Here is a 68645-nt window from a genome sequence, read left to right as displayed (position 1 = left end):
ATGGACCATCTATTCCACTGAGGCAGCCTGCAACTGCTGGAGAAAATGCACAGGTTGGTTACAGCCATTTCAAGAGCTGTAGCATAATCTCAAGGTATCTCTTAACACTCTCACTCCTTTAATGCAAAAAACAAAACAAAAAAAACAAACAACAAATGTACATTAGACCTACAATGTATTTATATATGTATTTGTCAAATGTAAAATATTGACATGCTCCCTGTGGGTAACAGCGTGCACACACCTCGGTGTCCTGGCTCTTGCTGTTCCAGCGTGGGTTCAGGTGGCCGACACGTGAGCTCAGTGTGGTGGAGACGCTGTACCGAGCCTCGCCCTCATACTGAGAAATGCCATTGTCGACTGCATCCACCTCTTCTACAAAGTTTTCATAAAGCTGTTGGTAATGGAATAAAAGTATTAGTTGGTGTTTTATTTATATAAATTGTATGTTAAATATTTTACAGAATTAATCTTTTCAGATTTAAACAAACCTTCATTTTGAGAAATTACTATTCAAAAATTGATGGTTTAGACACGGAACTAAGCTCAATGATTTAACATTTTACTCGACTTTAGCACGGTGTTTAAAATCTGGTAAAACAGCTGAAGCTCATTTGATTTTGACTTTGGGCTTTACTGCTGCCTTTAGGATTATTCTACCAGCTCCCAACAATTCTTAAGTTGCGAACACTCACATTTCACCCCGTTTCCCTCACCTTGTCATAAAGCACCTCCAGCTGCTTGTCATCCTCCTTGAGCTGTGTGAGCTGAGACAGCAGCCGCCGCCCAAAGTGCAGGTAAACCAGGCCGGCTGAGCTCAGCTTGGTCACCCAGGGCTTTTCCGGACACAGGCTATGGAAACTTTCTGAAAAGGTTCTGGAATAAATACAACAAAGTTTGTGAATTTGTGAAATCAGTAGATGTAAAACTGCAGTTTGTGCAATGTTTCCTAAAGTCAATTCAACAGGAATATTTTTAGGGCAAAAAGTGAAGATAAATAGAGGCCTATCCTAAAGGTTTAGACCATGTAATAGGTCAGCCATAAATTATTTTGAGCTTAAAGGTCTAAAACAGAACGACTATAGTGCTGTGAAAGGAATGCCATTATCGCACAAAGCACCTGCACAATGGTCAATATTGTGAGCTCTGTCTGTCATCTCACACACACCTGAATGACTATCAGGAATCAATATGCAGCTTCATGCAGGGAATTTGCATCGACCCAAGAGAAACGAGAGCGTGAGCACACATAAACATTCATAAAAGCCACAGGAAAGTCTCTCCTTAGCCACGTGCACAGCAGCACTAAGGCTCTGCCGGTCATTTAATATAAGCATAATTAGAACGCTTAGGCTGCAGCACAGCAGAAAGCAGATCGTCAAATGAATGAGTGACATACTAGAGAAGTGGGGGGTAATCACAGCCAGTAAAGGCTAATTGGCCAAAGTGAGGCATGGCTTGGATGATTACCAGAAGATAAGTGTAAGTGAGCAATGAGAAAATAACATGTTGAAAAGTACAACATTAAAAGACTCTACTAACAATAACATTAATAGTAAATAAACATATTAACATAGATTTGTGGTCATTTAAATTTTGTTATTAAATTAAAAGACTTGAATGGTTTTATTTTCATTTCAGTGGCTTTTTAACCATTTTCTTGTCCTAACTTGCTGGAGAACCACAACCCTTTTACATTCATCATTCATCACAAGCTCTTCCCCTGGCGCATGTGAGTGACAGTCACATTCTCATACGGCCCCTGAGTGTTGTGGCAGCCTCTGAGCCTCGTGCACCAGCAGCAGGGGGGACCATCCAAATGAAAAAAGGGCTAATTACCACAAACCACCTGTCAGGAAAAAGAATCCATGGCATATCTTTATCCCTGTGGCCATAAATGGTATCTCTGATTTTCATAACATTGAACCTGAAAGGCACTCGGAATTGAACTAATTACAGGATGTGGCCTTAAAAACAGCTTCCCACAATGTTTCACACCAGATATTTTTCAAATTCACATATATTAAAACAGCGTAAAATAAGTTCCTCTATCATTTTCTCTCTGAGTTCACTGGTCATTGTGGTATTCTAAAAAATATCTCCAGCTCATATTATTGTGTTTGTCGTTTACCTCTGGTGATGATCATAGCGATGGATTTTAGGATTAAACTCTCCTCCAACATCCACAACAACATCACATTCTGCCAGCTGTGCCGGGTCACGGGTACGAATGATTTCAGCATCCTGTGGGGAGAAAGTTCATATTAGCCCCTAAATTAGACGTACACCAAATGTTCAGTTCAAAAAGAAAAAGACAATCATTTCTAAATTCAATGTTATCGTCAATTTCCACGTAGCTCATTGAGTGACTCTGTACACGGTCAATGATTATGGTCAGAATAAAGAGAATAAAATGGATATTATACTGTGTCAGAATAAATACTCTATACTGCATGATGTGGACAACAAAACAAAACAGCTCACTACACTGACAATGCAACAGCGCCACCTTGTGTTTTGTTGTGTAAGCACAGCTGTGATAGAAACACACACACACACACACACACACACACACACACACACACACACACACCCCACACACACACACACACACACACACACACACACCCCACACACACACGCGACTGATGAAAACACTTCACTTTAACTGTGCAATGAAGAAGCCTAAACACTGAATGTGAAGTTTGGTGAAATATAAGGTCAACAATATCCCTCCAGATATCTACAGACACCTACAGAGGTCTACAGAGGTCTACAGTGGTCTACAGAGGTGTGCAGCAGTCTATCGGTGCATATAGGTGTGCAGAGATGTGCACAGATCTACAGATGCAGTGTCCTTGTTTGCACCTTGTACTCTGTGAGCTGGCGGAGGAAGAAACAGGCGAGGACCTCGTCACAGTGAAACGTGCCGTTGTGAGTGCCGATCTTTTTCATGTCTGTGCGCAGTTTCTTTGCTTCACTCGACATAAATCGATGTTTGAAGATGTAACGATGAAATAATATCGACCCACTTCTTGTAGCGTTTTGGCGTAACGGTGATAGATTCAAAACTTTTCTACATATGGATAAAACATGTAGACTGATGGAACATGGCATAGGAACTGAACCCAGAAGTAAAACTACACACGCGCGTGAAACCTCAGTGACGGACTCATTTCAGAGGCGCACCCCGGTCCTTCGCTTTTGGCGACCGGGTGAAACAATGTCCTGCCCAAGGTTCCGGGAATTGGGTGGAGCCACACGCACCGCGCGAGCTTCATAACAGTTTTAACTAAATGTTCTACAGATGCACAAGGTCCGTGTTGTGGTCACTGAGCTTCAGTGGACAGACTCTTTTAAGAACGTAGGTCGGACTGGGGCACGTTACACTTTCGGCCACCAGGGGGAGTCGTACGACTGTATCGATATGACACATGATGGAAACGCTGCATGTTCTGCATGTGCATGTTCTGCATGTGCATGTTCTGCATGTGCATGTTCTGCATGTGCATGTTCTGCATGTGCATGTTCTGCATGTGCATGTTCTGCTTGTGCATGTTCTGCTTGTGCATGTTCTGCTTGTGCATGTTCTGAGGAGACCCCTCTCAAAATCAATACAAGATACAAATGTTTTGCTCAGATGACAGTTCAAGTTAAATTCCAGTCTCCCTGATATTTCTTAGGTCAAGTAGAATAACATTAAATACGTAAAAAAGATAAAGATAAAAAAGATCTATGAAGAAATGGGGTCTACACTTCAGAATGAGGCTTCCCTGTGAGATAAAATTGAAGATGGTGATAATAATATAAAGAAGTTTAGGCTAATCATGTTTACTTTGTGTGGTTTAATGTGCTTATAGCCCTAAATTCACTAAACTATTTTAAAATAAAGACCCCCCACCCACCCCCCAGAGGACCCTCACTCACTTTAAGAACTTTATAGCTGCAGTGTACTGAATTAAACAACTTCCTCTGAGATGAACCATGATTTGACAAAGTGGTTAAAATATATTGTGACAGTGATATGACAAAGTGTGAGCTTTTTTATGTCTAACAAATTATCTACAAAGTTTGTGGTCAAAGATCTAACACATACTAGCCTGTGTGATCTTTAAATGTTTTAATCAGCTGTGGGCTAAGCTTTGCCTTTATGGATAGTTCCGTACAGGGACTGCATTCAGGACCATGGACAGTGACCTGCACTGGTGGAAACAGACTGAGCTTTTATACAGGCTGCCCATAAAATCTCTGTACAATTTATATTATATATTATATTAATGTGATTAGTTCTGTTTATAAAAGTTTTTATTTCTATTTTTATTTGTATATTATTATTATTTTTTAATCACATTACATTTGTATTTCAATCCTGTTGATTAAAGAGACGTACTTTTGAATGAAGCCTTAAGAAATGTCTACTTTGTTCTTTTGACTGAATATGTGGCATCACAACAGCAGGACCTTCAACCAGCCATTATTTTTGTTAAATATATTGTGTATCAAAATAAACTACTGAACTAAAGATACAGATGTGATTTCAAACATTAATGAGGCTCTGCCACAGCAGAGTCCCGTCTGCTCCATGTGACTAATGGAGCCCATATAGAGGTGGATTAAATGAGGTTAAAAAAAGACTTTATGGACGCCCTGTATTTACTTGATGATGTTTTCTAAAAGAGAAGCTTATTTCACTCTCCACTCTCTGGGCTCCACTGCCAAAAGCCTCTGAACCTCTGGGTCATATTTGGTCATGTCATTATACGCCCACTCAAAACAGTTGGTCAAAAATTACTTTTATCATGTGAGGAATATGTTTCACAGTCTGACAGTCTTATAATTCATGCTTTTATTTCATTACAGCTTGATTACTGTAATTCTGTTTTTACCTGTTTTAATAACACTACATTAACAAACCCCAAACTGTGAAAAACTCTGCTGCCAGGCTGATTACAGGAACAACCAGAACAGCCAGGACATCCCACATCACTCTGGTGCCATCATCCTTCCACTGGCGTCCAGGAAAATATGAATTATTTTAATATTTTAGCTGTTACTTTTGGAACACTCCACTCCACGGGACTTTGTAACTCCTTACTCTCCTTACTCCTCTGGACACATCATCAGGGAACCAGTCCTTTCAGGCTGTGGACCCAAAAATTCTTTTAAAAAGCAGCAGAAGACACTCCTGTTTAGAAAAGCCTTTGGTTGAGTCCTGTTACTCTCTTTTTTACTCACTGTTGTTCGTTTGGTCCCTGCTCTCTGTAAAGACACTTTGTGATGTTTATCTGTGAAAAGTATTATATAAATAAAGTTTACTCACTTCATTTTTCACTAATTCCTGTCAGAATCTCACATTTCTACACAACTTAATGACTATAGCTCCAAATGATAAAGCTCAAAGAAATACAGAGTCAGTAAAAACATGAGCCACAGCCACAGCTCAATATAGTGTCAAAAATAAAGCTCAATAAAACTTCTATCAAAACTAGATTCTCTTTTGAACAAATATTGATACTGAAAAATGTCACATAAATAGGACAAAACTGGATCTTTCTTGAATAGTTTTAAAGTTGGTGAAAGAGCAAACGGCAACATAAAAAAACAACTATTATTTTGTGTTTAAAAATAAATCCAATTGTATTAAAATGAATGTATTTGATCATCCCTGGTGTATTGTGATCAGTACTGAGTATCAACACTTTTTCAGTATCAAGACATGACAACGACAACAGCATCTCTGATATAAGAAGCACAACACATCTGCCCCTCAGTCGCTGCAGTTGAACCAGCGCAGGCTCCTCATTGGCTGTCCTCACACCGGGAGATACTCTCAGGGGAGGTGGCAGCGAAACGTCACGGGGCTTGTGATTTTCCTCGCTGCCTCCAGTTTTACACGCGGCAATGATGGGAAATGAGCCTGCCTCGGCCTGCCTTAAAAGGAAGAGCATCGTTCAGTCCAAATCGATGCTTTGCCATGGGCTGAGGGTGCGTCATGTTCACCTGAGAGAGCTCGTTTCATCAGCTGTGGACAGTAAATCAAAGTGGCTCTCTTAATACTGACATCCTTTTGAATCGTTGTTACTTTAGCTTCTGTAATGTAAATGTTGAGTGTGTGAACAGAAATGGGATTTGCTTAGTGCAGTGTCGGATCCATTTGCTCATTGCCTTTGTGAGAATTAAACGTCGTACATTAAACACATCTTCGTTAAAAGCTTTAGTGTGAAAACCTCTCTTGGTCCTTAAAACCGCCGTAAGGTTCCAGAGAAATCATGTTGTTGTTGTTGTTTTGTTTGGGAAATTCTTGCTGAGAGACTGTTTTTCTTTGTTCTTTGCCATGTTTTGCCCTTAGTTAAAATCTTCATTAGCATAACTGTTTCCCTCAACCAGACCTAATGAGATCCAAAGTGACTTCCCCTGTAGCTGGAAGACAGAGCCCCCCAAACAAATGCCTAAAAATGATCAACATAATTACAAAGGCCTTTCTTGTAACAGCTGCCGAGATGCCACACTCAAGGGCATTTGGGGAAGTGTCGTTAATCCAATGATAATCTTGAGCACAGTTTACACATATTATCTCTTTAATTACTATGTGGACTGGGCAATTATACCATCAGCAATTACTTGACTGTAGTTTACTTGCACAATAGCTTTTGTAATAGATGCCCTTTATCAGCGGGGCAAACATTTAAGTGATGCCCCGTAAATGCACTCTAATGGACATTCTATCGCTGTAATGAATTAATTAGTCCTTCTAAAAGACTTTTGCTGGAGGTTGGTAGATTCACTGATAGTTGTACATATATTTGAGACTAATACTCCATAAAGTGTTGTAGCAGTGTACAGTGTGTGTGTATATGTGTCTGTACATTAAAATGCATCAAGCGTCGCCTCGTGTGAGTCACCCCTCTCCCGCTCACACCACCAGCAGCATCTCACTGTAGTCACCGCTAATACTGACTTCACAGTGGCCAGCTCGGGGTTTCTACGGCAACTGGGGAAGAGGCTCCACCCACTCTCCGCCAGCAACCCTCCCTCCGCATCTTCTACCCGCGATTCCTGGCAGAGACCATGTGACTTTCAGAAACGCTGCTCCCAACCTGCCTTTATAAGGGCCCACGCACAAAAGACCAAGTGAGGCTGAGTCGAGGACGTGTGTGATGGACTCGTGAGGGTTATATTATTATTTTAACTGTGTAAAACATAAGTAGAATCTACACTTGGGCTGTAAGACGTAATGTTTTATGGTGAAAATGAAGAAGAAAACAAACATTCCACCAGTCATAATACAGAATAGTCTCAAACATACGAGTTATTCTATTAAAAAAACAGCCCTACAACAACTAATTATCAGTTGTAATCCTTAACCTGACATGTTTTCCTTCAGATTGCTCCTGGGTCAAGTGTCACAGTTGGAGATCCAGGCTTTAATCACTGCCCCTCTGTGGTCACGAGGTGAGTAAGGGTCTATTGTCTCAGCCTACAGTTTAATTTGTATTAACCTTCTCCTGGATATTTCACTCCAGGGCTCTCAGTGGGCTGCCAAGACGCTCTCTCACTGCTTTAAGGTTTCAAAAGGAAATCAAAAGCATTTGTAATCCCTGCCTCCAGCAAATAACACAAGATTGGCAAAATTGGATTGGGAATAAACTTTGGAAACCTTGAGGGATTGACGAGTATCTCAAGAAAAACGCATTTTCAAGTGTTGGCGGTATGGAAATTTGGTTGGATGAGATAAGATTTGTATATCAGAATGTGTTAGAGCTCGTGTGAAGCGGTTTCTGAGCATCTAAAGCTAATTAAGCATAAAAGTACATTCCTCAGTTTTTCCTGTGTGACGTAACCTGTGCGAGGTCAATCTCTACGACTTGAAACACAAATACCCGCCTTGATCCTGGCAGTGATCTCACCTGAATATTTTCTCATTGCTCAATTGTTTCCTCTGAATTCCACGGGGACGGGCCTGTCTGACCTCTGTGTGTGCGTGCGTGTGTGTCTGTGTGTGTGTGTGTGTGTGGTCTTTATGTCTCGTATGTGAACGCCTCTCAACTTTATGAATGAAAAACGTTCATCCGGGGCCGTGGACAGGAGGTGAGATCATCCTGAAATGGAGATTCCCTCTTCCCCTTCGTCCGACTGCCCCTTCTGCTCGGCGCCAAACTTAATGAGCGCGTTGATGTTGCATATTGATGAGGGCGGCGGTGATGGCGAGCTGACTGATGACATGATGTCTTGTGTTCTATGGAGATACAGGGAGATATCCAGGAGAACGTCTTGTTTTTTGTGCAGCTTTAAGTGAGAATAATAAGTGCTTCTCGAGTGGATTGGTCACCTTTTTCATCCGGGCGTGAGGGCCTCATGATGCAGATCCATAAACAGGCAGCTCCTACACCTCCGCTACCCCCACCCCCTGCATCCAAGGACAAACGCCAACCACTTCCACCTTTGACTGAGGCAATCTGTGACTCCTGGCTCCATCCCCATTCGCCGTACTCACCACACGACATGCTTATTCCAGAGCACATACACACACATATGTAGCTCCGCAGGCTTTTCAGGATTTTTCCCTCTAGAAACGCGTTGATCTGGACAGTGTTTGTCCGTCGTCCGTCGTCCGCCTGAAGACAAAGCAAACAGCTCATCAAAGTCTAAAAGCAAATGATGTGATATGAACCATTTAATATTCATAAATATCAACAGCTGGAGTTATTTTATTTGAACTTTGAACTCTGAGTATTTTAGATTTAGAGTTTTTGTGTTACTTACTGTTTTGACAGAGGTACTTTCTGCTCAGGTGCTTTTGTTGTCTTAAACTGTAAATTAGGTGAATATGAGTCTGTTGTTGTTTCTCTGTCCATGTGTCAAACCTACAGACATAGATGTAAATAAATAATCAACTGTGTCTAAAGCAAAAGCAATTCAGAAATCACATATTTTGGGGATTTTTAAATAAATATGTATTAAAATGTGAAGGAAAATAATAATAATAATAATAATAATAATAATAATAATAATAATGAAAAATAAATAATAATAATAATAATAATAATAATAATAATAATAATAATAATAATAATAATAATAATAATAATAATAATACCTTTCTCCCCAGATAAGTGGAAGAAAATGGATGGATAGTAATAATAATAATAATAATAATAATAATAATAATAATAATAATAATAATAATGAAAAATAAATAAATTAATAATAATAATAATAATAATAATAATAATAATAATAATAATAATAATAATAATAATAATAATAATAATAATGAAAAATAAATAAATTAATAATAATAATAATAATAATACCTTTCTCCCCAGATAAGTGGAAGAAAATGGATGGATAGTAATAATAATAATAATAATAATAATAATAATAATAATAATAATAATAATAATAATAATAATAATAATAATAATAATAATAATAATATAATTGCAGTGTTCATCATTTCCCATGTGTACTTATTAATTATTGAAAAATAAATAAAATACTTTCTGACAGATAAAGTAGGTTTCTGTTCATTAAAGATGCACCAAGAGTTTGAACAACATAATTACAACTTCATAATTGCATTACGTAATCCACTTATATAACATATATTTCAAGAAATTATTCATTTAAATAATAAATAAACATAATTACACTTACACAAGCTGAACCTCACACTACAGAACATTTAAGTAACACATTTTTCTGTTGTGTTAATCTTGGAGTGGCAGATGTTTCCTGAATATGATTCTTTAATTTCAAAGACACAAAAAGAAGCAGGGCCTCGGTGTTTTTGTGCACAATGTGTTCAGTGTCTGCTGCCCTCTGTTAGCAGGATGAGGTCATTGTTAAGGGTTTAAATCCAACATGGGAGATAATCTGGGAGATAAAGACTGGATTTAGATTTGGCACTCAAAAAAGGGTCATGGCGAGACAATCGTTCACACTGTTTCTGCAAATACACAGGGCTCAGCTGCTCCTTAGACTCACATGGGCCCATTACTGCCCTGGCAAAACGGTCCTTGTTCACACAGACCTCAAGAGCTGCTGCTTTTCTCACTCAAACACAATCACATTTATCTATTATGTCACTGTTATACGGGTTTTGTAGAGGAGGGACTGTGATTAACTCCACCTACATGAAGTTATTTGTGATATAGATGTGTTAACGTGACAGATTTGAAGATTTCATTGATTCAGGTTAATTGAAGTCGCAGAGGGAAGTAACTTACGCCTGAGGAAAGTCCCATTTAGGTCTCATGTCCCACTACAACTATCTGGGTCAGTGGAGATTGAAATATAACAAGGAGTTGGTGGGTGTGCCAGACGGGACAGGCGCAGCTTTACGCACCAGTCCCGCTCCACGTACAGGCGCGTTAATAGGTTTGGAGAGGATTTACATGGCTCTGTCCTGTCAACTACTGCAGGCCCGAGGGATGACATCATTTCTAGAGCCTCTCATTCCAGCTGACCCCCCCTCCCTCCCGCGCGTAAAAGTTCAGCTCCACATTTTGCGCGTAAAGCATTATTTTTACCTGCCTGTTGTGCCACCCCTCTCCAAACGCGCGCATCACCACAAACCCGCGCTGTGATTGGACCAGAGCTCGCGCTGCATCCCTCCCTGCTCTGCATCCCTCTCTCCAGCCTCTCTCTCCATCCCTCTCTCCTCTCTGCTGTTTACTATCGGTGAGACAGGCGTATAAATGCTGGAGCGTGCGCACAACGCGGTGTCAGTGGAGAATGGAAAACAGGGGCGGTGCAGCAGCATTTACAGCTAATATCGGAGTGGAATGAGGCGTATTTATTGCTGAAGTGTTTGTTTTTGGTGAACAGTGTGGATAATTTAAGGATTTAAGGACAGGATCTCTCCTCGCTTCGCTCTCGCTCGGTTTGGTTCATTTCCATCGCCCCAAATGGACTGTCAGCTTTAAGGTAGGACACGGTATTTTCTCATGTCAGTTTAAGTGTCGTCCTCCTCCAACCTCGACATCTACATCACGTTTCACTGCAGATTCTCGTGCTTTAGTCTTCAGTCGCTGCTGGTCACAGTCATTGGGCCTTTTGATGGAGTAAAGGGAGAGAATGAGATGATGAACGCGTCCAAACCCTCCTCTTTTACCTCCTACATCCACAATGCAGTGGCCTGTAACCAAGCACAGCCCAGCTGATGCCTCCTCCAAACACTGAGCACAACCACTCAAATGTGAATGATGATGCTCCACAGCAGATGTGTCTGATTTATTTGCAGATGCCTTTTATTTCTTTGCAGATGCGTCTTATTTCTTTGCTTTTCTGTCTCATAATGAGCCTAGTTTAATGGACAGACTCTCTGCTGGTTTGGGCCTGTCCGTTTTAGCCATAAAAAGACACAGTCATAAGCCCAGATGTCATTAGCATTGTGCTGTATATAATTAAAATAAGTTATTGGGAAATGTTTATACCAGCCTCATATTATCTTTAGGTTAACCTCCAGGCTCTGCAGATTCAAATGTCCATATGTCCTGGCCTTTATTATTATAGTCATTGTTGATTATTTAGTTCCAGTTCTTACATATCAGAGTTAAGTAGCACACTTTGCCTGTTTTAACTTTGCCTGTTTTAACTTTGCCTGTTTTAACTTTGCCTGTTTTAACATTTGTGCCACTTTCAAAACACTCTGTTTTTTGGGGCCCACTGAAACATTCTCACAAGGATTTGAAAATGGAACCAAACTAATAGGATCCACATCTTGTTTGTGACAATATTCACATGTGTGTGATGTGCAGCTCTGGCACATTTAAATAGTGTTTCATTAAGTCAAGGCTGTTCTGCTTCAAGAAGCTTGTGTCACTCAGCAGGGAACACCTGATTCAAAAGAAGAAATGAGGCACTTTTCCTCACACCTGGTCTGGATATATTTACTTAGCAAACAAACTAAAGACTAAAGAGCCTATTTGTGCACTGTTTTGAAGTCTTTTTGAACAAATATAAGCCTCTTTCAGATACAGTTAGTTATTGGAGTATTGTTAGTTTATCATTTCTACAAAAAGACTTAATGTCTTTTATTTATTCTCATTATGGCCTTAAATAATCAACCGTGGAAGGTGCTATATACCCTAAAATATTGATTCCAAACTTAGCTTTTATTACATTAGTAGCTCCCAGTGGAACAGAAATCATTTGAAATTAGATTTGGCTTTAACCATTTCCTCTTCCATCCTCTGCCCTCAGTTTCAGGCTGATTGGATGAGCACAGACTGTCATGGCGCTCCTTCACGAGCAGCGCGCACCTTCTCCTTCTCTGTCCGGCTTCAACTCGCCTCTGTCAGACCCTCCGTCCTTTCGCCGTCTGGATGCCGAGACGCCGTGCACCCCAGAAATGGACCTAACCCCGACCCAGTGTGTCCTCCGTAACGTCCTGTCCATAGACACGGGGAGTGTGGTGGAGCAGGGAGGAGGGGGTGAGGGACAGACCGTCGGACATAATCACTCTCCAAATGAGGAACAACAAGAGCACTTTGCCAACAGTGTTTTGAAACTTCACGAGCACGACGGGAGTCCCTGCAGGACCGAGGGAGAGGAGCGGGACATGGACTGTACTATGGTCAGGAGCCCGGGGGACGGGGCCAGGCTGCAGTGTCAGTCGACTGGAGGGGGCGGGGGCTTCCTGGAGGGGCTCTTTGGGTGTCTGAGACCGGTCTGGACTATGATTGGCAAAGCTTACTCCACAGAACACAAACATGATCTGGATGGTAAGTTACTGATATGAATATTTATTAATTTATGGTTTACTTTCTATATTCATCAATCTGTTCTATATTGGGAGCATTTTCTATTTGAACTACAAAACTCAGCTATCAATTCTCAAAAATAGGCCTGATAGATGCCAGTATCTTGACTTTTTCCCAAACCAAAACACTAAATATGTCATTTATTGCTCTCACTGTATTAGTTTCACATTTAAAAAGCTCAAACTAACAACAAATACCTTGTTTTTTTTTCCTATAATCTCAAAAAACCATCATAAAAATCATATCATAAAACAGTTGATTTTGATATTTCTGCATACTGTGCACACGTACGCTCATTACAAACCCATCACGAGCTTTGAAATGCAAATCTCATAATGACATGAACCAGTTAAATTACACCAAACACTTAACGATGGCGACTCGTAGTAAACAAACCCTTCGTTGACGTGTGGTAAAACGCAGCCAGTGAGACACTATCAAAGCTGCAAAAGGCTTCGTGGTTGTTCCCCTGATATTAGCCCCCCTCCTCCTCCTCCTCCTCGTCCTCCTCTTCCTCCTCCTCCTCACATCTCTTCTTTTTTTTTTTCCACCCACTCCTCTCTAGCATTACTGCCACCCCCGCAATCCAACCAGCTCCCCGTGACGCCGGGTTGTTTATGTCTGCAGCTACTACAATAGTGCGGTGCTCCCTTGGGACTCTCCCTGCCAAATCTGCCTCATGAATTATGCATGTCCACGTTCTGACCCTGTGCCTCTCATCTCTATTAACGCAAAACCTGACACACACACACACACACACACACATTCAAGCACCAATTTGTATTAAGCATCATTTTACCGTGACAACATTTATTACGGCGAATAGTGTGAGCTGTTGTGACAGTTTAACATCTCTTCTCAACTGTGTTCTGTCTCATTGTGTCCATTTTTCTTCCGTGCCCTTATCTCCGCCAGCCCATCTGCGCCACAAGGACACATGACAGAAGCGCGCCGGATATTGTAGAACATAAATATAAAAGCCTCTTGATTGTCAGCTTTTAGACCGTTTAGAAACAACCGGTTGAAAAATACACAAAACCATCACGACGTCAGCTTTGTATTTTTGATTTTCAGTGTCTTATTTCACATTTGACGTTGGATATTTCACGCACAAAGCTTCGCAATCAATCACAGGACGTTATCAATCATTTATTAGGAGCTTATTAATGTGACAAATGGCGTGGGCTCTCGTCGTGTCCTGGGGTGAGGAGCAGCAGTAGAGCAGGGCTGTATATTTCCCTTTATATTAACAGTCTGTCTCCAGCCACATGGACGCGGCTTTGACCCTTTGGGAATCCCCTCCAGCCTTTTTCTCCCCTTCTCACGCACACATTTACAGTTGCTATCGTCACGAGCTTCTCTGCGCTCCTATTGGCCGAGCGGCTGCGTCAATCCCTCAAATCCCAGCTCTGTCCTGACCCCCCTCTCCAGCGCTGGACCCCTGTTACACGGCGCCCCCCCACACAAAGGCACTAAGTAGGATTTGAGGGGCTGAGAGAGAATTAGCCGCAAGAGATTAGAGTTCCCCGTCCGTGTGACTGTATATCCTGAGTGCTTCATTTGAGGAGGGGTCCAAATACTCAACAAGAAACGACTGAAAGAGGCGACAAAACACTGTGTTTTCTTTACATTTCCACAACAGTTGGGTCATTTGGAGACTTCAGCTGCAGTTTTAATACTAACACAAGGCATTAGTTTGTGTTTTGTTGTTATCTTTATGATAATTTAGAGTTATTAATACGATTTATATTATTATTACTTTAATTAGAACACATAACTGCGCAAAATTATCATGGATTTAATAAGAATAGGGGCTTTGTTCTGACCATAGATAAGGAAACAAAAATAATTGTTAAGTTATGACATTTTTGAGCTAAATATGGATTATAGCAGGTCCAAATTAGGGCTATAATGGTTTAAAATGAGACTAACCAGGTCAAAAATGCTTAAAACAAAGACAAAAATTTTCATAAAATTGTCTTTAAGTAAAACAAATACTCAAAACCACATGCTCTTATCTGCTCACGCTCTCATAACCGTTCATACACAGTTACTTAATGTTGTCCTGGTGTTTTCTTTCCCTCAGAAGCTTGGGAGGTCCCGTTTGAGGAGATCTCAGACCTTCAGTGGGTCGGCAGTGGAGCCCAAGGTGCCGTTTTCCTCGGCAAACTGCACGGACAGGAAGTAGCGGTCAAAAAAGTGAGGAACATTAAAGAGACGGATATCAAGCATCTACGCAAACTCAAGCATCCCAACATCATCACTTTCAAGTACGAACTGTTGTATTAACTCATCTTTTTTTGGTTTAAACTGCATGAAAGTGTTTTATTGCTCTAATCGTTTCGTTAACACTTCAGGGGGATCTGCACTCAAGCTCCATGTTACTGCATCATTATGGAATACTGCGCGCAAGGCCAGCTGTACGAGGTGTTACGAGCAGGAAGAAAAATCCACCCGTCTCTGCTCATGGACTGGGCCATGGGAATCGCAGGGGGCATGAACTACCTCCACCTGCACAAAATCATCCACCGAGACCTCAAGTCGCCAAAGTAAGGCTTTAAAAGTGTCAAAAAGTAGATTATTGAGGCTGATAATGTAGTAAATACGTGTGTTTGTAGTATGCTGATAACCTACGACGACGCTGTGAAGATCTCCGACTTCGGGACGTCCAAAGAACTTAGCGACAAGAGCACCAAGATGTCCTTCGCGGGGACGGTGGCCTGGATGGCTCCTGAGGTCATACGCAACGAACCTGTCTCTGAGAAAGTCGATATATGGTAAGAAACGCCGCGTTTGTTGGGATATTTTTAGCCCGTATTGGTCTTTTTCATAAACCTACTGTAGTACATGTGCAGATATCCACAGATACACAGGGCAGCTCCAGATACTTTTATATTTATAGTGTATTTTGAGTCATTTTCTCAACATTTTATTTTGGATTTCAGCAGCAAGACGCCTACTCCAGCCCTGAGCAGAGGGTTTTTAAAAATCTATATTCGTATTGTGCAATATCTGATTACATGACATTGGGTAGGTTCTCCGCCGTATCAGATGACTTGTGCAGAACAGCCACCGCTCTATCTCCCCTTCTCTTTCTTACTCTATAGTCTTCATCATCACTCTTCCTCTATGTCCTGAAAGGAACGCTGGGTAATTTAATAATTGATTTGCCAGATGCTGCAGTGCTCAAGAGGGGCTGCAATAACCTTCCAAGCCCAAGGATGGTTTGGCTTGAGGCCAGTGGTGCATTAGCTTAGAAGTGAGAATAGAATTACTACTGATGTATAAGGAACACGCAAGAGGAGGGTTTCTCTGTGCGTTTGTGCTGCTAACGAAGGGACGAAATGTCTGTGTGATCGCTCAGTCGTCCAGGACAAATTGTTGTAGGAGTGAAGACGTTTCGCTGCTCGTCCGAGCAGCGAAACGTCTTCACTCCTACAACAATTTGTCTCTCACTTCGTCTTTTGCTAAAGGACTAAACAATCAGATTTGTACAATATTAAAAGAAATCTTGAACTTGAGGGAGAATATTAAGTGTTAATTTTAATTTACAGCGAAGAAACAGCCAAAAAACAGCCTAAAAACACAAACAAACTGTGTCTAAGTATGTTCTTTTTTGTGCAATATCTGTCTTAATGAGCAGCAAAACGTCTTCACTCCTGCAACAATTTGTCTCTCACTTCGTCTTTTGCTAAAGGACTAAACAATCAGATTTGTACAATATTAAAAGAAATCTTGAACTTGAGGGAGAATATTAAGTGTTCATTTTAATTTACAGCGAAGAAACAGCCAAAAAACAGCCTAAAAATACAAACAAACTGTGTCTAAGTATGTTCTTTTTTGTGTAATATCCATCACTTATGCACAAATGTACGACACAGTGTCTCAAAAATAGCATGTAAACAAAACCTGCACACGTCCTAAAACGCCCGTGTGACGCAGTGAAGTTTCACCGTGGATACTGTAAATTGTAGCTATGGAAATCACGAGGCGTAGCTACATTTTCCTTGGTTACCTTCCCGCGGGTTTGCACAGACACGACAGAGATGTGAGGAACGGCTGACTCTAGAGCTACACAAGCATGAGTAGAAGTACATAAAGCACGTTTTATTATGAGTTGTCGAGTTTCGGGACGCTTTGAGTTCATACGATGGAGGTTTACTGTGTTCTTAAAGGTTTAAATGACTGTGAGGATGGATATAATCGACTGTATCTCTCTGAAACATGAAAGCGTGGCATTTCCGAGCAGGGCTTTTGATCTGTCGTCTTCATACGAGCGTGACCGGGCGCGTGTCCTCTCTCCACAGGTCGTTCGGAGTCGTGCTGTGGGAGATGTTAACGGGAGAGGTGCCCTATAAGGACGTGGACTCTTCGGCCATCATCTGGGGGGTGGGCAACAACAGTCTGCAGCTGCCTGTACCTGATAGCTGCCCTGACAGCTTTAAGCTCCTCCTGAGGCAGTGCTGGTGAGCAGATGGGGAGGGGGAGTGTGTGTATAGTGCGATTTGTGCTATACTATCACAACAAAAAAACACAGGATTAGCCAGTCTGTACATATGTGATCGCACAGTATTGATTATTTGCATCAGTTGTCCTTGAAATAGATAAGAAATGATACTTTTTTCTCTTCAAGTTAACGATATTTTCACCAAGAAAACATGCGTGTTAAATTTTTTTGCAATGTTATTTATTCAGGAGCGTGACTTGACAAATAAAACTCAAACATTACGCGCCAAACTGATGTATTTCTGGTTTCTTTACAGGAACTGCAAGCCGAGAAACAGGCCGTCGTTTCGTCAGATTCTTTTGCATCTGGACATTGCGTCTGCAGACATCTTATCGACCCCGCAGGAAACCTATTTTCAGTCACAGGTACATGTTTGTGCGTTGCGTTGAGGAGATATTTGAGGCGCGTATCGTACTCAAAGGAGTTTAGAGACATGCGTGAAAAGGGTTTGAATCTATCTCGTGTCGTCAGGTGGTGATTAACGTGTGTTTCGCGGAGAAATATAGTCACAACCGTCACTTTGATGGATGAATATACGCTAACATTGTGTCTCGCAGCTGCACGTTTAGTCATTTTGTCGTCATCTCACTGTGACTGCGTGCACCGTGCAGTTGTGCGGTGGCCCCCGGAGCCGCTGGGAGCTCACTAATAACACCTGTCCTTTCAATCACAACACATTACTGCCGCTTCCTCGATCGCACCAGCCCGTCAAACTAAAATAGTGATTTCTGGTCAAAGGCGAGCCCCATTTCCACCTCCGTCATATCGAGGCGTGATTGGGAAGGTTGGTGGAGCGGGGTGTGGAGAATGCCGCACTTTAATTGGATGGGGGTTGGGAAGAAAGACAAAACAGACCTCCTCACCCCTGAGCAGCTGAAGGACACATAAAAAGTATTGATGTGGGGAAGCGTGGCAGGTTTACTCAGCCGTATGAAATGACGAATCCATTTATAACGCCGGCATGGGTCGTTTATACACACAGATAATTAAGAAAATATTTTACATTCTCATCTCACATACACTGTCTTATCTTTTGGCGCTGTGTGTTTCTCTTTGAAATCTGTCCAGTATTTTTAACCACTGCCCCATAATGGATTTTTTTTTCATTTCTGGGGAAGTATGACAGGTTTACTCTGCCGTATAAAATGACGAATCCATTTATAAAACCAGCACAGACGATTTATAAACACACACAATTAAGAAAACATTTTACATCTACACTTATGTCCATTGGTCATATGTAAAATGATGTAAAATGAGCCTTTTCTCTTTGAAATCTTCCAACTATTCGTAGCCACTGTCCCATAATGGATGTTTTTTTCTTTTTACAGGTTTACTCTGCTGTATAAAACAACACACACACACACAATTAAGAAAACATTTTACATTCACATCTCATCTACACGTATGTCCTTTGGTTCTATATAATCCTCAGTCTTTCCTCTTTGAAATCTTCCCAGTTTTCATAGCCACTGCCCCATAATGGATGTTTTTTTTTCTTTTTGGGGAAGTGTGACAGGTTTACTCTGCCGTATAAAACAACAAATCCACTTATAAAACCAGCATGGACGATTTATAAACACACACACACACACACAATTAAGAATACATTTTATATCTACACTTCCGTCTTTTGTTCCTATATACAGTATATTTCTTAGTCTTTCCTCTTTGAAATCTTCCCAGTTCTCAAAGCCACTGCCCCATAATGGATTTTTTTTTCCTTGTGACGTTTGGAGTATTTGCTGTTGGAGAGTATTGATTCCTCTAATGGCAGAAAGCAAAAAGAGAGAGAGGGGGGGGGGCGGCCTGGGATTGGATACTCACCAGAGTGCACACACTCCCCGAGTCCATTAGCTTAATAAAACCACGGCTCACATACGCACATACACACACACATATACGCACATACAGACACATACAGACACATACAGACACATACACACACATACACGCACATACACACACATACACGGCTCACACACGCACATACAGACACATACACACACATACAGACACATACACACACATACAGACACATACACACACATACAGACACATACACACACATACAGACACATACACACACAGACACACACACATACAGACACATACACACACAGACACACACACATACAGACACATACAAACACATACACACACAGACACACCCCTATACACGCATATACACACACATACAGACACATACACATACACACACATACACACACATACAGACACATGCATATACATGCACATACACAGCTCACACACGCACATACAGACACATACACATACAAAAACACACACATACACACCCCTACACGCACATACACACGCACATACACACACACACATACACACACATTTGACTGCCTTTGTCCTTCTGTGTGACAGGTATCAGATGTCATGCTCCACTGTGCCACAAAACACTCACGCTGCATTTTTGTGTGTGCTGCATTTTTGTGTGTGCTGTATTTTTGTGTGCGCTGTATGTGTGTGCGCTCCTGTCACGCTGCTCATGTTTTTTTTTTTGTATTGATTAGTTTCTGAGGCTAAATGGTTTCCACATCACTGGGACAAACCATCGCTCATCTCATGAGTGCAGTTAAGACTTTTTTCAGTTTGTAGGATGACGCACAACTGGAGATGTTTTAAGTAACAATTATTTATAAAACCGATGCTAATAAGCTGCTTGGAAAATAAAACCTGATCACAATTATTTGAATTTTAATAATAAATCACGGCTTTAAACTACAGTATTGTTTATTGTTAAGTCATGGGAAAAAATACACAGATTATTATTAGACAAAGTCCTGTTTAAAAGCAATGTTCCCAGCAGAATGTAATTAATTAATTTATGACGATTAATTAATTATTCTGTTTTTTTTAAGCATTAATTGTAAGCCTCGATGTTTGTCAATGGGTTTAAGGAGTATTCATCTTGAAAATTAAACCAAATGAGTCTGATCTCAGTGACTGTGAAGAGAAACAGACAAAAAGCAAAGATGAAATGATGATTTAGAAGTATCTTGTACTTGTGTGTGTAATCAGAGTGATTTGTGTGCTGTGTTGACCAGAGTGTTGCTTTGTCTGTGTCTTGGTTTAGGTGGAGTGGAGGGACGAGGTCAGGCACCACTTTGAACAGATCAAATCTGAAGGGACGTGTCTCCACAGACTCGACGAGGAGCTGATCAAACGTCGCAGGGAAGAACTCAGGTATTTTTCTGTTTAAACCGGTTAAAAATGCAATTATGTCACTTGTAGAACAGCTGCACAACCACATGAGCACAGTACAAAGAACTGAAAACTGAAAATAAAACAAATTTACATAAACTAGTAAAAAAAAAAATATTATAACACAACATGATACAATAAGAAGTAACATACTAAATCCAAACAGATGAATACGACTTGTTCTTGGTTTAGTTTAGCCTTTTTATCCTTTATGAAAGAAAATAAACAAATCATTTTTCACCCCTGCGTTTCAGACATGCCCTTGACATCCGAGAACATTACGAGAGAAAACTGGAGCGAGCCAACAACTTGTACATGGAGCTAAATGCCATCATGCTGCAGCTGGAGATCAAGGAGAAGGAACTCCTCAAGTAAGTGAAGAGATACTGCAGTACACGTGTCATTACACTATTATGATACTGTTATTATCTTTGTCGTGATACAGGAGGTTTGTTAGAATTGTTAAAGTACATTGTTTTTATGTTAATATCAGGAGGGAGCAGTCTCTGGACAAGAAGTATCCAGGCTGCTTCAAACACCACAGACAATCTGCCTCATCAAACTCAATGGAGAAACTCATGAAGAAACGAAATGTACCTCAGAAACTGCCGTCCCACAGCAAGAGGTGAGCCACTTGTGTCATTATGTCTTTTATTCTGATATCCTAAGGTTCTTTTGTATCACTAATCAGAGTAACCAAGAATTTTGCTGTTCCCTTCCAGGCCTGACTTACTGAAATCTGAAGTCATCCTTCCCAAACTGGACTCATCTATTACCCAAGTCACTATCCCCAATAAAGGCTCAACATCACCTGGAAGGTCTCGCAGGGGCAAACCTCGCTACAGAAAGGCCGGTAAAGGCAGTAGTGGGGATTTGGCTCAGCTGAAGGCGACACTGTCCTCCTCTTTAGCCATGGTCAATGCGACCTGCTCAGTACCCAGCAGCAAACAGCTTTTGGATCGTAGTGCCGCCCTCAAAGGACTCCAACATGACCTTCTGCTCAAGAAAATGTCCTCCTCCAGCCCTGACCTTATCTCCACCACTCTGGAGGCTGAGGGGAGGAGAAAAGGCCAGCTGAAGACCGGACTGGACAGAGCGGGCAGTCAGAGCGCCTCTGGGCTGGAGGAGAGTCGGACTGAAGGGCAGGAGGTGAGGGTGGATGTGGGAGTACGGACTGATGATTTAGTAGAAACACCTCCACGCAGTGACACGCCAAGTGAAGACGCAGCGTCCATACCTTTTTCCAGCAGTCCTGACTCTCCCTGCGGCAGGGGGGCTGCCGCTGGGAGGGGCTCGGTGCTGGGCAGCACGCGGGTTCCTCATGACGGTGACGATAAAGAGGAGGGGACCGTGATCACACGCTCTCCGAGGAGTCAGAGGCTCACACCCTCAGCTCTTCTGTACAGAGCTGCAGTCACACGCAGTCAGGTGAGAACTTAACGGACACGACAGCTTTAAAATTAACTCCAGTGTTTGTCACAGGTCGTAACTACATAAAGTCGTCCATGTTTATTACAGAGACGTGGCTTGTCGTCAGAAGAAGAGGAGGGTGAAGTGGACAGTGAGGTGGAGCTGCCAAGGAGACGGTAAATCATTTATATTCACATTTGTAATTAATTTGAAAGTGAAAGCTCATATTTACACTGTCCGTGCACGTGTTTACAGATGCACTATGAGCATGACCAAGTGCCAGTCCCTCTCCACGTTCAGCTCAGAGAACTTATCAGTGTCAGACGGAGAAGAGGGGAACACCACGGACCACTCCCACAGCGGCACTCCAGATGTGGTCAGCACCAACACCGACGAGCGCCTGGACGACAAAAGTGATGACCTTCTGTCTCAAGGCTCCGAGATCCCCGCCGACCCGTCTGACCCGACACAACTGGGCTCCGATGGACTGTCAGAGAAAGAGGCCATCCTCAGACGAGTCAAGAGCCAGCTCGCTTCAAACGACCTTAACTATGAGGTAAGAAGACACGGATACAAAACACAAACACGACTTTATAATAATGATACAAAACGGTTTCATTACTGTGGCGTCTTTGTCTTCCCAGGGCCTTTACGATGACTCTGATTGTGACAGTACTGAGCTGGACCACTCCTGCAGTGGAGACCCAGGTCCGCCTCCAAACAACTGGTGAACAGCAGCATTCTGGCCTTTAAACGTCTCATCAGGTCACACAACGATACGCACACAGACAGTCAGCGGGAATATCAGACCATATGATATTTCATGGCCAAAAGAACAAAAGATGAAGTGTCTTGAACATTTGGCACACACAGAAGCTTTGGAACGATCCTCCGCCACATCCGACAACACGAAGCTGCCCATTTTACATCAACGTGTGACTTTTAGTGTTTTAATTTATCTGAAACATGACAAATATCAGGGTTTACTTTAGAGTCAGTGTGGACAAATGCTTGTTGCACTTAATTTATTAAACAAAAGTGATATTTTTTGTTATTATGTACGGATATATTTATGTTTCGCTTTACAGTAAATTATTGATCAATTTGATGTTTACATTTTTTACGATTTTATTTATTACATTCATAAAAAACATTGCCACTTTTACCAGTTTGTAAGTTGTTGTAAATATCATGTCATGTTGTAAAATAGAACAAATTTTCTAAAATGTGAGATTGTATACTGGTGCTGATTTTTATCATTATTAAGTGGCAATAGATGTTCTTTTACGCTGGTTTAGAATGTAACTTTGTACCTGCTGTTATTATCTGAGCTTGGAAACGAAAATATAGTTCAAGAATGCAACAAAGCAATACGTTTACTACTGTAATTCTGTCGTCCGTTTCATGCAGAGGCTGGTTTTGTGCTGGTCTGTGTTCAAGGGATTTGTTTTGGCAGAAATGAGACGTGGAGAAGGCGCCATAAGGATCAACGCTGTAGCTTTAACAGTGATGGTATTGTTATTAATACTGTCACTGCTTCTCCACAATGAGTATATTTTTGGTATTTTTCATCCCCTCTCAGACGTACATGACACTTCAGTCCTCAGAACTGATGAAACAAAACTCAACTCTAAAACAGGTTTTTGTTTGTGCAAATGATGGAGTCCACTGAGCTCAAAAGCTAAAAAAAAAAAGCAGCTGAATTTTACCTGATTGATGGACTAAACCTGAAGAACATGTTGCCAAAAAACATACTACTGCCCTCTAGTGTCTGCACCAAGTAACTGACTCCCCATGAATGTAAATTAATGTATGAACTGACTGCTTTTTAATGCATAAATGAAATGTATAATACAGTGAATAAAAATATTATTAAACCCTTCCCCAATACACAAAGCACTTTGGTTTGAGCATTTCATGTCTTTATTTCTGTATTTTTTTAAACAATGCTGTGGCAACCAAATCTACAGTCTCAAAAAACGTGCACCGTCGTGCTTTCCTGTAAATAAAACACACAATAGTTTTGAGTTTAGCAAAGCACAGACCAGGAGCCAGTGTTGGCTCAACTCTTACTGTCTTCTTCCAGAGCATTTATGACCTCAGCTACATTGCAGAAGAGCCGGATCAGTCAGTGTCTAGGAGAAACTCTCCTTGGTACTTAAAAAAAATATTTCCTCCATTTAAAACAAATATTTCAACATTTTAGTATACATCAGTCTTTACAAAAAAGTGAGGAGAACCCCTCTGCGTCTAAATCCCAGAGCCAGGCCCCAGACCCTCCCTTCCAAGCAAAACATAATCACATGATCAAGATGAAGAGAGGAATGACATAGAGCACGTGTGACATGCGGCGCAATAAACATTTTAAATGATCCATAATGACATTTTATAGTGAGTGTTAGATTTAAATGATCTGTATACATATTATAGTAACATTTGCCCATAACTAAATAGAACCAGTGACAGTGCATGTACAACAAACATTTTCTCCGTGACACGAGTGAAATCTATCATACAAGCACTAAGACTGATGTGACAAAAGAAAAGTCCAGATCAGAGTATGAACACAGACCTGATCACTGATTCTGAAGCCAGAAAACAACAAATTTCTTTTTATATAGTGATTTTTTTTGTCTTAAAAGAAAAAAAACAATGTACAGAAAATATCTAAAAGCCTACTGAGATCACAAACTATTCATTCAGAAATAGAAAAGCTATTTAAATAAAAAACAACGGCGATCTCAAACTGAGAACACCAATTGTGTTTTGAGTTGTACATTGAAATCCAACTAAATAAATAGAAAATGCAAATAGTTCAGTGGCAGTTGACATGATTAAAAAAGGAAGAGATGCTATGATATAATAGACTTAATTTGAATAGTTGCATTGACTGCTCTACAATAACCAATAGTATAAAAGTGAGATTTAGTGCAGATACGGTGTCTTATCAGTTGGTTGCCAGTCCTGTGGCCTCAGAGGAAAGCCTAGAGACAAAAGTGAGACCAAGGAGGGAGAGAGAATAAGGCATGCAATCAGAGAGACATTATCGATGTCAAATACTTTTACTACACAACAACTGCTATTCAATAGAAACTCTAAACTCGTCCAAACAATTGTAAACCGGTGGAGGACTTGCCTGATGTACACTGGGGCATGCAATGAAATACAAAGAACAGAGACTTCCTAACTAAGCAATAGGAGTTATGTGTTAATTATGTTTTGGATACTTGTTTGTACATAAAATAAAAAGGGTGATAAGCGCGTAAGTAATGCATCATCGAGGACTATTTTCGTTTTTTAAAATCTGAAGGTGATCGGTGCTTTAGTACCTGAGGGCAGATTACATCTACATTTTAAATCAACGACATAATATAGGTTTAGTTAACGTGATTATTTTCCCCTCTCACAAAAATATAATATGACATCTTAAAAGAGCCGCTACCTGAGCAGAGCTGCACGAATATAAATGGTAAATTCAGTAAAACAAGTCAATTTAACCATGCAAAACTAAACGTGTAACTGAAAAATGTATACAGATTAAACACAGGCTAGGTTAAGCTACATCTAATTTAATGAGGCATCAACTGCTATGGCTGAGTGAGGCTTGTGTGCATCGTGTGGTCGTGTGCGTCGTGTGGTTGTGTGTGTAGTGTGCGTCACGTGGCACAGCCTGTAACTTAAGCCAGAGCTGGTGCAGACAACTAAAAAGCACTGTCAGTCCTACAGTAGATGACTTATACTTCCATCATTAATAAGGGGACAGCCTTCGTCTTTTGGACTTAGAACTCAGCTCGGGGGTCATTTTGGGTTCAGAGGGAGCGGGGTGCGTGGGGTTACTGTTGCCGCTGACAACATGGAGGGCCAGGAGAGGAAGGGGCTTGAGACTGAGGAGACTTGACACACAGGCAGGAGAGCTGGGGAGCAGGGAGTCAGTGGAGGAAGAGGAGGATAGAGGTATGGAGGCTGAAGGGGGCACCACACAGGAGGAAGAGGACAAGGTGGAGCTAGCGGCAGAGGAGGAGGTGGTGGTAGTAGTGGTGGTGGTAGTAGTAGCAGAGGTGGTCTGTTCAGGGTTCAAGGAGGAGGAGGAGGAGGGAGGAGGTTTAGAGGACTCTACACTGTGAAGAGAGAGACAAGGAGAGAGGGACAACACAGTCGGGATGGTTCACAGGGCAGGCTGGTGAGCAATGGCATTTTGTGGGTGTAGGGGTTAAGGTGGAAAAGGTTAAAGAAAGAAAACTGTTCAGGAATAGGAGCGAAACATAGGGCAAATGTTTTAAAAAATGAGGAGGGATAAATTAAATTGTGAAATAGAATTGTAATATTTCTTAATACAAATGCCTTTAATTGTTTAAGAGAGGCTTGTGCAGTAGTAGTTCCTAATATTTATGGTAAAAAAAATTAATAAAAAATAAAATAAAAGGGGTAGCCTGAATGCAATGGCAGCTGATGATACAATTTTCCAGGAGGCGGCATTTGTGTCAATGTATTTCATACTGTTTAATGTATTTTTCTAAGAGTCATCTTTGATTCATTTACTATAGGGACATTTGTACTCACCTGGCGTTAATGAGGTACTTTGCCAGACTTATGCTCGCTGGGATGCCAGTAATGGTGACCTGACGATCTGTTGAACCATCCACTGGATTTGCAATCTTAATCTGGGCACCTGATGTTTGCCGAATTTCATTGATTTTAGCGCCCTGGCGACCGATTATGCATCCAATGAGCTAAAGGAACAGAAAAAGACTGAGACTCCTGACCACATGCATCTTTTCATTAAATACCTATGATCATGTCACACTTTAAACTTACAAAACTTCTTTAAAATCTCATTTTCAAATAGGGCTGAATAAAATGTGATCAAATTAAAGTCATTGGTTCAGCAAAATATTGATATAATTGCCTTACGTCATTTGGAATGGTCATCTCATGGGTCGTGTTTTGAGAAGCATCTATTCCTGGCACGATATTAAGATGTAAAGGTCGTGTCACTCCAGGTAAATCAGGATTAAAAATGATATAGTGATATTTGAACATCTACATACCAGTAAATCCCGTAGTGTTTGTTGCAATGGGGAATGGATTCTGCTGCATAGCAAGTTGATGAAGCTTGGTGAGCTGTGGAGAGATAGCAGCAGAGGAAGACTGAGAGTGAGAGAGGAGGCAGGGAAAGAAATATCAGAAAAAGAGGAAAAACAAAACAAACAACACACTGTAAATATACATAAACAAAATACTACCCAAAGCCTGAACTTTATAACATTAAAATTCAGTTTACAGCTTAAATATGTTGAAGAAGATACTGTATCGTTAGACAGGAAACAATACAGACTGCTGAAGTACGGACATTTATAGAGTAAATCATTATTTCACAATAGTAGTTACAGTAACATGCACATTTTAGATCTGTGTAATATTAATGAATTGATATCCAAGTTACAAACTTCAACAAGAACACCCAAGATGTGCAACAGAAGGATTGAGCAGGGAAACTAACAGAGCAGAAAATAGCAGAGGTTAGAGCCAGACAAACCTTTCATTTATCATATTCTACGTAACGTTTGTCTGCCAGCACATAGCGTAAACAGTTGGGAAAAATCTGTAACAACCCATTTGATTGGAGTTGCAAGTTGCAGGTCCTATGTTTCCTCTATTAACTACACTCACAGAGGCAAACAAAATTAACTAAAGAACATTCTACACAGAAGGCTGCACTAGTGGCTAAACTGCGCACGGATGATTGTTGTAAAAAAAATTAAAAACACCAGTAAACAACAAGGCCAATGAAAAAATTATGTTCATTTAGCAAAACTACAGGCTTTGAAGGTAACCATCAACCAAAAATAGAAAGTATATTAAAAGTAGCATCAAAGAGGGCACACATAATTTGGGTATTTGCAATGGCCATGGGTCATGTAATAGTAGCTACTGCACTTACATCTGGCTGTGGAATTGCGTGTTGTCCTTGGACAGCATATGCCTGAAACAAATGGAAAAACAAACTTTGATGGGCCAATCGTCTACAGCCGTGGTTAAATCCCACCGCAAGTAGGGGCAAAAGGGCAAAACATTTTGTGGGCCTAACCACTTTCGTTAATGCACTAATGAAGTAGGTTGACAAAACAAACATGTAGTATGCCAAGTTTGCACTGAGCAGAGAAACCATGCAAGAACAATAGGAGACAAGACAAGCAAAGACCATTTGCTTTAGTACAACTGAGTAGGACAATGTACAAATGGCAGACTCAGAGCAACAGGGGTAAATAAAATACTAAAATCGAAAAAGGGCATCATGTTACTGTAGTTAAGAATTTAATTCCATCATTAAGCATTAACATACATAAAGATAAAGTGTTTTATGGCTCTCAAAAAGTTACCTGTCCACCCGCAAAGATGACTGGGGATCCTGAAAGCTTTGGTCGATAAGGAATGGTAACCCCCTTTGGTGGAGACTACAAAAATAGGATAATTATATTATATGATACAAACATGTGTCAAGATTTAAATGGATTGTAAATAGAAGATTTAAATCCACCAACCTCAAGCATGACCACACAGATCTGCTTCACACACTCAATTATAGATTGGGGAGTGCCAGCTATTGTGATGGCACGCTCTGTGGAGTTTGGAAGCATGTCCCCTGCAACTTGTACCTGAGCTCCAGTTGACTGAAAAGCACAGAAAATACATTGAAACAAAAGACTGACATTGTCTTGAGATAAACAAAAAATGTGTGTTTCCATAAATAAACTAGTTTATTGTGAATGTTCCAGAGACTTCTGTTTTGGTACATACATTTCGTACAAACAGAATGTATTGAGTAAAATCCTTTCACATACCTCTCTTATTTCCTTTATCTTGCAGCCTCCTTTACCTATTAGAGACCCACACTGGCTGGCAGGGACCACAATGCGCAGTGTTACAGGTGGTTTGGTCGTGGCTGTGCTATTTGTCATTGAGCTACTTATATCCTGAAAAAGCATAATGCAAAACCAAAGGTATAGGTCAACTAGAATTTGAACACGAATTTGATTAACCTAAAGAATGCTTACCTCTTCCAGCTTTTCAATAATCATGGAGAAAGCTTTGAAAATGGCTGTTGTTGGGCCTACCAGTGTTGTAATCCTCTCGGGACAATTTCCCTCTGATATATTGATACGAGCCCCACTCTAAATCCAAAAATATTACATTTTTATTTAAGGGCACATATCAACATCCCTATAATGCTCCAAAGGGACAAGCATTAAGTGAAAGATTATTCATTTCACCTCTTCTCTCATCTTCTTTACAGTTTCCCCTTTCTAAAACAACAACAGAGGACAAACAGAGGAGATATAAAAATATATATTTAAAAATGTATAAGAGCTGCAGGGGGTACTGCATCAAGTCCATCAATAAATAATAATTACCTTTCCAATTATGCTCCCCACTTCCTGAAGAAAAAAAAAGAAAGAAAACCAATAGTCATATTAAATGCCAACCAGGGGCTCAATGTCCATCATTAAAGTTTAAACTGCATTTGATTAACAGTTTCGAGCTGAACCCATTTGTTACATACATGTCAAAACTGAGTGAAAAGGTGGACTAAAACGCTGCTGTGTTACTGTACCTTCCCATGCATGAGAAGTCTTATGGTCAGGGTAACATTCAGTCCACTTTCAATCACACCGGAGTCCATGACCGCAACTGTTATTTAGCTGTATGCCTGCAGTCTGATGCTTAAATCACCAACTTGGATCTAAAATGACACACATGCATGCACACTATCAGAGGCAGGTGGAACAGTTATATTTACTCTAGTACATTTACTTCAGTGAGTTTTAAATAAAAAGTGTACTGTTCAGAGTCATTTTCTGACACCGTAGTTTTAATCCCACTTGAATAATATAGTGTAACAATAGCCTTACTTGAGTAAAGGTTTTGGTTACTTTTCCCACTGCGAGTTAGTCTATGTGACAAAGCTTTTATTTATATTAAGCTTTATTTGATGTTGCGTCCTAATGATTACCTTAAATTTAAATTATGAATGAGATGACACTTACTTTCCCCAGTTACTATTTTGCACTTACATGAATCATTTCTTGGACTTAAGGGCTACTCTTATCACCTCTATTCACATATAACAACAAAACGTTTCAGTGAATACATAACACACATGTAACATCACATAAACTGGAACAGTACATATGCAGAAGTGTGATTTACTCTGACTTTACTTTAAGCAGATTGACCTGTATGTTCCACAGCTTGTCCAGTCACACTTAGCAGAAACTGTGTGTATAAGCTGACGACAAACATGGCATTATTTAGTTTGAGTCAACTTTATCAACAACGTGTCATTGATTTACGAACTCATTATACAAAGTTCTGCGGTATTTTGTGAATATCAAGGACGAATCTAAATGAATCTGACTGTAAATGAATCACACTCGTGAGCAAACTAAGCGTGTATTTAATGAGTTGTATTCTATTAAATCTGTAGCATTCTGGTTTTTCGTGGCGACGTAAATGAATGGAGCATGCGCATGCTACTACTTAGCATGACTAGCATGTAGCTTTTAGTCTTAAAACTCTGTAGTTAAACGTCTTCGTCTGTTCAGAGTTTAAATTATTACTATATGTGTGTAGTTGTGAGTAAATTCGCAGAGTATACGGTGGTGGTTGTATCTACGTCGTAAATAAGTCTTTCTGAAGCACCTGGGCTAGTCCGCGCTTTGTGCGCGGCCTGTTAGCATGTTAGCATGCTAACCAGTTAGCATGTTAGCACCGCGCTGCTCATTTACTTCGTAGATCGTAAGTCCACGCACAAAAACACAGCACACGTCTGTTCAAACTCACCTGAGATGTGCGCCCACAGGAGCCAGGGGGAGGGATGGGGTTGTGAGGGTAAAGGGGAGAGGTTCGGGAGGGTAGAGACCCGGGGGAGAGTTTAAAAAGGACTCGGGGAAGTGGGAAGAGTAGATCTGACCGAGTTCCCAACAAAGACAACACAAACATGACCTTTGACCTTCTCCCACCGTCACAATCCCGTCCCCAGACCACCTCAGACTCACTAAAACACTCATTATTTTATATTTTTATATTTTAACTAAACCTTATTGTATGTACATTTATAAATATAAATAATATTAGACTAAAAACATCGTTTGTTTGTAAACATGTATTTAGTTTTTATTTCACCAGGTAAAACATTCAGAACAATATCACATTTTATTTTATTTTATTTACTTGTCATATATATATTTATTCCATTCCATCATAGTATGTAAGTCTTTGTCATAGTTCTGACTGGCCCATGTGCCACTCTGACTGGGCTGTGAAAACAAAACTGTGGAATGTTTGCTCCACACACACAATGGTAGGTATAGTAAAGAAAGTTTATGCTATAAACTTAAAAGTGCATGACTGTGTTCAAAACCAGACATAATGTAACAATGAGTTTACAATTATACCATATTATTTTGTTATTTTGCAATTCAGCAACATGTGGATCTGTTTGTGTGTCGTGGAACCACAGAATGTAAACAATCATCATTTATGTGTAACAGTAGTCGTTGCAGTAAAAAGCCAGGAACTCTCAGTCTCCTCTTTGGGAACCTTAAAGTGTGATAATCAGTCGGAGTCACTGCTGCTGCTGGATGACTGTAAACATAAACAAAATGACAAGGTATGTCTTAGTTTTTACAGAAATGCTACATAATATATTTTCTTCATTATTAGCTGCACTAAAACTGAGAGAAGGAGCACTGTTTATGCAGTTGTATGTGGTGTTTAACTTGCTGCTGCAGCAAAACAGTGCTATTACAGGAACTGTATGCCTGTGCTCTTAATGTTTTTTAAAAATGACTAAAAATCACAACTGAACCTGGGTTGCCGGCGCCTAAACCTGCACAAAGAGTACACATCTCAGTGTCACTTTTTATTAAATGTCCTATTTAATTGAAAATTGACTCTTTTGAGCTTGAAGTCATGTTCGCATGTTGTTACCTCTTCAAAAACATACCCAGAGTTGTGTTTTGTTTCATTCCCCTGTATTAATAATCTGTCTACATCTCAAAGCACAAAATGCTCTGTTCCAGCTTGTGATGTCATGTAGTGGTAGTTTTCAAGTTAACAGCTCCTTTTAGTTTTAGTTCTGTAGAGATGTGCAATTCTAGGGATGAAATTATCCAAATGATTCTAGTGAAGCTGTATGATGGAGCTCTCCCTGTTTCAACACATGACACTGAACAGAGATTCTCTGTTTGAGAGAAGAACTCAGCCTAACTATGAAGGGTTTGTGAGATAAACATGAATGAAACAAAGCACAACTCCAGGTCTGTTTTTTGTGGCAGAAACAACATTATAACAGAGATCAGAAAATAGTGCATGTGGGCCCTTTAGCGACTAAACCAGCATTAGAACTGTTTTCAGTAAAAGCTTTGGGCTTTGATTTGAACATGTTTTCTCACCTTGCCATGCCAATACTTGTGTCCCTTATGTGCTTTCTTCATCCTTTTCTTCATCTTTTTGTGGGCTTTGTGACCCATCAGCCCCATTCCGACTGCTACCACGCCTGCTGCTAACCCTCCAGACGCGGGGTAAATCCCGTGGTGATGATGAGGATATCTGTTGTAACCATTATAACCCTTATAACCTTTATAACCACCAAAGTGATATCCTTTTGAAGAGTGTGGAAAAGGACCAGAATGAACACACCCAGGGTATCCACCTGGGGCAGTGGAATAAGCATGAGCCCCTGGAGCTCCATAAGGCACGGTCCCTGGATTTGGCATCATTCCTGGGTACTGATAAGGTGGAAACTGTCCCGCTGGGTACTGTCCCATTGGGTACTGACCAGATGGGTAATGACCAGGTGGGTACTGACCAGCTGGATACTGACCAGCTGGATAAGAGGTGTTTGGAGGCTGGAGAAACGCTCCTGGGGCAGCAGGGGTGGACGGATAGCTGAAACCAGGAGGATAGGCAGGGTTTGTGGATGCCATTGGAGGAGGATGCCCTGGTTAAGAGTAGAAGCGTACAGGTTAATAAAATGCTTTTAGGAACACTGCGTAACTTTTCTGATTGTGGCTACCCGTTTGTCTCCAAAACAGTTTTGCACTAAATTTATCCATCTTGCAAAAACTCAATTACAGATGTTTTTATTTTTATTAAGTTTAACATGTTTCAGCTCAATCAATGGCCCCAGAAATCTGTGTAATCCCTCAAGTCTGATCCATAATAAAAGAAAAATATAAAATGTGTCAACTGGACTATTTTTCTTTTACTATTTTCACCAGAAAGTTAAAAGTACAGTACACTCAAGTTATAATGACTTACCTTGACTTGGCCACATGATTCAGAACCACCTTTAAGTTATAGACAACACACACTGTAACCTAAAATAAAAAATAAAAAAAACCCATTAAGATAACATTTTGACAGGCATGAAAATGGTATCTTAAACATGGTCTATGGGACACAACACTAGTTTAGATCAGGCCTACATCAAAGGTAGACTAAATAAAAAGATTTTAGTTGCCTTGGAAAGTATTGCAAATTAAGTATGGCAGGGAATTTAAAACCAGAAGTGTAATTTAATGAACTTACAGAGAGCGTTTGTAGATAACAGCTGACTGACTGGAGCTCCTTTTGTTGTCTTCCTCATTGAACAGCCCAGGAAACAAGAGGAATGTTGAGGTCACGCCCCTGAAACTACATACAGCCTTCTCATTGGATGCAGTTCAATGACGTAATGGCAAAAGTGTAACTTGTAAAACCGGTAACTGGCTGCTAAATACGTATGAAAATTATAGTTGACAAAGGGATCTATGACAAGCAGTCACGAGAACAGCTTTAATGTGGATGTAGGCAACGCTGTAGGCTACTGAACTGTCTCAACTTGAACAAACAAACATTGATTTAGACTTTTGATAGGCGCATGTTTGTAGTTCCCTTCTGTGGCCCAGTTGCTACATTTCCCCCTATTATGAAATTTTACCCAGAATCTTTCAAAGTGTCCAAGAGTCAAAGGGACTTACCCAGTTTGACACAAGTCTCAATACATCCTAACAGACTGAGGGGGGCAGATGTCAAACATGTTTTATTTTCTGATAGGCCTACTCATCTTCAGATCTTTTCCTCTTCAGGCTGTGATCCATTTACAGGTTTACTTTTTTATAATATATCATTGTAGGTCTGTGTCAATATGTTGTGTTTGCGTAACGTCACAAAGCTGAAGCTGAAACGTCACAAAGGTGAGCTGGTAGGGAGCGGTCGTGGTCAAAATGGAGATGCTTCGTCTTTGTTGTTTATGTTGAATGTGTTTTGTCTGTGTAATCCCTCAGTCGTCCACGTATGATCCAGAGCAAAACTGTCAACTGGATGAAAGTTTTAGAGTGGAGACAATTCCCCGCTCATCCAAACACTTCTTCTGTTCTTATCAGATGGATTATCTTTTCTAACCATCTTTGAACACAGATGTGGGGACATTTATCTCCTTTAAATCAAAACAAGGAAAACAGTTTCGATTATGGAAAATATGAGTCACAGTTCACACTTTGGCCTGGTTTTAAGATGCAGGTCTAGGCCAAACTCAGACTTTGTGAACCCTGAAAAGAGGTAAGCTCAGAGTTTTGTTTGTTTTGTTCAGTCGTCATGGAAACTCACTTTGCCAATCAAACCTGGTCCAGAGCAGGTTTTATTCATCTAACCCTGAGTTTAACCAGAGTCTGAACCCGAAGGAGAGCTCTGATTGGATAGTCTATGCTCCTGAAGGAGAGCTCTGATTGGACAGTCTATGCTCCTGAAGGAGAGCTCTGATTGGACAGTCTATGCTCCTGAAGGAGAGCTCTGATTGGACAAAATCTGCTTGTGACGGAGAGCTCTGATTGGACAGTATCAGCTCCTGAAGAAGCATTCTGATTGGACAGTATCTACGCCTGAAGGAGAGCTCTGATTGGACAGTATCAGCTCCTGAAGAAGCGCTCTGATTGGACAGTCTATGCTCCTGAAGGAGAGCTCTGATTGGACAGTCTATGCTCCTGAAGGAGAGCTCTGATTGGACAAAATCTGCTTGTGAAGGAGAGCTCTGATTGGACAGTATCACTCCTGAAAAAGAGGTCTGATTGGACAGTATCTGCACTGAAGGAGAGCTCTGATTGGACCGTATCTGCTTGTGACAGAGAGCTCTGATTGGACAGTATCACTCCTGAAACAGAGCTCTGATTGGACAGTATCTACGCCTGAAGGAGAGCTCTCATTGGACAGTCTCCTCTCCTGAAGAAGAGCTCTGATTGGACAGTCACAGATGGACCAGATTAATTTAATGAGGCTTAACAAGTTTAATGATTTTACGTGTATTCATTTATACTTTACATGTATTTACTCTGAGTAATTTGCTTATCTACATGAAATAAAAACTGACACAAAGTTCAATGTCCACCACATGTTCTATTAAACTCACATTAAATACTGTTTTTTATCTTAACTTCATTATATCTCACATTTCAGAACGGAATAGTGTTTGAAGACACGATGTGCTGCATATAAAGATACACATTAAACTCTAAACGTGATTAGTTAAACATGATTTGTAGTAAGTAACAGACGTGTTTATTCATCGTCATCGAGTAGTAGACCATGGACCGTGATCTTAGTCAGAATCACTGCTGCTGCTGCTGCTGCTGCTGCTGCTGGAGGACGACTGGAGGAAAAATGAAGAAAATAGATGAAAACAATTAGAGTAAAGCAAAGTATAAGCTGATTTTGTGATTTTATGAGAAACTGTTGTAATTACATCTTACATTAATAAATATATATTGGTTTATTGGTTTGGAAATACATGAGCAAAGCGTCTAATCTCTCAGAAATGCAAACTTTAAGTGTTATTCTCACCTTTCCACCGTGTTTATGATGTCCATGTCCATGTTCCTTATGTCCCTTATGACCCTTCTTCATTTTCTTCATTTTCTTGTGACCTTTGGCATGTCCTGGCACTCCAAATCCTGCTACTGCACCACCCATGGGGTATCCTACACCGCCCATGGGGTATCCTGCACCACCCATGTGATATCCTCCTCCGCCATGCCCGCCGTGCCCGCCGTGCCCGCCTTTATGGTGACCCTTATGATGACCCTTATGATCTTTGTGATGTCCTCCTTTTGGGGAGTGTGGGTAACCGCCAGAAGGGACACCTGCCGGGTATCCACCTTGTCCTGCAGGGTAGAGGCCTGCAGTGGGGGTCCCATAGGGCATGGCTCCAGGAAACAGATTGGGGGTCGTCCCAGCAGGGTACTGACCCGCTGAATAACCCGGCTGAGGAAAGGAGCCAGGAGCAGCAGGGTAAGCCGGGTTATAGCCTGGTGGATACGCAGGGTTTGGTGGACCCATAGGCGGCTGTGGGCCTGGAAAATTATACAGTGAAAGTCATAAAAAACACATAAATATGAAATTCTACTTGATTATAGAAAGAAATGTTATGTACAACCTTATACAAGTTGAATAATGTTTGATTTTGAGTGTAATGACCGAATAAAATAACTAACTAAATAAATAAACAAAAAATAAAAATCATTGGGAAGTCTCACCGCTTACTAAATTTCCATTTCCATCCATTTATTTATTTTATTTCGATGAGTGAACACGTTTTTCATGTCCTTAACACACACTTCACATATTTTTTCTTATTTAAGCTCAAAAAGGTGAGCATCATCGCATCAAGATTTTTCTCCCGGTCATGAATATACTTTGATGAACTGAACAGCCCAACCTTGGAATGTTCCACAGCGTGTCATTAAACTTATCTCCATGGAGACAAACAGGCAATTTCAGATCAATGTGTGTAAAGACAATGAGACTCACAGTAAAACATCTAAATCGAAGGCATTTTTGAGCAGTAAAACCACCTGATTGAGTTTAGTGTGATGCGTTTCTCTAGAACCAGCAAAGTAATAATAATAAGTAAGAATCAAATATAGTGCAACTTTATTTTTTTTTACTTAATTTCATTTAATAAAACATGTAAAATGTGTCTACCTTGATTTGGCCACATGGTTTGTCTTGTGCAGGTCTCACGAGAAGCTGAAAGAAAAATGCATGAGCTGTGAGGAAAGAGGTGGGGTAAGGGCAGCTGTTCAGTGCAGTTTGGTTCATAATAAACTAAAGATGATCAGGAGATTTTGACATGAGTCTCACAGTCACATCTTCAGTCTAAAAAGTCAAATACTGCAGTACTAATACTCACAGCTTCAGACGCTCTGTGTGGGTCTGGAACAGGAATTTGTTGAGACTTGAAGAGTATTGTTGTTCTTCCGCATTGAGAGGAACAAAATGAGGAAAAGAATGCACAAAGACACGCCCCCCTGTCAAAGGACCCGCCCACAAGACACGCCTCCCTGTCAAAGGACCCGCCCACCTCCAGCACATCCCATTCATGTTTGATATTTATTAATGAAAAGCTTTGTTTTCATGATGGTTTTATTCAAAAGTACACATCCAACTATACTACCTTTTTCTTCACTTGTAATACTGTAATATCGTTATATTCAACACGTAAAAATACACTTTCTACATCCTACAGAACATTTATCATGGATCCAGAAAACACACGAGTCCAATACAGAGATCATTCTCAAACAGAACATGGCAGGTAAAAAAACAAACAAAATAAATCACTTCTTTCTTTTTGTTCCCTCACATTTGACTTGATAAATTAAACACTGCACATCTGTGTCAAATTAAGCTTTACTGCCATGATACAGATGAGATAGATGTCATATGGATGGGCTTCATAACAATATACAAAAAAAACAGGCAACACATTTAACAGTTTAGTGTAAAAATACTAAATACCTGATACAAATATTCAAGTTTGTAATATAAACGGACGACTCCAGGAGTAGGACAGTGTACACAAGGTTTTAGAGTCGTTATCTGAGCACTGTTTTTGTAATCAGTGTCCAGATAACGGACTGTCTCTGTTGACAGTCCCTCGGAAGAGCTGGAGGAAGTGTCTGGGGTGGGGAAGATTGAGAGTTCTTAAACAACACTGCCCCTACAGTCTGGCCCCATAAGCAGAGGAAAATGGATGGAAATATTAATGCAATGCTAAAAGATTCTAAAGTAGATAAAGTAAAAACGCCAATGAAAAGTAAATAATATGAACAAAATCACTCAAATGAGGCGAGACGGTTCACCACTAATGACGCAGATATTCTTGCATCTCCATCAGAGTCCCAACAATTGCTCAGAAGTTCCTTGAGTGCTGCCCCCTGAAGATGCATGTTGATGTCACAAAAAAACAAACTAATTAATTAAAAGAACAATTTAAACCTTGACATGAATAGACAGCCTACCTGAGGGTGTTGTTCCCAGACTTTGGGGATTTCTGGTCTCTGGTCCATGTAAAATACATAGTGGAGGAGGTTTTCTAGAGATACTTTTGCCCCCAACTCAAATTCATATGGAAGTAGATGCAGTGGCGCCCTCTCACCTGCAGATGGAGACATTGTTATTGATCCCTGTTGCAAATACAAGTTTGACTTCTTTATACTTAGTTTGCCACATTGTTTTAATGAATTTTAACCATCAAATAAACTGGAGCATCGCATCCAGATTTCCCACAGCACTAGTCCCAAAGAGTAGATGTCCCCCTGAAGACACCAGTCACTGTTTAGGTTCACTGAGCCCTGCAGGATCTCAGGGGACATGTAACGCAGCGTCCCCATCGGGCTCTCGACCTGCAGTTACAGCGAGGAGATGCATTATATTATATTATATTACCTTCCCATGAATCTGTGAATCAATATTAATGCGTGTATGACTTCACCTCTAGTTTTCGGGAGTAAAAACGCCAGCCGGTTTGCTCAGAGCGCAGAATAGTAGAGCATCCAAAATCACTGAGGACACAGGTTCCATCTGCTGTCACGAGCACATTAGAGCTGCTGAGGTCTCGATGTGCCACTGGAGGCTTATGAACACCTGCAAGAAACAATACAGGGTTTAATACTGAAGACAAGGTTTGTTCTTAGACAATAGAATGTAATCAGAAAGTCTTTGTCAACGCACAATAACATTAGTGTCTATAATATTAACAGGTGTCGTCTTACTGAATATACTGTGATAGAGCCTGCTATTAACACGTATTCACAGAGGAGCAGAACAAGAACGTCTAGAGGCAAGATAAGTACCGTCTTTGTGAAGGTCTGAGTGGAGGTAAGAAAGTCCCTGTGATAAAGACTGGCACAACACGAGCGATGACGTCCAGTTGGAGGTGTGTGTGGATAAGTAAGAATGCAGAGAACCCTGGAATCAACGACGCAACACGTAACTATACAAAAACCTCGTGAACTTACACAAACTTTGACACACGCACTTACATGTTTAACAAACTGAAGGACGAGGGCTTCCCACGGGCCGATAGATCCAGAGCCTAAGAACTGGACAATCCCTGTTTGTGCCATCAAAGGAAGCTGATAAATTTCTCTTTCTGCAGTGAACTTGTGTCTCCAGGTCAAAGGAAAAAGCTTCACAGCCACTTGGGAGCCCTGGTAGCTGCCTTTCCAAACTGCTGCAAAAGTCCCTTTACACAGAATCTGAGACATATAAACATATTTAAATAGCTAACAGTTAAATAGTGCTAGAAAAAAACGTTTGTGAACCATTTCTTACCTGCTGTAGTTGTATTTCAATGTCAGAGTCTGAGGGTTTGACGCACAGTGGATCATGAAGAGACGAGTTTGCACATTCTTAAAACAAAATGGAAAGAAAATACAGTATACTTATTATCAAAAAGCCTTTCCTCATATTTATAACGGAGCGATGTTTATTGGAAATGAACAAAGAACTGAGGAGTTAAAGGAGGATTCTGGCAGAGATAAAAACCAAGGTCAGGCCACAGCAGAGAATCAAACTGTTTCAATGTGGATCGTGAGAACTCAACACATTTATCAAATACAAACACGGGCGCGAGGAATGTTTTGAAACAGTTTTGAAAAGGAAAGCAGGTGGTCAATGGAAAACAATTAACTGGACAGGAATTAACCGCCGCCGCCGGTATTTATCTGGACAAATACGTACTTGTTTTTTTGCAGAAGTGGTTCAATACAGCCAAAGCTACACAAAACACGACCAGGAGCGATATCAAACAAAACGCCAATGTCCCAACTAAAAAAAAAACAAAAAATAAATATGAATATGAGTATAGCATCATTATTTACACGGGTAATTTCAGTCCAAGTCACACCGTAAGAGTTAAAGTCATAGGAGTCGGTGAGAGGAAGAGGTTTGTCTGGACTCCATGTGATGTTGCTGTTGCAGAAGTCGCCGTTACAAACACAACGGACATGATTTCTGTCAAAGAGTGTCCTCGAGCAGCTTAAATCAGAACAAGACTTTTCCGTCAAATAACACCCTGAAAAAAAACCAAAAAACTCCAAATGTTAGGAACACACTAGATACTTCTGTGTGATTCAAAGTAAATGACGCAAGACTCACCGAGAGATTCAACCTCAAGTTCACCATTTTTGATTATGTAATAACCTACACAGCAATCAGTGAAATTACAATACTGCTCTGATCCATTCACAAAACCATAACCATGAAAATTAAGGCTGTGTCGCTTTACTTGGAAAAAACACCGCCTCTTCTGAGATAAAGCCCGGTGGGTGATGCTTAGGAAGACACACTCTGGGGAAAAAATAAGAACATTTACTATAAACACTAAATGTACATCATGAACATATACCCACTTGTTTATTTTAGCAAAATGATCAACAATATAAAAAATAATTATCCTACTGAACGTGACAGATGAGTGTAAACCTCAGCGAGAGGAACGAGAGGTTATAAGTCAAACATAGGCAAAGTTTCTCATTCTAATGTCCAATTTTTCCACTTTTTCATGGTAGTTTCAACAGGCTCTAACCTCATCGGTTTATACTAAATATTTTATAATGTTGAAAAAGTCAGACTTACCCACAAGAGGCCACCAGTGTCGCCAGAGAAGAGCCATGGCATCTCCAGCCAGACAGCAAAAAGCAAGTATTTATCAGGCGTAAGAATGTGGTGGAGGTGGTGGGGGGTTCCCACGTTTCCCAGCATCACTCCCACTGCACATCTGCACCAACTGTGTGAGCACAGGCCACATGCCCAGTCAGGAAAGGGTTAAACACACAGAGGGCACAGTTAGTACGACAATTCATCATTTTATACCTTCAACGACACATTTGTGAGAGCAGATCTTAATCATGTCCAACGTGCAAACGCCTATAAAGCACTTAACCCTTTCAAACCTTAAGTTTGAGGTTCAGGTTCGGCCGACAAACAAACAAACAAACAAATACACACATTATTTAAATGAGAAGTAAATGATGCATAGCCACAGTCGTCCACTGCCCCTAGGAGGCAGAAGAGTCCAAAAAAATCTGCATATCCATCCATGTTCTTCCTCTTATCCAGAGCCGGGTCACGGGGGCAGCAGTCTAAGCAGGTACTTCCAAACTTCCCTCACCCCAGACACGTCCTCCAGCTCCTCCAGTGGGACCCCATGGTGTTCCCAGGCCAGAGAGCCATAGTCCCTCCAGTGTGTCCTGGGTCTCCCCGGGGCTTCCTCCCGGTGGGACATGCCTAGAGCACCTCCCCAAGGAGGCGTCCTGAACAGATGCCCGAGCCACAGCTGCTCCTCTCGACGTGGAGGAGCAGCAGCTCTACTCCAAGCTCCTCCTGTGTGACTGAGCTCCTCACCTTATCTCTAAGGGTGCACCCAGCCACCCTGCGGAGGAAACTCCTTTCAGCCGCTTGTGTCCACGATCTTGTCCTTTTAGTCATTACTAAGTTCTTGACCACAGGAACTAGCCTGACCACAGCTGTCCCCGACCGCCATGAGACGTTGCAGAGACGTGTCAGCCAAAACAGTCCCACAACATCCAGAGACTTGAGGTACTCAGGACAGATCTTGTCCACCCCCGGAGCCTTGCCTTGAGAACATGGCCCACTCAAAGTCCATGTCCCCGGCCTCCCCCGGGATCAGGGAGAAGTTCTCCTGGAGGTGTGTGTTTTAGACCCCTCTGACAGAGGGATCCACCAGATGTTCCCAGCAGACCCTCACGATGCGCTTGGGCCTGACAGGTCTGTCCGGCTTCCTGTTCCGCCAGTGAATCCAACTCACCACCAGGTGGTGCTCTGCAGCTCTGCCCCTGTCTTCACCTGAGTGTCCAAGGCAGAGGTCAGATGACACAACAACAAAGTCCATTGACCTCTGACCTGGGGTGTCCTGGTGCCACGTGCACTGATGGACACATGGTGTTTGTTATGGACAAACTGTGACTAGAACAAAGGTCCAATAACAAAACACCACTCAGGTTCAGATCAGGGAGGCCGTTCCTCCCAATCACGCCCCTCCAGGTGTCACTGTCATTACCCACATGGGCGTTGAAGTCCCCCAGGAGAACAAAGGAGTCCTCGGTCAGTGCACTGTCTAGTACCCCTCCCAGGGACTCCAAGAAGGCCGGGTACTCTGCACTGCTGTTTGGCCCGTAGGCCGACACAACAGTGAGAGACCTGTCCCTGACCCGAAGGTGCAGGGATGCGACCCTCTCCAACACGAGGGGTGAACTCCAACATGAGGCTGAGCTGTGGGGGAATAAGCCCACACCAGCCCCTCCCCGCGGGCAACGCCAGAGGAATGGAGAGTCCAGCCCCTCTGGAGGAGCTGGGCTCCAGAGCCCTGTGCGTGGAGGTGAGGCCGAACCTCCCGCACAGGCTCAGGCTCCTCCCCCCAGAGAGGTGCCCCCATGTCCCCAGAGCCAGTCCCATGTCCGGACATCCGGTCGTCGAGGCCCCCACTTTTGACCGTCGCCCGGATCTGTCTGCACCCGCCCCTCACGGCTCCTCCCGCAGGGTCCTCGGGAGGACGTCCCCGCGTCGCTCCTTCAGGCTGAACCCGGGCCCCGTGGGGAGAGGCCCGGGCACCAGGCCTCGGGCCTGGCTCCAGGTGGGGCCCCGGTGACGGCGGTCCGGGTGATGGAGCTGGTCTTGTTGAGCTCATCATGAGGGGCCTCTACCAGGGGCAGCCCCGGGTGCACAGCCCCAGGATCATTCAGACTCAGAGAAATGCGCATGTGCCATTTTAATCACTGACCTGAGGTTCAGCTGCTCCAGGTCTGAACATTCTGAGGACTCACGTCTGATGAGCTAAAATGGTAAAAGTCAAAATGTGATAATAATTAGACACAATAACATTAAACATGTGTATTCTGTCCAGGCTGCGCTTTTTGGGATGAACTCCCTCAACGAACAACTGGCTCATATTTTTACTGAGGATTCAGAAAATGACCAGACATTTCACGGATTTTCTGAAGCTGAACTAAGCGACAGTGACAATAATGAGGTGAGTCTGTGTAGATCCAGATTAAATCGCTTTGTGTGAGACTTTGCACAAAAACCTCATCTAGTCCAGTTAAATCTGTAAGAAAATGTAACAAACCTGCAGTGTTAATGTGCTGTTTTTTCAGACTTTAGATTCAGAAAATGAAGAGAAATGGTCTGATGACAGAACTACCAAACAGAAAGGCACATGCACACCTCCGCAACCTGCACCACCTGCACCACCTGCACAACCTGCACCACCTCCACAACCTGCCCGGCCTTTCCAGCTCAGAGTGGTCCTGCGCGCCGCTGGTTTAAACTCTCACTCATCTGATGAAGAAGATGCAAACGTTCAAACAAAGAAAATCACAAAAAAACATCTGAAGATCCAAAAGGAGAAACACGTCACATTTGAAGAAAAGGAAAAAACAGAGATGCACTTTTCTCCTCAAAAAAGTGAAGCTGATGATGAAGAGGAGTCATTTTTGGATAAACGAGAACAAAACATCAAAGCCAACAAAGCAATGGTAAAAAAAAAAAGTATATCAATATGAGCTAAATGTTAAAATTAAAAAGTATTAATCATGGAAAAAACACACAACATATTATAGAAAATGCAGCAGGAATAGAATACAGTTTTGGAATTTTTCTATCTCATCGCCACAAACTCTGTCAACATCATTTAACGTAATAATTGTCAGATCTTTATGACTCTTGCCTTGGTCGTGGCAGCTTGCCCAGTTGATGTCAGATCTGCAGAAGATGCCTGGAGGTGCTGGATTTCTGAAAAACCAAGCGAGCAAACAAGGGAAAAAGAAAAGCCCGGTGAGTAATGTCCTGAGTAAGAATGTTCTGTGGGTCTGGTTTGACTTTGCTCTTGACAATCCGCTCTTTCCTCGCGCAGCATCCTCCACGTTCTGGAGGTGACCTGAGGAAAAACCCCGAGCGTGCGTCCCGTCGGCAAACTCGGTCCATGGGAGGAAGTGAGGAAGTGAAGAAAACTGAAGACGAGGAAGAACTGGAGCTCACTTTGGAGGATGAATTACTGGAGGTCTGTGGTTTTTTTGTTTTTTCTATAATTTAACAGAGTGATGTCAGTCTGCAGTGTCATAATTATTACCAGGCCCGGGAACAGAACTTTCAGGGCCAAGACAAGAAGCGTCGCATGGGCCCTCCTCTAATATAAATGAACAGGATGAAGGTCCAATTCTGGGCCCCTAAAACCCTTGGGACCCGGGACAGCAGACCTCTTTGTCCCCGTCTACTGCGACATTTGAGCCCAGTGCTGTGGCTGTTTGCATTTTAACCTGTCCTTTAATTATGGGCGATATCCGTACCAGTGTCTCCATAAATACATTATATATTTGTTCTTTTATCTCTGCTCCAGGTCAGAAGAGCTCCACAGCGACGTGGGACCCCCCGACCTAATCAGACCAAACCTCATGTGGTCCGTCCAGTTGAAGATATCACAGAGGAAGAACTGGAGCTGGTGGCAGACAACATGACTGAGAAGGTTTACAACAAAGTGTCGGTCTGTATTGTCCTGGGACAGCTCAGTGCAGGTCATCACGGGCTAATGAAGTAATGTCAGATTGTCTTGGGCGACGTTTAGGGCTCTACGTGTCATCAGTGCAGACAGAAGACCATAGACACAAAAACATGCTGCCGTAATGAAGGCTGCAGAGGGATTCAAGGACAGTTTTGTGGACCCTGTTTGAGGAACCGTTATGGAGAAGACGTGAAGAAGGCTCTGCTCAACCGCGTGAGACACTGTTCACTGCATTTTTTACAGATGTGTAGATGTATATAGATATGTTTAGTTATAAAATGATGTACAGCAAAAATATTACTTGTGATTATATCCACAATCCGAGTTACATGACGAGTGGAGTATGTTCTCATTCCAGGAGTGGCAGTGTCCCCCGTGCCGAGGTATTTGTAACTGCAGCTTCTGTCGCCAGCGTGAGGGTCGCTGTCCAACGGGGATCCTCTTTCCTCTGGCTCAGTATCATGGATTCTCTGATGTGCATTCATATTTAACAAGGTATTGTGTATTATACACAAAATGTAACACACATTAGTCCTGCTGTGTCTTAGATTCATGTGTAACTAAATCAAGTTGAGTCCTACAGGTATGACTCATGAAAGTAATGCACCAGCAGGTGGCGCTAGTGTAGCTGAATGTGAGCTCATTAGATTGAGCGTAGGACTTCTGTACAGGACATTTTTATAAATTGTTTTATGGAAATGTTTTCCTACAGACTAAACATGTGTGGTATTGAATTTTGTCTGTTTTTGCTTCCAGCCTTCGAAACAAAGTGAAAAATGAGGAAGAAATGTGAATTCAACAAGCAGCAATGAGTATTATTGTAAAGTGATTTTAACAAATAAAGTTTAATTCTGTTGTAGAAAATATAAAAGCTTGGAAGGTCCATGTTTATACATTTTAATAGGCCACAGCTGTGTGCAGTCATGGTAAAATCCCTTATTTAAAATATAGATTGAAAGCTTGAAAAACATTGACAAAACATGTATTTTAAAATAGACATTTCACGTTAGCGTATTTACAAAAAAATCCTATTCATTTTAAAATACACTTCTTACTAGGTACTTAATTTATATATATATTCTACAATTTACTTTTGACCTGCCCTCCACCTCATTTCTAACTGTGGCAGTACAGATTACAAAGTTATGTCCATCTTTGTAATAATGTCCAACATTCAAAGACCAAATGAAAAATGAGGCAAGGACTGAATGAATTACACAAAAACAGGGTCAGAGGCTTGAACATAATATTCTCAATGAAGCCTACATTTGACCTTTGACCAGACTTATTGCTCTGTTGAACTTGACTTTCTTCTTATTCAGAAGCGCAGCTGTTTTGAAAAAAATCAAAAAATGTCGACTGTTCTGTTGGGTGAACACAGCTTTTGTCTTGCATCATTTTCATTCTTTATGAATTTGTAGCTTCACACATGAGCTGTGGATGATATGACTAATATAGCTTTGTAATACTGTACTATTTTGGGGAACCGCATAGGAAATAAAACTGGGATACTCATTTCCTCTAAACGGGGATTAGAGTTTGAGAAGCTCTCACAGAGCCAGGCTCTACGTTCACAGCACAGCCCCATGGACTCACTGCTCTGAAACTGTTAAACTTGCACATAAAACTATAAAAATAACATGAGGTTAAAATGATTGTGCAGTTAAGTTCATTCAACAAAGGCAAATCATATGTAATATTTTCTGTAAAATGACCATGCCTAAGATTGCATTTTTACATGAGCAAAAAATATACAAAAATCTAAATAGCTGGGCTATCATAAACATAGGAAAATATAATGGCTTAAGATGGTACCTACAAAAAAAAAGTTAACTTGAGTGACTTGAATGCGACACATTATGATCCTGATCTAGTTGAGACATTAAGTTTGAAGGATTAGAAGTTATAGCCCCCCATCGTGTATTCAGTCCAACACAAGTCACATTTCTAAATTACACTTAAAGCATGAAAGACCTGTTATGAAGATGCTTTCAAAGCAAGCATGAATGTTTGCTTACTGTGTAATGTTTGTGAATAGGTTTTTGTATAGATCAGTGAGTCTAATTCCATGTATAATCTTCATACAGAGCACATCTCCGCTGAAGATTACAGGATAAACTGATTATTGGTTTCTGGCTCACTCACCTAAATGGATGCTACAGATTTAAAAGACTCTGGGAACCACAGTCAAAAGCAGTGTCCATAAAACGAGTGCCAGTGTTGCATTGCCATCAAGCTTTTGTTTGACGTTTGCAAGGATTCACCCTTATGTCCAATTTTTCCTGTCTCAACAGTCTCAGTAGCTGTTTCCATTAAGCTGGTGCAGATTAATCATATTGATGCCATTGCTGGCTAATCGCGCTATGCTCTCCGCTGACAGAGTCTCCATGGTGACGATGGTGTGATCCCCCGCTGCCACAGCTCCAGAGCCCGCCTCAGACCCTGCTGCGGGAGACGCTGCATCGGTGGACTCAGACACTACAGAGCTATTCGAGGGAATTTTCTTATTTAAGTGGGTCTTGATGTGCTTTGACAAGTGGTCACTACGCATGAAGCGTTTTGGACATTCTGGGCAAGCAAACCTTTTTTCACCTGCAAAAAAACCCCAAAGCAAAATGTTAGAAAAAATCTGAATACTACAGAATATGCTTATAATCAGGGGCTTTGAATATGGACAAAGAGAAATGACCTGTGTGTGTTCTTCTGTGGCGCTGAAGCTCATCTGAGCGCGTGAAGCGTTTGCCACAGAAAGACCAGCTGCAGGCAAAAGGCCGCTCTCCTGTGTGCCAGCGGAGGTGAGCCCTGAGGTGAGATGTCTTGCCATAGATCTTTCCACACCCAACAATGTGACAAATATGCTGCTTCTTTTTAGATGGGTCCCTTTTCAAAGTACAAAATTGTGCAAAGATTAGAAAACATAAACAACATAAATTGAGTGGTTATATTTTAGGCATTAATTCAGTAACAGCAGCCCCCTTTCAATTGAAACATACCGGCTATCTCCATCTTTGCAAAAAGGGCAGGTACAGGCTTCTCTTCTGTTGCGTCGGCCTTGTGGTGGAGAATCTACTTCATCCACAACAGTGCTGTCATTCAGAACATCTCCACTGTGCAGTGACTGCTCACCTATAAGAGGGGAAACATTTGGGTAAACATTCTGTACATTTTGTTTAGACATAAAAGCTGCGATTTCAAAAGTCATGTGCTTATTTTCCAAAGTTAAACCTAGCTGGTCTTGAGGTAAACTTTGCTTTTATACAAACATTAAGTAGGTCACACAAGTAAGGAAGAGAAACTCTTGCCTGAAAAACTGGTTAAACCAGTACGCACAAGGTAAAACAAATGGAGACAGGAAACCATTTTCCTCTGAGTGAATAAAGTTATGGTAAAAGTATAGGAACAATTTTTAAATACACTTATCAAAAACTCAAGACCTTTACTCTAAATGTCACTAAAAGCAGACTAACCTGGCTGACTTGCAATGGTGATAGGGAGACTTTGTAGTTGGTGCATCTGCAGCCCAGAGTTTCCAAGAGAGTTGAGATTTATGGTTTGAATGCCTGGGATTTGGACAGCGTTTACTGATACTCCGGCTGTGGGTGAGGCAGATGCCTGGGTCTGGCCCAGCTGGGGGATGGACTGCACTGGGGCCAGTGTGATCTGGGCTCCGGTAGGACTTTGAATTTGAATGGTCTGCCAGCTGACCTGCCCATTAGGGCCAACAGTGCGAAGAAGGATGGGGCCTGTGTTTGGCATAATTTGAAGGTTTTGAAGTCCTTCCTGGGTAAGAGTGGGTGTAGCAAACACCGGGTTAGCTGCATTGGGCACTGCACTAGCCTGGATGGTTTGAAGAGATGTTGGACCTTGGATAACCTGCTGGGGCTGAATCACAATCTGTTGAGGTTGTTGTCCTTCTGCTGCATTCTGCTGAAATGCACTGGTGTTGTGTGTTTGGGTTATTCCATAAGCAGATGTGGTCTGTGTAGTAGCTGTGGAGGCACTAGTCATGAATGCTGCACCGCTGTTAGACACTGACTGTTGTGTCTGCTGCTGTTGCAGAAGTTGATTTCCCTCTGCATCTCCTCCACTATTAACATCTCCACCCCCAGTTGTCCCAGCACTAAGAGGCAAGATGGTAATGTTTCCATTCAAAGAGACTGGCATATTTGCCAAAAACTGGGCTGGATTTTGTAAAACACTGTTACCCAGGCTTATGTTCTGTATTGGGATCGCTCCCTGAATCAGGCTGGGCATTGTTATAATGTTCCCAGCTCCTCCGGCTCTGTTGGTTGCAGCTATAATCTGTTGTCCATTAGATGACACAATCTGAAACTGTGGTGCTGCTGCAGTGGCAGCAGATACAGCAGGATCCTGCTGAGCCTGTGTGAACTGTAGTGGCTGACCATCTACAGTTTGAAATTGCGGAATTACCTGATACTGAATGTTAGGCATAACCCCTGATAATGTGGTGAGGATCTGCTGACCCTGCACTGATGGAGCCTGTGCCACCACATACTGCTGCTGAGCTGGCTGTGCCGGAGTGCTAACAGTGACTGAGGACAGGCCCTGCCTGGTCTTGCCTGAATCTCCAACCACTGAGTCAGTGGTAACAGTGCTGGAGCCTGAAGAGCCCTGAACACTCAATGGAATAACTTGCCAACCGTTAGCACTGGGGGTAAAAACTTCAGCATTCATGTCAAGTTGTTGTTGGTTTTGCTGTTCATCAGCAGAATCATTTTCACCAGGGTTATCGAGTCGACTGCATGTTGCAGCTAACAAGGCCAGAGGAGATGGCTGCTGTGAATCCTGGGGAAAAAAATACAAAAAACACAATAACTTATTAACTGGTTTTAAATATGTCATTTCAACATAAATAGTTGTAAAATAAAGTTAGTCAAGATTTTGAGAAATAATTCGTTTTGAAAAAATAAATTAATGTATAATTAAGTGTCCTCGGTCTTCACTGTCGTCCTGAGACAGTAGTGTGCATGTTACAGAGATTCAGGGTGGGACCACATGGGAGGGATTACACTTTTTTCCACAGAAGCGGCGGGCTCGGCTTCCCCTCCCCCGTAACCCACCCATCTCCCTCCCACACTTTATTTTGCCCTATAAAGTGACACGGAGCTCTGGCCACCCCCTCTGAAGCACGCCAAATGGGCCGAACAAGATGGAGCAGAGAGAGCCGGGCCGAGAGGGGAACACCCCGTGTGGGCGCACTTTACCTGCCCATGTCCCACCCCACAGACATGTGCTCTGGAGGAAATCAACAACCCTGGAGCGGCTCAGAGGGTCCACATCGCCTCGTCTACAGTTAAATGCACATATATCCCGGCTGTTTTCACACACTTTCAGAGACATAACCGACCTGAGAGTTTGGTTTGTGGCTGAAGCCTGCGCCGCTCTCCGCAGCGGCCATTTCCCCCTGCTGCTGCTGATCTGCGACAAAACCACAGAAATCACTCAAAAGTAACAAGACTGAGAACAACACGACATCTACAACATAAACCACCTTCACAGCCTTTACAGTTCACCTCTGTGGACATGTTTAGACAAAGTGAAGAGACTAAGGTGAAGCTGTTTACTTTATGCAAGTTTTCAGCCACAAGTAGCTCCAAAGTTGAGTGTGAGCTGAGCTAGCACAAAGCTAAAGGCTAAAGCAGAGTGGAAGTCCCCAAACCTGAAACTAAACACTTATCACAGCAAACACACTTTATGTACACTTTAGATTCAAACATGGACATAAAGTAGAGCTGATGTATTGTGTTTTTAGCTGTTTAAATGTACAAATGAGCTGTTAGCTTACAGGCTGAAGCTAAATGTTGTCGCAGGAGTTTCCCACAGTTAAAGATGAGACTTTCAAACAAAAAGACTTTTATTTCAAACTAACTACACTTTTATTTAACGTTAAACCATTTGAAACAATAAACGTTATAAATCCACAGCGTGCCCCTGATCTCTACGAGGTGGAATGGCTTAATAAAAGTTGACTTACTGCTCATAATGTGAAGACGGGAGGAGTTTCTCGAGTCTTTTTCGGGTTGACAACTTTTCACAACTTCAGACAAACTTGAGCGTCTCCCGTGAAGAAGAAACAGGAGCGTTTGGTTTAGTCACCGCCACGCACCGTCACAGCTCATTTAAACACCGCCCACGCGTAAACGTACGATTCACAGTGTAAAGTTCACTCCAGAAGTATTAATAATTTGTTTTTTGTTTTTTTCTCTTATACTATAAAGACTGCCGTGTTGGTGTTGAAGCACCAAAAACACAGTACACCGTGAATTAGTTTGATTTTATTTGAGATCACAAAGGAGTAAGGCAGTTTGATCATGCTTGTCACGTAAATAGTAAATGTGTTCAATTAATAAATGCCTTTAATTATTTGAACCTTTCGCTGTATGTTCCTCAGGATGTTTCTCTGTGCCAAACCTTTCATCATCATCATTGCCCAAACCAAACGCACCTTTTTTCAGTGTTACTTGTGATTGACAAGCGGGCTGCCCAATGAAAATGGCTTTTTCTCAAACTGCCCCACACGGCGCTAACCATTGGCTGATGTGTGGACAGTGGGCGGGACATGAGCAGGGTAGGTTTTACCAACGGAATTTGATTTTTCCTCGTTTCTCGATTAATGACAAACACAAAACGAGTTAAGATTTATCCACCATCCTTCCTTTATATCACTAAATATGTTATTAACTCTCATCATAACATCTTTTTAACTCTTATCTTTCAACACGGAACAAGAGGAAGGTGGTGTGAGCTGTTTGAGGGCTGCCTCCGTGGCCACTGACCACTCCCTGAGGGGAGGGCCCCTGAGAGGGAGGAGGAGGAAGAGGAGGAGGAGGAGGGCCCTGGAGCCCTGAGGACGAGGAGGAGGAGGGCCCTGCAGCCCTGTGGAGGATGAAGAGAGGATCAGTGGAGCCTGTGGAGGACGAGGAGTAGGGCCCTGGAGCTCTGAGGACGAGGAGGTGGAGGGCCATGGCCCCTGTGGAGGAGGAGGGTCCGAGGAGCCTGTGGAGGAGGAGGTGGAGGAAGGGGAGGAGGTGGAGGAGGGGATCAGGGAGGAAAGAAGAGGCCAAACCAGGTCCACTTGTGTGTCCTGGGAGGAGAACCATGAGACACGGGGCTGGATGAAGCTCCACAGTCGTCCTCTTTGTTCAGCAGTGAGACACTGGGAGAAAAGTGAAGAGTTCGTCCTGTCGACAAACACTGAGTTTGTCTGAAGTTGTCTTTATATTTCTATTTGTTCACTTCTCTCCCAAACCACTGGACGGTGTCGTCCAGTTCAGACGGAGCATGTGCACTGGGCCCTGACCCGTCCCTTCTACATTTAGTGTTTGCTCAGGTAACTGGGCTCCAGGTCCTGAGGGGCCAAAGGAGCCGACCCTGCACCACCAGTGTTGGAAAGAATACTCTGAAAGTCTTGGCTATTAAGGTAACAGTGTGACAACCAGCCCCATGAAGTGTGACAACCAGCCCCATGGAGTGTGACAACCAGCCCCATGAAGTGTGACAACCAGCCCGACAACCAGCCCCATGAAGTGTGACAACCAGCCCTCACAAGTTGTCACACGTGAAAATGTTCTTATTTAATGAATGATTAAGCTCTTCTGATGAATGTTAAAAAAAAAAAAAAAGTGACACCCAATCCCAGCCTTCCCTACTCAAAATAGTACAGTATTTCGAAGTATTTTTGTGAGCTACATGTATCTAGTTACTTCCCAACACTGTGGTTCTCACCACAGCTTGAGAAGCGCTGCTACAGGATGTGTCTGACACAGGCTCAACCCACTTTGATAGAACATATGTAAAGTGACTTCCTCTGCAAGAACTCATTTAAACACTGACATGAAACGACCTCTGAGTTATTGTACAAAGACGTGTTTAAGGCCACGGATCCAAAAATTAGGCTGATGTTTATTCATTTGTCACAACAGGAAAAGAAAAGGCTGCAGTGCAACAGGAGCTGCAGGAACCAAGGTATAATTCTTTTGTTATACTTTATTCAGTAGCACATGGAAGACAATAGTATTGAATTTTACCTGTACCTGAATCATAGTACATACATGGGAAGTGAACACCTTTGTCAAGCTAAAACGATATTGTCCCAATTCCATACGCCCAGAAACATGATTAAGAATTACTTTTCTTTCAAGACTCAAAGACGTTGTTGTTCCACTTGTGTTTGTGTTGGGTTTTCTGCCCACGGTGCCACAGACAACAGGGAAATGCAGCAACTACATTTAATAAGAACATATAAAATCAGTTTGTGTTTTACATGTTTGTTCCACACACAGCTGTGTGTGTGGACACATGCTGATGCTGAGCCACTCAGGAGATGGAGAGTCCAGCGTCCACTGTGAGGCGCCGCGCCTGGATCAACAGCTGCCGTCAGCAGTTCACAGACCCCCTGCTCAGCAGCCTCCAGTCCACAACCATCGCCGACGATGACGTGTTCTGTGACGGTCAGGTCAATTCACCAGGTAAGTAAAAGCTGCACATGCTGCATATTTACCCTTTAGTGTAACGGCGATATCAAATTAAAGGTACACTGTGAAACTTTTCTGGTGGAGTGTCCATTACTTACTTGCCTGGAATGTTCCACACAACATGATATGAAACTCAAATATATCGAGCATTTCTTTCATTATATCAAAATTACCTGAAAAACATGATTTTTTACTATGGCCAGGTTTGCCTCTCCACAGATCTGACCTGTAACCAGACTCCACAGAAATGTGGAAATTATTACATCTCTATGGAGAAGAACCTGAAAGGTTCCACTTTGCACCTTTTTTAAACTTATTCTGTGCTCATGGTTAAGACTTGAGAGCTGCTGATTGTCCATCTGACATTTCACATGTGCCGCTGTTTGTCTTTAAATCCGACCGACTCCTCTGGGGAAAATGGGAATTGATTCTTTGGGGTTTTCAGAATTGCACAGTTCATTTTAACAATATCTGTCAAAATAATCATGTAGAATATTTATCAAAATGAAGTGTTCAGAAGCCTGAGCTCTGTCGTTCCACAGGATGTTCTACTGGAAAGATTGAGAAGTGGCTTTTCTGTTGTAGGTGAGTCATTTTTTTTTCTTTGTTTATCAAGAGTGAATAATCCTTTGGAAACTAAGTATTACGTGTAAACTCTCTGAGGTCAGATGTGCTAGAAAGTGCATATACTGTGGTGAGTATGACACAATTGCTTTCCAGTTGTGCAGTTGTTTGTCTGCACAGAAGTAACAACAGTGTCATCATGATCATTACAGAGTGTCAAATGATCATTACATTTTGAGAAATGCATTTGCAAATTGAGATTTCTGAGACGTATTTGGCACCAAACGTATGGCTGCAGGTAAAAATTGTTACCTGTCAATCAGGCAATTTTATAATGAATCTAGACCTAAGTTAAATAATCATTTTCCTTGTAAACCTCTTGTCTCTGTGTTTGACATGAGTCTGTGTATAGAGCAGTTAACAATTATTCAGTGACTGCATTGGTAATTAGCAAAGTTGTTTTAGTGCTATTACATTGTTTACTTACATGAATACATTTGAATGCATTTTTCAATATATTATCTTAAATCTACCATCTGTAATGAGCTCGGCCGACCCGGCGCTGTTGTATTCTCACATAATGCTGCATTAAGACTGTGGCGTCAGGGGCGTTTACGTGCACATCTAAACTAGTCTAACGTTTCCGAGACACGTTTCAAAGGTTCGTGGTTCTCGTCTTGAGCGCTCACAGGTTTGAGTGACGACGCCTCCAGGTGACGGCAGAATCTTTAAAAGCACCTGCCCTCAAATACAATGACATCCAGCTGGAGGTGTTTGGTGCTATGTTGATGCCGTGGTGTGGATGTAGCATTATGTGGCCACTAGATGGTGTCTGCATTACTCCTGTAGACACATTTACCTTATTAGTGTGTCAGCTTTGGCCTGACAGAAGAACACCACAGACCTGAACAAAGGCCAGGAGAGGGGAACAGATTGAGAAAGAAAATGGTAGAAAAAAATCTAATAAACTTGTGGATGATAGTTAATTTATTTACTTTTTACATCTATGCAAACATTTCACTCTTTAATGCAAATGAGTCTCAAATGTTAAAACTGTTTGTCTCAGGTCTGGGAGCTCAGAAAACGCTGGACACTTGAGTTTTGGTAAGATATTTGCATATTCTTGATGTAGCCTCGTAAAACATGCAAACTACTGTATCTGCCCTCACTTTGCATTAACTATTGTTGCTTCTTCTTGCTAGTGGCAAAAAATGTTATGTAAAAACTAATGTCCATTACATTTTTGCAGATTCAGCACTTAAAGCTGAAAGTTTTAACGATGAGCTAAACCTCGGTGCTGATGGTACGTTTAAACTCAACAGACCAACAACAAGCTGAAAAAACTGTGTTCTCTGCTCGTGATAAAATGTGCTGGTGAAGGCGGTTCATCACCCTGTATTTTAGGAAATGCCTGTGAAAGAAAAGTTATTTTTGCCTTGAACTTGCTATTTACTCTCGTTTCAGCAGACACAGTGTATGATACACATGATACTGGGTAAGTAATGATACGATGATTAAAGAAGTCTGCACTGTAATATTTATTATATTAATCATTTAACTGGATTTAGGAATTATATATTTTTTTAATTGTATATATGTATTTTAAGTTTTGTTCAGCAGAGCAACAGATTAACCAGGATGTCACACCACTTCCTCAACTTTAGATGATTAGATAATAAATAACTAACACATGCATAAACACTTCTGTTTATAATACACCATTACTTCTGTACAATAAATATGCTAATATGTTTTTAACAGTAAACTTGAGCTCCGTCTGCCCTCCAAAAACCCGGGCCACAGCCTGGGATCAAGCTTTAATTCTTCATCAACCTGGAATTCTACAACAAGGTCAAACACACTCTGACATTTTAGCTAACAGAGCACATGTGCAGGTTTAAACTGTGTTTTAACTGTGAGTCTTTACCACTGCAGTGTGGCTGAAGTCCTCCAGCTGTACTCAGAGAAGGCAGAAGAGACTCTGTATGAGCTGGGGTTTGGCAGTGAGGATCCACAGGTTACTGTTCGTATCCCACCACGATTCTTTACTTTCCCTTCTCAGGCCAAGGGCATAAACTTCCGCCTGTTTTTGGATGCACAGATACAGAGAATCCGCGAAGAGGATCCAAGCCTCTCCCTTGCTAGTACGACAATAATTTGATTATATTTAAAACATGATTTAACATGATTTAACCTTATTAAACCATTAAAACATAGGCCATGATTGATACTTTAAACTTGTTGTTAAATGTGTTGTTTTCTTTTGTTTTCCCAGGTCGTTTCAGACAAGTCCAAGTGCTCACAACGATGGCTAATGTGTTCTACTCCCTGTACTCCCATGTTTCCCGTACACCGGTCCAGAAACTCCCCACACCAGAATTTAACTTTTCCACTCCCATTGAGCGAATGGAGCGCTTTAGAAGTAGCATTCGCAGTGACCCACGGTCCCCAGTGGACAAGCTCAAAGACACTGTCTCCAAAATGTGTCTCTACTCAGGCTCCAACCGAGAATATGATTCACCTCTGCCGTCACCCAACAAACGTGTCAGCCTGCCTGACATTGTGGACATCGTTCTGGAGAAACCTGGGCACATGAGAAAAACTGAGATGGGGAAAAATCGTGTAAATGAGCAGCTAGATGTTTGCATGGCTGATCAAGACATGAACACGGTGCACATACAACAGGAGAGACAGAAAACCAATGGAGGACATACAGCAGAAGAAAGAGCAAACCAAAACGGGACTGCAAATAATGATCATGTGATCAGTGACCAAGCACATATCTGTCAAAGTGAAGACTTCACCTCATTATTATCAGAGGCAGTGGACCCAGGGTCGACTGTTTGGGCTAATCCAAAATCACTGGTGAAAGATGAACACATATGTCCACAGATCGTGGAGCGTATACACCAGGCTCCTTTTTATCATCAATGTAGGGACTTTAAAAAAACAGATTAAGCATCAAAAGAGATTTAAATGTAGTGTATGTTTCCTCACCCAGGAAGTTCCTCCTTCAGTGGCCAATATCACACACGGCTGTTACTGCATCCCTATAAAGTCTGAAAATCATAAATAAAAACATCATCTGTCTCCAGTGTTACTAGGCCCTGAAATCTTCAACACGTCACCTCCTTTGTGACATGTTTTAATGAGGCTTTCTCTGTAAATGTGTGTGTGCAAAAACAGTAGAAGAATAATAATAATATATTTCTTAAAATATTGACTGGGCTTTTCCAGTCTTTTTGTAGACCTTTAATTAAATTTTATGTGATTCTTCTGGTGCATTAAAACAGGTGCAAGTGTCCAGAAAAGAGCACACGACGACAGCAGTGATGTAGCGACGCTTGCACTGACAAAGTCCTTAAACATTTGAATATTATAATTACAAATAGGTCTGTCAAAATGACGCAAGTGCAGCTTTCATTTGAAAAGTTATCCATAGAAAATCTATTTCTTATTTCTACAAAGAAAGTTCTGTAAAAGCTGTAAAAGTAGTTTACTTTTCTGTAAAGGGACGACATGGGCAGCAGCAGTATGTTAAAAAGCAGATTGTTGCTGTAATACAGTGACATTTAGGCATCTATACTCACTTCAACAGTGGTTAAACACACACACATTTGGTGATTACACAATCACTAAGAATCTGAAAAGCAGCAGCAGAAGAAGCAGCAGCAGCAGCAGAAGAAGAAGCAGCAGCAGAAGCAGCAGAAGAAGGAGCAGCAGCAGCAGAAGAAGAAGCAGCAGCAGAAGAAGGAGCAGCAGAAGCAGCAGCAGCAGAAGAAGAAGCAGCAGCAGCAGCAGAAGAAGAAGAAGAAGCAGCAGCAGAAGAAGCAGCAGCAGCAGCAGCAGCAGCCCTGCCCACATGAATCTACAGATCACATGATGATTGTGTCATAGAGTCTGGAGCACATTACACATCCACAGTATCTCTATCAAAGATAAAGCTGTTGTGATCTGAGACACTAACTCGTCTTCCTCTGAAGAGCAGCGGCTCAGTCCTTTCTGTCACCAGTGCATACTGTTGTTGTGCTCTTTTGCAAGACACTTAACCATTTTGCTTAACGTCAGTGCACTGAAGCTTTATGAAAGTGTGTGAACATGTGGGGTCTTTAAGGTCCCAGAGGAGGCAGGACAGCTCTATATGAAGATGACCATGGTCGAATGAGTAAAGCTGATGCTTCAGAAGCAAAAAATGGAATCATACAGCGCCCTCTGCTGGCCACAGACAGAACATGCACATTTTCAGCGGAGCAGACTCGACAACAACAACAACACAAAAAAACCGTCTGCTCCGCCATGGAACGTCACACTAAAGCCTCTGGCCTGGTGTGAGCGGGGATGGGCACCATCCTGCAGCAGAGAGTGCCACAGCAGTGCCCGGGGAGGCTGTGCACGGAGAGACTGTGCACGGAGAGGCTGTGCACGGAGAGGCTGTGCACGGAGAGGCTGTGCACGGGGCCAGGATGGAGGGCGAGCAGTTGGAGCGAGCACAGGCCTGAAGCGGACAGGTAGCGCCTCGGCTGCTTGTTTTTCTGCTCTGTTCTCATTTATTGTCCGTTCCATGCAGCTCTGCAGTTCGATCTTTGTTTGTCTTGTGCTCGGTTGTTTTTCCTTCAGCTCTTGTGATCGTTTGGTTTAACAGAATCTGAGTGCTCGTTGCATTTTCTCCTTTTTGTTTTTAATATCAGCTCCAGTACGGATCAGAGGAGGTCACAGCATCTCCAGGAAACTCCCCCAGAGGAAATGATTCAGGTGAGTGTAACATCCTAAATGAGGCTGTGGGCTCTGGTCCATTTACATGTAAACGACCTACAGACGCAGTGCTTTATTAAAGAGGCTCATTAAATGTGTTCACAGAAGTGTGTGTCCAGAAGAATGCACAGATCCACCAACAGAAAGTCCAAACACAGGTGTGATTAATCTCATTTTTCTTTCTGTGAAGGCTATAATAAATAACAACATGTTACACAGTATAAGTCATATCTTATCTGAGCTGTGACATAGAGATATTTTGGTTTATGTATTTGAGATGTAAATGTTCCGTGGAATCATAATAGTAATAATGATCCTTTTCGTCAGTTCTCAGGTAACTCCTGACTCCTCATCTCCTGTACCGCCTCCTTCAGACCATTCCCAAGTCCGAGCATCAGTCAGTCTCAACAAGAAGAAGCACTCAAACCCCAAACACAGGAGGCATACGGCCGCCTTCCCCTGCCACCGAGCCCTGTCTGACCCCAGTCCAGACCCTGCTCCACGGTCAGCGCTCAGGGACAGTGGTGCCCTTAGAAATGACGACAGTGACACAGACCTGTCTGAATCTGAGATGTTTTCAGAACTGCCCTGTGGTGGTCCCCCTCCACAGTTAGAGCTGCGGCCAGAAGTTATCTCTCTGAAAGAACCGCCACTGTGTAGCAGGAACAATAACAAATCAAAGTTTGACTTCCCGGACTTTCTCCCTCCACCTTTTAACTCATGGAGCCTCAACCAGTTAGCTTATTTTTATAACATGGAAAGTCGTGCAGCTTCCAGGCCTAAACCCACCGGCTCATTAGAGCGTTATTTAGAGAGACTTTTGCAGTTAGAATGGTATCAGATCAAAACATGGCAAGATAACAACGGCCCAGCACATGCGGAGCCTTTAACAGTTAGCCATAAGAGTCCAGCGTCTACCTCAGCTCGCCTAAGCACTCCTAAATGTATCCTGCAATGCCAACGAGCCTTTCCTCTCACTATCCTGTCCATGCCAAGTCACTGCGCTTACATTGTCTGCACAACCCGCAACTCGTCCTGCAGCTGCCGCTCCTCGGGCAGTCAGGCGCGCCCGTCCAGGATGAGTCCGACCCAGGAGCACAGAGGGCTTTTCTCACTGCCCAAAAGGAGCTACAGTGAGAGCAGGGCTCCTTTGCCTAATCAAACAGAGAGGCCGAGTGGTTCTGCCAGTAACCAGGGCCATTTAAAGCAGATGCAGGCTGCAGGAAACCTCCGAAGTTCTGTACAAGCCGTTCACAACAGACACACCTCCAACGCCAGGGACCAAGGATCAATGTGGAAGGATCATTTTCCAAATCACAGAGCTGGCTGTGTCCGGAGCGGCTCAGTAAATAGAAAGAGCAACTCAGAATGGGCACATAACAGCGGAGAGAAGCGGCGCGGCAGGTCTGAGTGTAGAAAACGATGTGAAAGGAGAGGACAACATGAGGTCAAACCTGATGCTGTCAATGCCATAATGGACAATTTATCAGCCACCAAATCTAGTGCTGTAAATAGACCATCCAGGTCAAAACAGGTTGAATTTGTTACATGATCTTCACCAACAAATTTTATGTAATTTCCACTAATCCACAAATTGTAAAAAAAAATTGTCTGCATTTGGTCCTGCATCTGCTGTTCACTGCCAAGTTTACACACACTGGAGTGTGGTGAATATTGTACTTTTTCAGTTTGATATTTAATATTGGTGCCATGTAATAATAATAATAAATATAGCTGCAAGCGGCAATGATGGCCACTTGCCCACTGCCACCCACAGCATTTCGTCCTTTTTTTCTTCTAGGCTGGATTGGTAAAAGTATCGTGTGAACAGTCGTCCTGTGCGGCGCTGTATCACTCTATTCCCTTTTGTGGGATGTATTATAATGTCCACTATCATTTTTGTGAGTGTTTCATCTTTCACCCAATTGGGGGCGCTGTTTTGAAAATTTGCCCACATTTTAGGTTGTGCTCCTTTAAAAAGTTTAATAAATGAAAATGTAGTAGAATTCAGTGTCTCCAGAGGAAAACATTAAAACAGCACAAGACGTCCCACTGGTGCGGACAGTTTTTTGGGTTGTTGTCTTGGTCTGGGTAGTACACAAAGAGTACACTTATATTTACATCACACGTAACATTCATTTAACTTAGTTTGACAACTGACTCAAATTTCACTGAAATCAGGGAGCAAATGGGAGCAACTCTCAAAAATCACAAATAAAAAAAAAAGTAACCATAAGTTGCAAAATGTTTCTAACTTTTGATCCCCCACCACTAATTTATTTATTTTTTTCCATCGATAAAAGAGTCAAAAGTCCCATCACTAAAAGAGGCGGTTCCAGTTAAAGGTCCCTGGTCACAGGAAGTGTCTGTGCCTTAGATCTCTACCAGCCTGTCTGTCTATCATCTATAGATCTATCGATCCATCGATCCATCGATCTGAATAGATCCATGATGTGTCCCCCGTCCAGGACTGATCATTTTACATTGATCTGTTCTTCCAGGGTCACTGCTCGTGGCCTTTAACTCGCCCTTCGCTCGTGTCTAATGAAATGTGAGATATTTTTAGGTTCTTGAAAAAAGTTTTCATCATGTCCTTTTTTCCTCAGGCCTGTGAAATCATAACTCTATGACCTAGAGGGGTGGGCAAACTACGGCCCGGGGGCCACATACGGCCCGTTGGGTTTATTAATCCGGCCCGCTGAACGTGACCAAATTATGGCGGACTTCAGCTACATCAACCTTGTATCACTCTCTTATTCTCTTATCAGCCCTTCTGCAAAAATGAGCTTATCAAAGAAAAGAAAAGTGGATAGTGAACAATACAACAACAAAATATTTTTCACCAAGTCTGATCAAAAAACCAAGGTAGGTTTTTTTGACATTCAAATCGGCAAAAGCTAGAAAGCCTTTCTCTGAAGGCGAGTTTTTAAAAGAATGCATTTGGAAAACTATTTGTACAATAAATCTTGCATATTCATGTTTTGCCACATGTTACAGACCAAATCTCCAGTGTAAAACTGTATTTACAAATATATATCCTGGCCCGGATAACATTATTTAGTTAATGACTCAGTCAATGCCTCATATAAGGCACTTCTCAAATGTGGAGATGGTCACATGACAAAGACAGAGCGTGAAATCTGTTTCATAAACACAGAGAGAGTGGGACTGGGATAGTGCACAGAGGAAACACTGGTGTGATCAGTGGTCACTGCCTGGTCAAAGGGCTGGTGGGTCAGGAGAGTGTGATCCAGTGTGATGCAGTACCACACTAGCACCTGTAGGTGTCAGTATGACAACAGCTGACACATACAGCCCCCAAAGAAGAGGAGCCACAGACCCAGGCCCCTTCTGAAATGTCCAGATCAGAGCTCCTGGGTCCTAAGTCCTAGCTCCTAAGTCCTTTACCTTTTGACACGGAGCAGATGAGAAGCAGCTTCAGATGTTTGGACAATCCATGGATCTAATAAAATAACAGCAGAACCTGAACATCCAAACAACAGGAACAATGGAGTGTCATGTGACACTACAGCTGTTTAAAAAGAACTACAACACCCTCAAACTGGACTACAACAGCTCCTCCTGCTCCTCCACTGCTCTGAGTTTAATGAAAACTTCAACATGGCAGTGTACTTAAATGACCCCAGTGTTTGCACATGAGAAAAGAAAAAAAGCAGCGTAATAACTCCCAGAGACTGTAGATAACTCCCACACACTGTAGACTGAAAAGTTTAAACATGAAGCACCTCCAACATGTAGATATAAATCCACAGAGGAGAATAAATACTCTGCTCTGTCCTCGGTCCACAAATATTCCACCAAATCCTGACTTTTGTCTGACAGAACAGAGTTTATGCAAATTACCCATGTGGCTTTAAGTTTCCTCTCTGTAAAAGTAAAGTGTGTGCAGATCTCTCCTTGTGTGAGTATATAGTCTACAGATTATATAGTCTACAGATTATATAGTCTACAGGTTATATAGTCTACAGATTATATAGTCTACAGATTATATAGTCTATAGATTATATAGTCTACAGATTATATAGTCTACAGATAATATAGTCTACAGATTATATAGTCTATAGATCATATAGTCTACAGATTATATAGTCTACAGATTATATAGATTATATAGTCTATAGATCATATAGTCTACAGATAAAAGGTGTGACTGTGATGACCCTAAAACTTTATTTGACTCTTATATAAAGTTGGGCTTCTCCAGATACTTCTTTTGTGTAGTGTCTGAGGTAATAAACTGCAGTACAAACTCTGGGTGTGGAGATCTGATATGTTCAGAAACCTTCAGGGTAAATGTTACTGTATTATGAGACGCCTCATAGCTCCTGACCACAGGTTAGGAAGCTCTCGAGGTTCTTATGCTGAAGGAGTTATGACAGAGTTATTTAAATAGATCCATGGACAGGAGGCGCACACGCTCCTTCTCCTAACTCCTTCCTCACTCTGGACTGTCCAGACCTTACCATGGCACACGGTGATGCACATCCGGGTTTGGCTGAAGGAGCGAGGAGCTTTGTGATGTGATGAATTTGGAGGGAGCCTCATGCTTCAGCCAGGCTCTGCAGAGAGGTGACACATGGAGCTGTCAGCCACACAACAAAACAACACAAACATCCCATGAAGACGCACCAGCACCTCCTGGACCATGATATACTGTGGAACTTTCCAATCTGAACAAAGCAACAGCACATCCATGAAGTGGAGCAGTGGTGGCGCCTCCACCAGAATAGTGACATAGTGCACCTTTTAATAATGACCAATTGTGTGTTATTAAACCAAACTGCAATGAAATGACTGCAGTTGTACCAAGTGTCCATTTAAGATCTGCCACACTAATAAGATATGGCAAAAAAGCAAGAAAAACAACATGAAGTAGGACACTAGACCCGCTCGTGTTCTAAGTTCCTTAAAATGTTTTGAAGAATGGGCTCTATATGTCCACATTTGAAAAATGGGTCTTATGTTTGTAAGAATCTGAATCTGATCCAACTTTCTCCTTCCATTAAAATTCTCTTGATGTGAGTTAACAGAGCAGTGGGTGCATTAGACTTGCTCACAACTTCCCAGTCCTATCAAAATAAAACAATGGGAAATTGTCTTTGTAGAACAAAGATTAAAGTCTCTGATTTATTGTGCTGACTCTGTTGACAATGGAGGAGCACCTGAAGTATTAGGCCTAATCTGGAAAAAATGTCTTCCATGTACTGGTACACGACCAGTACATGACTCCGACTTATAACTCCAACTACGCTCTCAGCAACATCTCTCATTATTTCAGCTCCCAGACTCTTAAACTGAGGCAGAACGGCAAAAGCATCAAGACCACTCAATATCTTGATGTGGTGAAGTAGTTAAATGTGCCTCCCAGTTCCTTTGCAGTTTGTGCTGCACTTGTCGGTGAGTGTGTACATTTGTCAAAATGCCTGTCACAAAAAAATGTATTTATTATGATTTGCTTTTAGGCAGTCACATATCACGAGATGAAGACTTGGCTGCATTTTACTGGATCCTACTTGGTTTTATTTAATATAATATAATATAATGTTACATAATATAATATAATACAGTCTGTAGTTATGTCAAACTAATGTTATATAATTTACAATTAAACTAAACTAGCTCTTGTCACATATTACCACATGGACTTCTATAGAATACTTTCTTCATTGAGGTGTAGCAGGTGTGTGCGTATCATCATGTACTCGCTCCTCGTGATGTTGTAATCAGAGTCTGTAACATCAAAGACCTTGTAGAAAAGCTGTGGAGGACAAAGATCCGTCGGGTTCTTTTCTTTCCAGACTTGTATTTTCTCCAACACCCCAGCTATGCTCCACCAGGCCAGCGGTCCCGCTCCTGTCCTGGTCCTCTGTTGTGTTCTGTGGTGAGTAGTGGAGTACTTGTATGTACTCCTTTTCTGTGTACTTTATGTACATTTTACAAACTGTGAGCCTTTTGTGATTTGCCTCAAGTTTATGTTACAATGAGGGAATAAGAGTTTTGCATCGTATTGAACTTGACGCTTTTCTAACCAGGCACGTTCTCCTAAACTAAAGGAGCAGGTCCAGAAACTGAAGGTGATAATGTAGTAACTGTCTGGAGAGTGTTGGAGAAAATGGAACTAAAGCAATATATCTTTAATTTTCCTGTTTCATAATGTTCTAGGATAAATAGAACATTTTATACACGTGAAATGTGTCATTACAATAAATGCTTGTGTCCTTGTTATAGTAAGAAAATCAACTTTTTTTATACTTCCCTCTGAACACTCCTCATACTGTGAACAAACTGAAATGGATTCTTTCATCGTGCACATTTCTTCTTCTTTCTTGCTTTTCCCTGTCATGTCTGTGGTGCCTTCTGCTCTTTTTGGGGCAGCTTTGATGTGTGACCTACAGCTAAACTTAATCATACACAGAGTCTTTTACCTTTGCTTTGTATGTGCTTTATGTCGTTACTTCAGTATAATGTATTTAGCAGTAAATATATGTAACCCACACTTCTTGCCATCCTATGCATAATTCAGAATGCTCGGTGGACTTATTTTCTTGCTTTCTCTTGTACAGTGTATTGTTGAGATGGTTCATACTCCCACTTAATTTATTTACAGATTGAAGAATGTGGACCCATGAGGAATCCCACTGACTGCTCTGTTCATGGGGTCGACATGGCGTTTGTTTGTCAATGATGCGTGAGGTCAGACTGAAATTTTTCCAGAGTAAACTCACCCAGACCAACCAGGGGCAGCTCACTGACCTCTGTGATGGTCAGGTAGTTTAGCCACATTTATGCTGCATGCACCACCGGGTCAGTTTCATTTAGTGAGGGAAATAAGTGTCAATAGCATATATATTTTTGTTTGGATAACATTTGTGTCACCTAAATTCTGAAACACTTGAATTTAATGTGCAAATATATTTTTAGGCTGAGCTTGTGGCCAAAGAGGAGAAGATGCTCCAGATTATCCTGGAAGGTCTCGACTTTCTTTGTTCACCTCGTCCTCTGCTATTTCCTTTGCCTCCTCTTCACAGGACGCCTTTAAACCCACCCCATCCCATGTTTCCATCTCACCAGAGAGACCAGACGCTGCCCAGAAAGACTTTTACAACAACTAATCTGCCCTGACCAAGTTAAGATGACAGGAATGTAAAGGATAATAGAAATGTTCTGAATAGTTTACCACCATCAACTGTGGAATCAATGAGTAATACAAATATTTTTGAGAATCTGGAAAAGAACAACATTACACTATTTAAACAAAAAGGCTTTTTACACTTTTAAATAAATATGGAAGGTACAAACTTGAATGAACTTGTGCTCATAAAACAGTAATCCCAGTAAAAACATCACATAAACATCACATAATATCAACAAACAGCAGGATTTTCATGTAAAACAAAGATCCTGTATCCTGATTAACATTGTTTAGTTACTTGATTACACTTTTCCCCAGCGGACGGGGGAGAGGAGGATTCAGGTGGTGTCTGTAGGAGGACCCGATCGAGGGTGAAAGAAACAGAAAAAAAACTATTATCTTTGTTATACTTTTCAATATACTCACAAGCAACATGCTGATCAAAATCTTACTCTTCCTACACATTACTGTTAAAACCTTCTGCCAGAGTAAACCTGCTCAAATGCTACAGTCGGACACAGTCTCAAAAAAGAGAAATAGAGCAACTTGGAGGACACCTTACCGCCTCGATGTGCAGTACTATCCCTCTCTTAAATGCACTAAATCTAAGTGAAGGTCTGTGCCAAAATGAAGCTCTAGAGGCTGCTGTCTTAAAAGAGGAATAACATTATATTTTTATAGTTTGTGAAGGTTAGAATGTGGTGTCTGGTGAGGAGAAAACTAGTCTGCTTTCAATCAACTATAACAGCCATATTCTGATATTTGGATGTTTGGTTCCAGGAGCCTTTGTGTAATAGTTCACCTCCTTCCAGGTAAAATCTCTACAATATTATATACACCCATTTTTGACGATAAATCCTTGCATGCATCAATGTTAAACGAGGGTTCTGCATGAGTTTCCATCAATAATTTAGCTCAAAATCTTGATTAAATGACAGCCAGCAACTCAAACCAGTGTTAAATGAGTCTGCGTTGTTGTTGTTGTTGTTGTTGTTTGTAGATTTTTCTTTGTTGATTATTAAACTTAAGCCAATTCACACCTCACTTTTGTTCAAATCAAAGAATTTAAGTCGTGTATTACTCATAGTTAATAAAAATGTCTTCCACTACTGTTCTGGAGTCATGATTTTTATTCGAGCTCATGTATTTTAATGGAACAGCGCCCTCTTCTGGTGGTTCCGGTAGTGACGCCCCCTGCATGTTGACAGTTGATGAGAAGTGTGCTTATTTTACAAACTCTATGTTAGTTTAGGATTGTCATATTTTTGTTTTTATTATGCCACAAGCTGCATTTCTTTTTGGTTTTGAGTAATGGAAAATGAATTTGATAGAATGAGGGGGCTTGAGTCTTTTAATCCGACGGCTGCAGTTGGTAAAGGCAGAGGTGTTCTTTTGTTTTCTCCAGATGCATCCACACCGAAGCCTCTTTATGATGGTGTAGCACAGGATGGTAATGTCGTCTTTGATGCTCCACATTGTGTGATATCAATTCTTGTGCAAATGGGAAAAGCGTTGATGATAAACTCTTAACTGACATGGCTTCACGGATTGGAGTTTCTATTGGGTCCAAGTGTAGTTGAGGCAGCTACGAATGATTCCTCTCCGCTTAATGTCATTGTACGTCAAGATGTGAAGGAGCCTGTGAGTTTTAAGGGGGATGCTACTGACACTTGCTCTGTTCGGGAGTGGGAGGTTTTGATGCTGGCCTATATGAAAAAGAGGAACATCCCAGCATCTGAACAGCTGAGGAGGTTATTTCTAAGCTTGTGGGGCGGGCACGTGAAATAGTTAAATATCATATCACTCTGAAATGCAATGTGAAGTTAGCTGACGTGTCTCTGTGCATGTCTGTGAGAAGATTGATGGTGCTCAGTCTGTAGTTAGTCCACAAGTGCAGTTTCAAAACACCTGTAAAACTGAGCCCAGCCTTGTGCCAGACACGTCCATTTTACCTGACTGTCCCTTAGCTAAGACAAGATGTACTACTGCTAGCTCACCTCAGTCTAAGTTGTGTGAACTAGGTTTGTCAGACATAGACACTGAGTCATGTGACGTTTCCTCTGAGTACAAAGCCAAGCTGTCTGAGCTCATTGTAAAGTTCTAGTCCATTTTCTCCAGAGACAAGTTAGACTGTGGCAAGACCACAGGATATTTGCATCGTATCAGAGTCACAGATGTCAAATCCTTCAGATCACCCACTCAGCATGAGAAACTGAGAGAGGTCTTGAATGATATGGAGGAGTGTGAGATCATAAGAAAGTCCAGCAGTCACTTTGTGTCACTTGTGATAGTCTCAAAGAAAACTGGCACCTTGAGAATATGCAATGATTTCCCCTGGCTCAGACTGTCAACGACCCACTCTCTCATCCTGCTGACACCTTAGCCTTGGGTGGTAATGCCTTTTTTTTTCAACAATGGATATGATTTCGGTTTACTACATGTGGGATTTCATGAAGAAGACAAGAAATGTAGTGTATGTAGAGTACAATAGAATGTCATAAGGTCTTTGTAACAGTCCGGTAACATTCATGAGGATGATGTTAAGCATCTTTGGTGACCAAAACCTTCTCAGTGTATTGTGCTATCTGTACAATGTTTTAGTGTTTGCCCCCACTGAAAGTTTGGCTCTTGACCATTTGCAAATGTTTTTTTAGGGATTCCAGTCACACAACCTCAAACTTGGGGCAAAAAAAAAAAAAGCAACTTTCTTCGACAGTTAAGTTTCTCGTCCATATCATTACTGCCGATGGCATCCAGTCTGACCTAGATAAAGTTGGAGCCATTACCTCCTTAGCAGAGTCAGACCTTATGGAGGATGGCACTAATGTCCCTTCCCAGCACAAAGTCCGTTCATTCCTTGGTA

At 41.7% G+C, this 68645-nt stretch overlaps 9 protein-coding genes across 15 annotated transcripts in view; 4 read left to right on the top strand and 5 right to left on the bottom strand.

Moving 5' to 3' along the window:
* Positions 1-3166, bottom strand: part of myg1 (myg1 exonuclease) — a 10206-nt gene extending 7040 nt beyond the window's left edge. Inside the window, exons 1-4 of the mRNA XM_033966841.2 lie at positions 2869-3166; positions 2132-2244; positions 717-876; positions 245-394 (exon numbers count right to left, since the gene is read on the bottom strand). Coding sequence (XP_033822732.1) covers positions 245-394; positions 717-876; positions 2132-2244; positions 2869-3117 — 672 coding nt within the window. The 5' untranslated portion in view covers positions 3118-3166. The remainder of the gene's footprint in view (positions 1-244; positions 395-716; positions 877-2131; positions 2245-2868) is intronic.
* A 7538-nt stretch (positions 3167-10704) lies between these two features.
* On the top strand, positions 10705-23815 carry LOC117371200 (mitogen-activated protein kinase kinase kinase 12-like). The gene is made up of 14 exons (XM_033966830.2): positions 10705-10929; positions 12208-12728; positions 14854-15037; positions 15125-15316; positions 15386-15544; positions 17075-17233; positions 17531-17639; positions 20384-20493; positions 20766-20882; positions 21005-21136; positions 21234-21939; positions 22030-22097; positions 22177-22477; positions 22566-23815. Exons 2-14 carry the CDS (start codon positions 12239-12241, stop codon positions 22650-22652), a joined length of 2814 nt encoding a protein of 937 aa, XP_033822721.1. The 5' UTR covers positions 10705-10929; positions 12208-12238; the 3' UTR covers positions 22653-23815.
* Positions 23816-23821: 6 nt separating this feature from the next.
* Positions 23822-30942, bottom strand: LOC117371207 (poly(rC)-binding protein 2-like). 4 transcript variants are annotated; one of them, XM_033966839.2, is made up of 13 exons: positions 30763-30942; positions 29534-29662; positions 29334-29357; positions 29193-29225; positions 28977-29093; positions 28764-28895; positions 28464-28592; positions 28302-28376; positions 27863-27904; positions 26970-27069; positions 26833-26882; positions 26482-26651; positions 23822-24905 (listed from the first exon to the last, which is right to left on the bottom strand). In XM_033966839.2, exons 2-13 carry the CDS (start codon positions 29600-29602, stop codon positions 24869-24871), a joined length of 978 nt encoding a protein of 325 aa, XP_033822730.1. In that variant the 5' UTR covers positions 29603-29662; positions 30763-30942; the 3' UTR covers positions 23822-24868. The 4 variants fall into 4 exon arrangements, with proteins under 4 accessions (XP_033822730.1, XP_033822729.1, XP_033822728.1 ...); XM_033966838.2 differs by having other exon boundaries at positions 23822-26039; positions 26970-27042; positions 30763-30937; XM_033966837.2 differs by having other exon boundaries at positions 23822-26039; positions 30763-30936.
* Positions 30943-31075: 133 nt separating this feature from the next.
* Positions 31076-54064, bottom strand: prr13 (proline rich 13). Of its 3 annotated transcripts, none has more exons than XM_055221672.1 (4): positions 33514-33669; positions 33244-33302; positions 32376-32923; positions 31076-31566 (listed from the first exon to the last, which is right to left on the bottom strand). In XM_055221672.1, the coding sequence occupies exons 2-4, from the start codon at positions 33257-33259 to the stop codon at positions 31537-31539; spliced, it is 594 nt and encodes a 197-aa protein (XP_055077647.1). In that variant the 5' UTR covers positions 33260-33302; positions 33514-33669; the 3' UTR covers positions 31076-31536. The 3 variants fall into 3 exon arrangements, with proteins under 3 accessions (XP_055077647.1, XP_055077648.1, XP_033822739.1); XM_055221673.1 differs by lacking the exons at positions 33244-33302; positions 33514-33669 and adding exons at positions 36940-36959; positions 54055-54064 and having other exon boundaries at positions 31082-31566; XM_033966848.2 differs by lacking the exons at positions 31076-31566; positions 32376-32923; positions 33244-33302; positions 33514-33669 and adding exons at positions 35233-35608; positions 35800-36308; positions 36940-36984; positions 37148-37226.
* LOC117371586 (anti-Muellerian hormone type-2 receptor-like) lies at positions 38073-40955 on the bottom strand. The gene is made up of 10 exons (XM_055222009.1): positions 40879-40955; positions 40399-40590; positions 40148-40315; positions 39574-39650; positions 39282-39497; positions 39093-39207; positions 38732-38883; positions 38489-38642; positions 38259-38395; positions 38073-38174 (listed from the first exon to the last, which is right to left on the bottom strand). Exons 1-10 carry the CDS (start codon positions 40913-40915, stop codon positions 38073-38075), a joined length of 1350 nt encoding a protein of 449 aa, XP_055077984.1. The 5' UTR covers positions 40916-40955.
* On the top strand, positions 43033-45678 carry LOC117371584 (cell division cycle-associated protein 7-like). The gene is made up of 9 exons (XM_055221671.1): positions 43033-43103; positions 43166-43291; positions 43416-43796; positions 44002-44094; positions 44174-44320; positions 44657-44800; positions 44882-45031; positions 45177-45313; positions 45575-45678. The coding sequence occupies exons 1-9, from the start codon at positions 43101-43103 to the stop codon at positions 45609-45611; spliced, it is 1218 nt and encodes a 405-aa protein (XP_055077646.1). The 5' UTR covers positions 43033-43100; the 3' UTR covers positions 45612-45678.
* Positions 45645-50899, bottom strand: sp1 (sp1 transcription factor). Its single transcript, XM_033966832.2, has 6 exons — positions 50814-50899; positions 50187-50257; positions 48286-49624; positions 47812-47944; positions 47508-47698; positions 45645-47410 (listed from the first exon to the last, which is right to left on the bottom strand). Exons 1-6 carry the CDS (start codon positions 50818-50820, stop codon positions 47115-47117), a joined length of 2037 nt encoding a protein of 678 aa, XP_033822723.1. The 5' UTR covers positions 50821-50899; the 3' UTR covers positions 45645-47114.
* On the top strand, positions 52682-56944 carry tespa1 (thymocyte expressed, positive selection associated 1). 2 transcript variants are annotated; one of them, XM_055221670.1, is made up of 9 exons: positions 52682-52804; positions 53122-53307; positions 53856-53898; positions 54944-54981; positions 55127-55180; positions 55345-55372; positions 55639-55728; positions 55813-56021; positions 56153-56944. In XM_055221670.1, the coding sequence occupies exons 2-9, from the start codon at positions 53163-53165 to the stop codon at positions 56833-56835; spliced, it is 1290 nt and encodes a 429-aa protein (XP_055077645.1). In that variant the 5' UTR covers positions 52682-52804; positions 53122-53162; the 3' UTR covers positions 56836-56944. The 2 variants fall into 2 exon arrangements, with proteins under 2 accessions (XP_055077645.1, XP_033822743.2); XM_033966852.2 differs by having other exon boundaries at positions 55342-55372.
* Positions 56945-58094: 1150 nt separating this feature from the next.
* Positions 58095-60406, top strand: LOC117371583 (uncharacterized). Its single transcript, XM_055221622.1, has 4 exons — positions 58095-58385; positions 58566-58629; positions 58735-58787; positions 58957-60406. Exons 1-4 carry the CDS (start codon positions 58216-58218, stop codon positions 60179-60181), a joined length of 1512 nt encoding a protein of 503 aa, XP_055077597.1. The 5' UTR covers positions 58095-58215; the 3' UTR covers positions 60182-60406.
* The last annotated feature ends 8239 nt before the right edge of the window (positions 60407-68645 follow it).

Source organism: Periophthalmus magnuspinnatus, chromosome 5 (genome assembly GCF_009829125.3).
Source record: "Periophthalmus magnuspinnatus isolate fPerMag1 chromosome 5, fPerMag1.2.pri, whole genome shotgun sequence".
Taxonomy (NCBI): domain Eukaryota; kingdom Metazoa; phylum Chordata; class Actinopteri; order Gobiiformes; family Gobiidae; genus Periophthalmus; species Periophthalmus magnuspinnatus.
This window is presented reverse-complemented; position numbering and strand designations above follow the sequence as displayed.

Bases quoted from the DNA above. Each gene is read 5' to 3' on its own strand.
- LOC117371200 (XM_033966830.2), top strand. From the start codon at position 12,239: ATGGCGCTCCTTCACGAGCAGCGCGCACCTTCTCCTTCTCTGTCCGGC. The intron at 20,883-21,004 runs GTAAGTGAAGAG...TGTTAATATCAG, and splicing joins AAGGAGAAGGAACTCCTCAA to GAGGGAGCAGTCTCTGGACA. The intron at 21,137-21,233 runs GTGAGCCACTTG...GTTCCCTTCCAG, and splicing joins CTGCCGTCCCACAGCAAGAG to GCCTGACTTACTGAAATCTG.
- LOC117371207 (XM_033966837.2), bottom strand. From the start codon at position 29,602: ATGGACTCCGGTGTGATTGAAAGTGGACTGAATGTTACCCTGACCATA. The intron at 29,094-29,192 runs GTGAAATGAATA...TTTTGGATTTAG, and splicing joins TAAAGAAGATGAGAGAAGAG to AGTGGGGCTCGTATCAATAT. The intron at 28,377-28,463 runs GTTGGTGGATTT...CTATTTTTGTAG, and splicing joins TCTGTGTGGTCATGCTTGAG to TCTCCACCAAAGGGGGTTAC.
- prr13 (XM_055221673.1), bottom strand. The intron at 31,567-32,375 runs GTGAGAAAACAT...TTATGTTTACAG, and splicing joins ACAAGTATTGGCATGGCAAG to TCATCCAGCAGCAGCAGTGA.
- LOC117371586 (XM_055222009.1), bottom strand. From the start codon at position 40,915: ATGGCTCTTCTCTGGCGACACTGGTGGCCTCTTGTGG. The intron at 40,591-40,878 runs GTAAGTCTGACT...TTTTTTCCCCAG, and splicing joins ACACTGGTGGCCTCTTGTGG to AGTGTGTCTTCCTAAGCATC. The intron at 38,175-38,258 runs GTAGGCTGTCTA...ATGCATCTTCAG, and splicing joins TCTGGGAACAACACCCTCAG to GGGGCAGCACTCAAGGAACT.
- LOC117371584 (XM_055221671.1), top strand. The intron at 44,095-44,173 runs GTGAGTAATGTC...TTCCTCGCGCAG, and splicing joins AAGGGAAAAAGAAAAGCCCG to CATCCTCCACGTTCTGGAGG. The intron at 45,032-45,176 runs GTGAGACACTGT...TTCTCATTCCAG, and splicing joins AGAAGGCTCTGCTCAACCGC to GAGTGGCAGTGTCCCCCGTG.
- sp1 (XM_033966832.2), bottom strand. The intron at 49,625-50,186 runs GTCGGTTATGTC...TTTTTTCCCCAG, and splicing joins GCCACAAACCAAACTCTCAG to GATTCACAGCAGCCATCTCC. The intron at 47,945-48,285 runs GTTAGTCTGCTT...CCCCTCTTATAG, and splicing joins CACCATTGCAAGTCAGCCAG to GTGAGCAGTCACTGCACAGT.
- tespa1 (XM_033966852.2), top strand. From the start codon at position 53,163: ATGGAGAGTCCAGCGTCCACTGTGAGGCGCCGCGCCTGGATCAACAGC. The intron at 55,373-55,638 runs GTAAGTAATGAT...TGTTTTTAACAG, and splicing joins TATGATACACATGATACTGG to TAAACTTGAGCTCCGTCTGC. The intron at 55,729-55,812 runs GTCAAACACACT...TTACCACTGCAG, and splicing joins ACCTGGAATTCTACAACAAG to TGTGGCTGAAGTCCTCCAGC.
- LOC117371583 (XM_055221622.1), top strand. From the start codon at position 58,216: ATGGGCACCATCCTGCAGCAGAGAGTGCCACAGCAGTGCCCGGGGAGG. The intron at 58,386-58,565 runs GTAGCGCCTCGG...TTTTAATATCAG, and splicing joins CACAGGCCTGAAGCGGACAG to CTCCAGTACGGATCAGAGGA. The intron at 58,788-58,956 runs GTGTGATTAATC...CCTTTTCGTCAG, and splicing joins AACAGAAAGTCCAAACACAG to TTCTCAGGTAACTCCTGACT.